We start from the raw sequence: 72,089 nt of genomic DNA, 5'->3' as shown, positions 1-72,089 counted from the left end.
CGATAAGGAAAGGACAAGCTGGGAAGCAGACTCAAGTCTTCGAGTAGGGATCACATCGGATTAAAGAGTCGAAAGGTCAGAAAATGGTTTCCGGTGGGAATAGTGGTTGGAGATCATTAATCTCGGGATCCGTGAATTTGCAGATCTCATAGGATGGATTAGTAAGAAGGTTCTGTGATTGCATTTCTGATAACTCAGAGTGATCAAAAGAAGAAGGGGAACCGGTAGACATATTTGAGAGAAAATATTACTCAAAGAAAACGAAAAGAAAAGAAAAGAGGATACCTGAATGGGTGCTGGATTGTGTGGTTATAAGAGGATTAAGATGGTCACATATATGGGTGGTGGATAACCATGGGTTTGTTGATAATAATTGCGTCTGACACATGTCTAATCGTTCAATCTTTTGCAGGGGATTCAAAATTCAAAATGACAACTGTATTACATAAGCACCCGCCATTTTGGGGGAAATTGTTAGGGCATAGAATTTATGTTGAGGATCCTCTATCCTTAAGTGACTTGTGGATCAATTATCCTTGAGATATGTTCCAGGTTGTGAAGGATCAAGGATCCTCGGTATTATTTGTTTACTAACGATTGTATTTGAGTTGTGTTGTGATCAATAGGTATAACGGCTCTATAACAAAGTCTACCTGATATCTCGCTATTATACTCCTTCCGCACGTGGTCAAAGAGATGGGAACGGCTAGTGTGAAGAGTGGCGGGTTTATAGGACACTTTTTTATTTGTTATTTTTGTTTATATTGAGCTTATGATCAATTAGGTCACTCACTTGCTACTTCACATTCATTAACACTACTCAGAACTCTCTCTAGCAGTTCACACACATTTAGCAATCTTGTATCATTGATCATAATCTCCACCATTTGTAACCCGATTTTTGATTAATAAATTGGAGATAAACGATTTGTCATCACCTGAGGTTTTTATGCCGGCGATCCTCTAAAGATCAAGGGTTTTTCCTTGTATAAATCTATGTGTTCATCAACATATTACATATACAATCACAAACACCAAGTCCCACAATTACGAATTTGGTTACATTATCCTTAGTTGATTTTTGACCAAAACATCATACACCCGGTGGTTTCTAAGATTTTCATGTTAGCTAAGGTTTTGGCATTTTCACGTCACTTACGTAAGGGCTAAATCCGGGTTCAGGCGAGTCCCCAGTTAACAACCGTATCTTTGGCCTTGTCCCCAGTTTTTGGGCTAGTCCCCAGTTTTTGGGTTTGATCCTAGTTTACACGGGCTTATCCCCAGCTTATATTTTAGGCTTGGCCCCTGCTTGTTTGAGCTCGCCCTCAGTTTAATATTGCAGGAAGTTCTCGACGGACAATAGAATAGGTTTCTAAAAGCAATTCTTACCACTTAAGGAAACTAAACAAAGGATAACCAAAGCTGAGTTCTACTGTCAGGTAATCCTAAGCGTAGTCTAAATTAGACATCATGGTATGTTCTATATTTACCTATTTCATTTCTGCATAAAGGATGGTAGATGGCTAAATATAGCTAGCTAAGAAAATTTACCAACAAGATATATACTTAACATACATTTTTTTCAAAAGATTTTTCACAACTATAAAAGATAAAAGTGCTAATTTACTTAGCTAACTTTAAACTTTTCATATTCGGGCTTCATCAGCAAAACATGGACCATACTCCGGAACATGAAAAGGAAGTACTAATGTCTTAAGTCAAGTTTGCAGGAAAATAAAAGTGTCAGGATCATGGATCCTTCAACCAGGTGGAACTTGTTTAAGATTACAAACCATGCACGAAAAGAAATCAAACTACGAATTATAAAAAATGGGTTCAGGCCTTGTCTTCAAATCCTTCATTGCCCACCTTGATAGCTTCTTCAGTCGCCCCATCCTTCTCCGTTGCATCCTTCGCACTGCTAGTCCCAGCTTCACCTTCATCTGCAGCCTAATTCTCCTTGACGGCCTCCTCTTCCTCCTCTACCACACCCAGCCTTGCCAATGACTTCTTCCATTCTTCCACGTCCCAGTTGGCTCTGTCAAATGAGGGATCATTAGCTTCAACCACGAATTGGATTCTTGCTTGCAGGATCAACTTAGAAGCAGACTTCTTTGCTTCATCAGTAGCAGCTTTTATCTCATCCTTCATCTTTGCTTCAATAGCAAGAAGTTGGGATTCTGCTTGTTTCTTTTCCTTAGTAAGCTTGGCAATCAGCTTATCCTTAGAAGCAGCAAGAGTCCTCATCCCTGGAAAAGTTTCCTCAAGGTCTTTGATGATTGATCCATAGTAAGAACAGAAACCTTCGGCACCCTACTGTAACGATTCCGGCAAATCCAGGTATACCCTAGCCGGAATATACTATTTACGTGTCATTTAATATTGATTATATGAGTTATAGTACGTTTATACGAGTATATATGATTCATAGTACGAATCATACTCGATTATATAGTGAATCGTAATGGAATTACAATTAACCAATGAACGATTATTGAAACCCGAACGAATCGGGAATTACATTATAGACGAAGTATAAAATGTTTAGTGATATTTACGAAGTATTAATGCTTCGGGATAAGTAAATTATAGCACAGAAAAAGGATTTCGATTTATTAGTACGTCGGTACGATAAACGAAACCTTTAACATCAAACCAAGCAAGAGACAATCGATCAAGCCGAAAAAGATGCGTAATTATTAATAATATGATGTTTTAATGTCATGGGTTAAGTTTTTAAAGTTTTTAAATCAGTTTTATGTAAATTTTATTTTGACCCGAAAAACGACCATTTTAGGCTCGTTTTAAGCCGAATTACGAGTTTAAACGAGAAACGAACTGAACCAGACTATCCACAACATTATCCGGATTGTGTAATCCAAATGTGTGGCCATGGTTTGAGATGTGGGCCCCCCCACATCAACAATAGAGCCGGCCCCTTTATACACACACAACACACACTTCTTTTTCTTTTTCTAACACCAAAAAACTCACAAATTCTCTCAAATCTCTTCATATCTTTCAAGTATCCATCCAAATTCTTCATTTTTAACCAAGAACACAAGGTATAACATATGTTTTTAAGCTTGAATTTTGTTTTCTAACTTCATGATCTTGAGAAAAGGAGGTTTCAAATGTAAAAATGGGTGAAAACCCGAGTTGAAACCGATTCTCGCATGATCAAGTGATGTATACAAGTTATACAAAGGATCTTGATCCATGTGATGAGTTAAAAGAGTTTATAACGAATTTTTACGGTTAAAATCTTGTTAAAATGAGTTTCCAAGTGAAAGATGGGTGAAAACCCGAGATGAAACCGACTCTTGTATGATCAAGAGATGTATACAAGTTATACAAGGGATCTTGGTCCAAGAAATGAGTAAAAAGAGTCAGGAATGGATTTCTACGGTTAAAACCTTTGTTTTTACTTAAAAACCGACACTTTGAAAGAAATGGTTTGATTGTTGGTATAGTTTGCTTGGTATAGTGTTATTGTGCTTGTAAGTGTTGTATCTAGCGGCTAGCAAAGGCTAGAAACCGAGATCCTTACGATCTAAAGCTAGAAAACACAAGATAGTTCGGTTTTCGTGTGGTTATGAAATTTGGACAGATTGTAGCACGCTTAGAGTCGGGTCATGAAATTTCACAGAGATGATCTACACATGAAAATATGAGATCTGTGAATTTTTGGTAATTTTTGGATAAAAGATGAATATTTGGTGAATTTAATGCTCGGTTTTGGCCAAAAATGGTGAAAAATAGCTAAACATGATGAAAAATTCTAGAAAATTTAAGATAAGCTTTTTATAACATATAAAAGTCACCCACAAAATTTGAGCTCAGTTGGAAAAGTCTAAGTAGGCTTTTCGGTGAAACGAGTTCTAGGGCTTTCTAGCTCGGTTTTGGTTGAAAATGGCTTGAAAAATGAGTTTTAAGTTCTGGAAAAACTCCAGGGAGTTATGAGGATGGCAAGGATCATCCCAGAAAAATTTGGGATTTTTCTAAAGTCTTTTGGTATTTTTGACATATTTAGTGTTTTAAAAAGGTTTAAAAATAGATAAATAAACGTAAATATAAGAAAATAAATCTGGAAAATTTTTATAAAATGTCTTACTGTCAAAATAAGTTTTGTGCAAAATTTCAAGACCCGAGACTAAACGGGTAATTATTTGTGCTAAAATGAACATAAAAACAAATATTTAAAGCTTAAAACGTGTAAACCGGCAAAACTCGCATAAGCGAGCTGACTGGTATATAAAAACCTAAAAATGGACCATTTTCATAAAACTAAGTAAAATAAGTAAAAATAAATCATCCGAAAATAATTCGGTGATTTGGGTAATTTTACCCGATTTTACTGTTTCCGGCACCTAAATGACGGAAACGGGCCCCGCGGCCAAACGGGGTGTCAAACCGAGCTCTAATTTCATCACTTTAACTAAAATAACAGTCAAACACCATTTTTGGGTTAAGTGTGAATAAACTCATTTTTGAAACTAAAAACGGATGACCGTGCTAGGCACGCAAATCAAGGAAAACATAAAAATGATAATTTTGACCGTCCGACTCTAAGTAATGGCACAATCTGAGTCCTTAGGAGTGTCACGGGGTTAACATTGTCCCTGGATCGAGTACAGTACTGGGTTAACAATGTCCCCAGATGTACCGATTAATACGGATTTAGTTTATGGGAATTATATAGTAACGACTAGATATTATATTACAGATCCAGGCACGTAGCTGTTCATTGTATTACCCACAGACTCACAAAAAGGTGAGTTTTCACGAGCCCCTTTTAATGAACTGTTTTAAATATTTTCCCGGGGCGGAAAGCATGATTGTGTTAAATTATCTAAGTACATACCGATCGTATGGAAACACTTGTATATTTATATATATATATGGTATGATGCATAGAATAGATAATTTGTTTATCGGGTGGAATTGTTCTGGGGTAACTTAGTTCCCAGAGGGTTATTGGATATATTTCTGGGTTAACAGTGTTCCCAGAGGGTATTGGATATGTTTCTGGGTTAACAGTGTCCCCAGAGGTTATTGGATATGGTTCTGGGTCAACAGTGTCCCCAGAGGGTATTTGATATGTGCTGGGTTAACAGTGTCCCCAGGGGTTATTTGATATGTACTGGGTTAACAGTGTCCCCAGGGGTTATTTGATATGTACTGGGTTAACAGTGTCCCCAGGGGTTATTGGATATGTTCTGGGTTAACAGTGTCCCCAGGGGTCATTTAATGTGTTTTTGGGTTAATAGAGTTTTCATTAACGGGCTTAGCATAATTTCATCATTAACATATGATTTTTATACTGATCTATGGTTTATTTAAATTAGTGAAACTCACCAACTATTCGTAGTTGACCCGTTTTCTTTACATGCTTTCTAGGTATGCCATGGTTGGAATGATTGATATGTGCTTAACTATCTGTGCTACCTGTTGGAAGCTTGCTGCTCTGTATTTTGTAATGAATATATATTAATGTCTTATTGGTAATATCTGTGTGTAACACCTAGACAGTAACGCAACTCGCAACAATGTAATATGTTATAAATTAATGTAGTGGTATTTTCTTTATAAGCAATGCTGTTGATATCAGATGTGTCTGTTGCATCCCGTGTACGTTTCCGCTGCGGTTACGGGGTGTTACAGAACTTGGTATCAGAGCCATTGGTTATAAAGATTTAGGATGTCTTTAAAAGATACCTAAAATATAACCAGTAGCTCAAGTATTATAGGATCTGAATATCAACTAATAATATATTGTGACGAGATCGGGATGAACTTGGATGGACAAGTGGGTTATTATGGTCCGGAACATAATAACAGACTTGTCTGCACGAGGGAATTCAGGGGAAGTCACGGGGGACTTAAATAGGTAAAATTGGCAACATATGTGTAAATATATGATAATATTATTATGTGGTAAAGTTGTATAAATAAGTATGTGTTAATTTAATTATGAATTACACTATGAAAAGAACTATATGCTTGTTAACTTGTGTGCAGGTAAAAATGTCAAGTCCGCATAGCTTATCTGTAGAGGAGGATCCGGAGGAGGTTAGCCCCGGAAACTCTGGGAGCTTACACGTGTCATCCGACTCCGAGCCTAGCGAGGCGAGTCACAGGAGCTCGAGTCAGTCCTCCCCGGCCCGGATCGTCAGATCCCCTACTCCCCTCGCACCGCAGGCCACCTCTGTCCCTCCGGGATTTGGTCCCCGCCTTACGGCGCGGATCAGCATTCCGCGTGTCCCACCGACCTCTCCCCCACCCCGACCTGCTACTCGTCGGGGAGAGTCCTCATCCCAGCCCGAGCCGATGGCTCTACCTGTCTGGGGCCTTCCCAGACAGGAACGGGAGGCGGTGGCCTGGCTACGAGTGCTCACAGAGCAAGTAAATGAGCACTCAGCCGCCCTGACCGTGGGGGTACAGAGACGAGTGTACCTTGGTGACCGCATACTGGATTGCCAGTATGCAATCGACCGGTTGACCAGGGAGAGCTCGTACTCCCTAATGATGGTTCAGCGGTTAGAGGCGTGGCTCCGGGGGGTGGTGGCAGTAGTGGTGGCGTTGGTGGCAGTGATGATGTGGTGGGCATACCACCGTGTTTAGTAGTTATGTTTGGATGGGGTTAGTCAGGGACCATTTTCTTTTTGATACTCTGTGTAAGTAGTTAGTGGTGATACTAACACGGAGTGAATCTTGGTTAGTTATGATACAACCACTGGCCCCTAGGGTGGGTCTCTTTTGGGCATATCTTTATAGATACTTTTGGGTATCATTCAAGTACTGACCCTTTTACGGGTTATGTCGAGATGATACCGACATAGGGCCCTTGTAATAAAACTTAGTTATGTAATGTTGACTGGAAAGTATGTAAACTGATGTTTGTGTAATATGTATCCATGTTTACTAATGAATGAAATATGTATTGTGTTTTATGATTTGAGATGGTATTGATTATATGTATTTCTTTGATGATTGTGTAGAATGGCACCGAAACGATCAACGAAAATATCGGAAGTAGATGTGAGCCGTTTGATTGCTCAACAGTTGGAGGCGGCGATACCGGATATAGTATCGCGCATCGCCGCCAGTATTAATAACTCGACCAATCCAACCCCTCCGAGCAATCAAACGCCCATAAATAACGACGGGGAACAAAATGCTAATCCTCCAAGGAATGATAACACTATTCCGAGTAATGACGCACCGCCTAGGGTGGTCGTTACTGACAGCAATGGCCCTATACCTACGGTAGAGACAAACCGTACGGAACCAATTCGTGCATCCAGGGGATGTTCGATCAAGGATTTTATGTTGTGCAAGCCTTTAGAGTTTAACGGGTCGGAAGGACCGAATGGGTTAGTGAAATGGATAGAAAAAATAGAATCAGTGGTGAATATCAGCAACTGTCCCGAGGATTGTGTCGTTAAGTACGCCACCTGTACGTTCACAGACCATGCCTTGACATGGTGGAACACCATAGTACAGACTCGAGGTCAGGCGGCGACAAACCGCATGACCTGGGCAGAGCTTAAGGATCTTGTTTTGAAACATTTCTGCCCAAAGAATGAATTGCAGAAACTGGAACATGAGTTGTGGAACCTGGAAATGCAGGGGGCGGACCACTTGGGATATACCAACCGGTTTAATGAACTGTCACAATTAGTGCCGTGGTTGGTCACCCAGAGTCAAAGAGGGTGGAACGTTATATTTGGGGACTTACTCCAGTAGTGAGGAGTATAGTTAACGCGGGAGGACACCAGACGTATGAGGGTGCAGTGACACAGGCTGGTATTGTCACGTATGATTTCTTAAGGAGTGGATCGCTAAAGGCGACAGGTGAGTCGGCTGGAGGAAAGCGAGGTACGTATGACAATAGGATCCGGGAGAAGCAGCAAGGTAAACATGCTAGACCCACTGCCCAGAACTACGCCATGACTAGTTCGGGCGGAAGGCAAGAACCGCAAAGGGGAACGTTTCCTAAATGTGGGAAATGTGGTTACCACCATGGTGGCGTGTGCAAAGAGGTGGTGTGCCACCGGTGTGGCAGGATTGGGCACTACGCACCCAGTTGTAGGACAAACTTGAACAACCTGAACCGTCAACCGCAACCTATCCGTGCGCAATCATTTAGGAACCAACCAACCCAACAGCAAAACCCACAAGGAAACCAATTGGTGACCACCAGCCGTGCTTGCTACGAATGCGGTAGCACAGATCACTTCAAGAAAAACTGTCCGAAGCTGAATCAAGGAAGAAATGGGCGGCAACCCGCGGGCCAGGCATCGTCGTCCAACCCGGCGAGAAGCCGAGCTTTCGTGATAGGGGCGAGCGAAGCACGTCAGGACCCCAGCGTAGTGACAGGTACATTCCTTGTTTCTGACCATTACGCTTCTGTATTATTTGATACGGGTGCTGATAGAAGTTTCGTCTCCGTTAAATTCCTGTCATTAGCAAACATGCCGGTTAGTGAATCCATAGAACCCTATACCGTAGAAGTTGCTAACGGTAAGACCATGATAGTCAATCAAATTGTTCGGAATTGTCCTTTTATTCTAAACGAACAATCCTTCCTGATTGACTTGTTACCAGTAGAACTGGGTAGTTTTGATGTGATAGTGGGAATGGATTGGTTAGCACGCAACAAGGTAGAAATAAATTGTGAAAAGAAACTCGTCAAAATCCGGGTGTCGGATGACGAAGAAGTATTAGTGCAGGGTGATAAGTCGGGCAATATGATGCCATTTATATCTCACCTCAAGGCGCTAAAATATATGCGTCAGGGATGTGTGGCGTATCTAGCGAGCCTGACGGCCACTGATTCTGAGGAAAAACGAGTGGACGATATTCCCGTGGTACGCGAATTTCCACAAGTTTTCCCTGAAGAACTTCCTGGATTACAGCCAACCCGACAAGTCGAATTCAGAATCGACTTATTACCTCAAGCCGGCCCTGTTGCTAAGGCCCCTTACAGACTTGCACCGTCCTAGATGCAAGAACTATCCAACCAGTTGCAGGAATTGTTGGATAAGGGGTTTATACGTCCCAGTTATTCCCCGTGGGGTGCACCTATACTATTTGTGAAAAAGAAGGACGGAAGCCTTCGAATGTGCATTGACTACAGGGAATTGAACAAATTAACCATCAAAAATAGGTATCCTCTTCCCCGAATCGATGATTTGTTCGACCAACTACAAGGTGCGAGCTATTTCTCAAAAATTGATCTTAGATCGGGATACCACCAAGTTAGAATTCAAGAGGAGGATATCCCGAAAACCGCGTTTCGGACTCGCTACGGCCACTACGAATTTTTAGTTATGCCTTTTGGGCTAACAAATGCGCCAGCGGTGTTCATGGATCTCATGAACCGAGTCTGTAAACCCTACCTCGACAAATTCGTCATTGTATTTATTGACGATATTTTGATATATTCAAAAAGTAAAGAAGAACATGAGCGACATTTGAGGTTAATTTTGGAGCTTTTGGATCAGGAGAAGTTGTATGCAAAATTCTCCAAGTGTAACTTCTGGTTACAAGAGGTGCAATTCCTCGGTCACATTATAAACCACCAATGAATACACGTTGATCCGAGTAAAGTTGAAGCAATTAAGGATTGGCAAGCGCCTAAATCTCCGAAGGAAATCCGCCAATTCTTAGGCTTAGCTGGATACTATCGTCGATTTATAGAGAACTTTTCCAGCATCGCCCAACCTTTAACCCTCCTGACTCAAAAGGATCGGAAATATGAATGGGGTGAAGAGCAGGAAACGGCGTTTCAAACGCTAAAGCAAAGGTTGTGTCAAGCACCAATCTTAAGTCTCCCCGACGGAGACGATGGATTTGTTGTATATTGTGATGCATCCCGTAAAGGGTTAGGATGCGTGTTAATACAAAATAAAAAGGTCATAGCCTATGCGTCTCGACAATTAAAAGTTCATGAGAAAAACTACACTACTCATGACTTGGAACTGGGAGCAGTCATCTTTGCACTTAAAATCTGGAGACACTATCTCTACGGTACAAAGTGCACCATATTCACTGATCATAAAAGTTTGCAACATATATTCGATCAGAAAGAACTGAATATGAGGCAACGAAGATGGGTCGAGTTGCTGAGTGACTACGACTGTGACATTCGATATCACCCCGGCAAGGCTAACGTCGTAGCTGATGCCTTGAGTAGGAAGGATCGGGTTAAACCATTGCGAGTGCGGGCGTTGGGGATGATAGTCCAGTCAAACCTTTCGGATTTGATTCGAGTCGCTCAACGCGAGGCGTTGAAAGAGGACCAATTGGATAAAGAAGGACTTTACGGGAATGAGAAGAATTTCGAACGGCGTGTAGACGAAATTCTCTATTTCAAAAGTCGGATTTGGATTCCGACCCTCCATGACCTTCGTAATTTGATCATGGATGAAGCGCATAAGTCGAAATATTCCATACATCCGGGATCAGATAAAATGTACAAGGATGTGAAAGAATTTTACTGGTGGCCTGGTATGAAAAAGGATATAGCCACCTACGTCGGTAAGTGTACGACGTGTGCGAGGGTTAAGGCGGAACACCAGAAACCCTCGGGAATGTTGCAACAACCGGAAATTCCGGAATGGAAGTGGGAGCAGATCACAATGGATTTTGTGACACACCTCCCCAAGACGCCCCGAGGTCATGATGCAATTTGGGTAATCGTGGATCGATTAACCAAATCAGCACATTTCATTCCAATTAGGAATAATTTTAACACTGAGAGACTTGCGCAAATTTATATAAATGAAATAGTGTCTCGTCATGGCATCCCCATCTCGATCATCTCCGATAGGGATAGCCATTTCACCTCCAAACTTTGGCAAGCTGTCCAAGAAGCGTTGGGAACACGTATTGACCTAAGCACAGCTTACCACCCTCAGACCGATGGTCAGTCTGAGAGGACCATTCAAACTTTGGAGGATTTGCTTCGTGCCTGCGTACTGGACTTTAAGGGAAATTGGGATCAACATCTCCCACTCGTTGAATTTTCCTATAATAACAGCTACCATAGCAGTATAAAGGCAGCACCTTATGAAGCATTGTATGGACGGAAGTACCGATCACCACTTTGCTGGTCTGAAGTGGGTGACTCGCAGGTCATTAGATCGGATCTGGTCCAGGAGACGACCAGCAAGATTCTTGAAATTAAGAACAACTTGAAAGCCGCGCGGGATCGGCAGAAGAGTTATGCCGATACCCGTCGAAAACCGTTGTCATTTGAGAAGGGTGAAAAGGTATATTTGAAAGTATCACCCTGGAAAGGAGTGGTCAAATTTGGAAAGGCGGGGAAGTTGGCCCCTAGATACATTGGACCATTCAACATCACTGCAAAGATCGGTCCGGTAGCTTACCGACTAGAACTGCCTGAGGAACTAAGTGCAGTTCATAACGTGTTTCATGTGTCGAATTTGAAAAGATGTCTGGCGGATGAGACATCAGTGTTACCCTTAGAGGGTGTTCAAATAAGTGATAGGCTCAACTTCGTAGAGGAGCCCATCGAAATAGTGGACGGTAAGATCAAGCAACTTAGACACAATAAGATCTCGTTGGTCAAAGTTAGATGGAATTCGCAACGAGGCCCAGAATTTACTTGGGAACGAAAGGATGAATTTCGGAAGAAATACCCCCACCTATTTCCTCAAAAGGAAGTAGTTGTCGCGTAAAATTTCGAGGACGAAATTTTTATAACGGGGGGAGAATGTAACGATTCTGGCAAATCCAGGTACACCCTAGCCGGAATATACTATTTACGTGTCATTTAATATTGATTATATGAGTTATAGTACGTTTATACGAGTATATATGATTCATAGTACGAATCATACTCGATTATATAGTGAATCGTACTTGAATTACAATTAACCAATGAACGATTATTGAAACCCGAACGAATCGGGAATTACATTATAGACGAAGTATAAAATGTTTAGTGATATTTACGAAGTATTAATGCTTCGGGATAAGTAAATTATAGCACAGAAAAAGGATTTCGATTTATTGGTACGTCGGTACGATAAACGAAACCTTTAACATCAAACCAAGCAAGAGACGATCGATCAAGCCGAAAAAGATGCGTAATTATTAATAATATGATGTTTTAATGTCATGGGTTAAGTTTTTAAAGTTTTTAAATCAGTTTTATGTAAATTTTATTTTGACCCGAAAAACGACCATTTTAGGCTCGTTTTAAGCCGAATTACGAGTTTAAACGAGAAACGAACTGAACCAGACTATCCACAACATTATCCGGATTGTGTAATCCAAATGTGTGGCCATGGTTTGAGATGTGGGCCCCCCCACATCAACAATAGAGCCGGCCCCTTTATACACACACAACACACACTTCTTTTTCTTTTTCTAACACCAAAAAACTCACAAATTCTCTCAAATCTCTTCATATCTTTCAAGTATCCATCCAAATTCTTCATTTTTAACCAAGAACACAAGGTATAACATATGTTTTTAAGCTTGAATTTTGTTTTCTAACTTCATGATCTTGAGAAAAGGAGGTTTCAAATGTAAAAATGGGTGAAAACCCGAGTTGAAACCGATTCTCGCATGATCAAGTGATGTATACAAGTTATACAAAGGATCTTGATCCAAGTGATGAGTTAAAAGAGTTTATAACGAATTTTTACGGTTAAAATCTTGTTAAAATGAGTTTCCAAGTGAAAGATGGGTGAAAACCCGAGATGAAACCGACTCTTGTATGATCAAGAGATGTATACAAGTTATACAAGGGATCTTGGTCCAAGAAATGAGTAAAAAGAGTCGGGAATGGATTTCTACGGTTAAAACCTTTGTTTTTACTAAAAAACCGACACTTTGAAAGAAATGGTTTGATTGTTGGTATAGTTTGCTTGGTATAGTGTTATTGTGCTTGTAAGTGTTGTATCTAGCGGCTAGCAAAGGCTAGAAACCGAGATCCTTACGGTCTAAAGCTAGAAAACACAAGATAGTTCGGTTTTCGTGTGGTTATGAAATTTGGACAGATTGTAGCACGCTTAGAGTCGGGTCACGAAATTTCACAGAGATGATCTACACATGAAAATATGAGATCTTTGAATTTTTGGTAATATTTGGATAAAAGATGAATATTTGGTGAATTTAATGCTCGGTTTTGGCCAAAAATGGTGAAAAATAGCTAAACATGATGAAAAATTCTAGAAAATTTAAGATAAGCTTTTTATAACATATAAAAGTCACCCACAAAATTTGAGCTCAGCTGGAAAAGTCTAAGTAGGCTTTTCGGTGAAACGAGTTCTAGGGCTTTCTAGCTCGGTTTTGGGTGAAAATGGCTTGAAAAATGAGTTTTAAGTTCTGGAAAAATTCCAGGGAGTTATGAGGATGGCAAGGATCATCCCAGAAAAATTTGGGATTTTTCTAAAGTCTTTTGGTATTTTTGACATATTTAGTGTTTTAAAAAGGTTTAAAAATAGATAAATAAACGTAAATATAAGAAAATAAATCTGGAAAATTTTTATAAAATGTCTTACTGTCAAAATAAGTTTTGTGCAAAATTTCAAGACCCGAGACTAAACGGGTAATTATTTGTGCTAAAATGAACATAAAAACAAATATTTAAAGCTTAAAACGTGTAAACCGGCAAAACTCGCATAAGCGAGCTGACTGGTATATAAAAACCTAAAAATGGACCATTTTCATAAAACTAAGTAAAATAAGTAAAAATAAATCATCCGAAAATAATTCGGTGATTTGGGTAATTTTACCCGATTTTACTGTTTCCGGCACCTAAATGACGGAAACGGGCCCCGCGGCCAAACGGGGTGTCAAACCGAGCTCTAATTTCATCACTTTAACTAAAATAACAGTCAAACACCATTTTTGGGTTAAGTGTGAATAAACTCATTTTTGAAACTAAAAACGGATGACCGTGCTAGGCACGCAAATCAAGGAAAACATAAAAATGATAATTTTGACCGTCCGACTCTAAGTAATGGCACAATCTGAGTCCTTAGGAGTGTCACGGGGTTAACATTGTCCCCGGATCGAGTACAGTACTGGGTTAACAATGTCCCCAGATGTACCGATTAATACGGATTTAGTTTATGGGAATTATATAGTAACGACTAGATATTATATTACAGATCCAGGCACGTAGCTGTTCATTGTATTACCCACAGACTCACAAAAAGGTGAGTTTTCACGAGCCCCTTTTAATGAACTGTTTTAAATATTTTCCCGGGGCGGAAAGCATGATTGTGTTAAATTATCTAAGTACATACCGATCGTATGGAAACACTTGTATATTTATATATATATATATATGGTATGATGCATAGAATAGATAATTTGTTTATCGGGTGGAGTTGTTCTGGGGTAACTTAGTTCCCAGAGGGTTATTGGATATATTTCTGGGTTAACAGTGTTCCCAGAGGGTATTGGATATGTTTCTGGGTTAACAGTGTCCCCAGAGGTTATTGGATATGGTTCTGGGTCAACAGTGTCCCCAGAGGGTATTTGATATGTGCTGGGTTAACAGTGTCCCCAGGGGTTATTTGATATGTACTGGGTTAACAGTGTCCCCAGGGGTTATTTGATATGTACTGGGTTAACAGTGTCCCCAGGGGTTATTGGATATGTTCTGGGTTAACAGTGTCCCCAGGAGTCATTTAATGTGTTTTTGGGTTAATAGAGTTTTCATTAACGGGCTTAGCATAATTTCATCATTAACATATGATTTTTATACTGATCTATGGTTTACTTAAATTAGTGAAACTCACCAACTATTCGTAGTTGACCCGTTTTCTTTACATGCTTTCTAGGTATGCCCAGGTTGGAATGATTGATATGTGCTTAACTATCTGTGCTACCTGTTGGAAGCTTGCTGCTCTGTATTTTGTAATGAATATATATATATATTAATGTCTTATTGGTAATATCTGTGTGTAACACCTAGACAGTAACGCAACTCGCAACAATGTAATATGTTATAAATTAATGTAGTGGTATTTTCTTTATAAGTAATGCTGTTGATATCAGATGTGTCTGTTGCATCCCGTGTACGTTTCCGCTGCGGTTACGGGGTGTTACACCTACAAACCACAAAGGCCTGGGATCAACAGAAATTATCTAACAAGATTAACAAGCATAATAAAGGGTCCTTACCTAGGTAACCGCCTGAGTAACCGCCTCATGGAGTTGCTTCTCGACTTCATGGACCTCTGCTTTAGGCTCGAGCAACTTCCTCTTTTTCACAGACTGGGCCTTAGCTATGGTAGTTACGGTATGAGGGCTAGGAGCCGGAGTGGACTTAGAAGGTTCTTTATTGACTGGCCTTGGAGAGATCAAATGGTCAATGTCATCAAGCGAAAACTGGACAGTAGGCTTACTAGCAGACTTGGGCATGTCTTCGATAACAACAAAACAGATAAGTTTTCATTTTTCATTACATAATTAATATCTTTATAATATTACTTACTTGACATGTTACTGGGAAGTGAGAGATCTGACTGATCAGTTTCTGAATTAGAATCAAGGATCCTGATTTTAAAAGTACGACTAATGGAGTTCAGTGTAAGGAAAGCAGCCACCCACTTTTTAGTTCCTGGAAGTTCAGCCAACTGTGCGAAATCATCGACTACAAAAAAGTGAAGCAAATTAGTGTTAAAGATTCAACCTTTATCAAGAAGCTAACGGAAATATAATAATCCTACCCCGCCTAATCCACCTAGTTGGAAGTATATTTCCGTTTGGAATTGAATCTCATCTAACAAAGAAAAATTGGCTTTTCCAAAGAGAGCCCTTTTGGGTAACTTTGTAGAGAGGAATCGGTTGGTGAGGTTTGGATTTAAATAAGAATCGGATGGAACCATGGGAGACTAGATAATATAAGTAAGAAAGCTCAGAAAGTCCGAAGTCTAGGTTATGATCAGCGGCATTGCCTGAATGTAGCTGATGTCGGTAAGGGTAAAAATTCGTTGGGTGATATCCATAAAGGGATATGAATAGCCAAGCAAGAAGGGGCAGGCTGGAAAACAGACCCAGACTTTAGACGATGAATCGCTTAGTGTGGAAGAATCGTATGGCCTGAATATGGTGCCAGGGGAAACGAAGATGCAAGCTGGTGTATTTTGGGGTCAGTGAATTTACAGATTTCCGATGAGGGGTTTTGCAACGGGATATTACTCTTCATGTCCTCGTCCATGTGACTGGACGAGTTTGAAAGTCGGCTATCGCTCGACATCGGGTAAATAGGAATGCAGAATAAAGAATGAAAGGAAGAGAGGATTACCTGATCTATGATGAAGAATAGATGAATGAATTCTGGAATGAAGAAGATAAGAAGGATTTAGGGTTTATCTTTAATCCCTAGTTTATTCTTTATTTTAAATTTGAACACTATTTCAGTCCTTTAATCTGTTTTTGCAGGGTTTGAATTTTGAATGCAATATGATAGCTGTGATCTTGTCACAAATTACCAAATTGGGGGCAATTGTTGTACCCTGAATTTTAAGTATGATGTATCCTATATCCTTGACATAAGTGTAGGATCATGTATCCTGGAGGAGAGGTTATTCGATACTGGATCCTTAATGAAGCTATGACAAAATCAATTATAGTCCATCGAAGTTGATTGGTTCTACCACGTTCATTCGCTTAGCTGACCTGGTGGCCTGGAGAATCGTGAATATAGTTGGTCTTCAGCTGTAGCGGTTGGATGAGTGGAGATAGTGGTTCCGAATTATAAGGCTATTAGTTAGTTTTTATTTGACTTAGTTGATTTTTCCTAATTTATATATAGGGAGCTGGGCAGATAGAAAAACACATGGTAAAATTCACTCACGAGCACTATAGCAAAATACTTGTAATCTGCTCAAGCTTCCCACCATTTGTAATCGATTTTCTTCATTAATACAATCGGTGATATATGATTGTCATCACACGGGGTTTTTATGCCACCAATCCTCTAGATATCAAGGGCTTTTCCTCATATAAATCCCTGTGTTAATCGATATATTACGTATACAATTACAAACACCAAGTCCCACAATTACTACTTTGGTCACTTGATCATTTAGACGATTTTTGACCAAAACAACAATGCCTTGAACGTAATATACAATGAACATAATACTAGTTTGCTCAACTTAAGTGAATATTGAGCATAATTACTAAAACACAATGATAAATAGAATGACAAATGTTAAGCATAAAGACACCATGACAAACAAAAAAACACAATGTAATCTTTGTTTTAATTTTTATCTTTGATATGAGTACCAGTTGAAAAACATAATGACTAAAATATAACATAATACATAGAAAAACTCAATTAAAAAACACAATGGACAACCAAATAACACAAAATAAAAAACCTAATAACTTTTTTATTTTTATATAACAATATGATGTTTATATTAAAGATAAAAATGTTTGTTATTATGGTAAACCAATTTCTAAAGAAAATGTCGTATAAAAAAGTTATAAACGTTTTAAAATGATGGAGGAATTGACATGTGTCTTGCATATGGAGAGAGAAAGCCATCATAAGTGGGTTATTATTATCATGCCCTTCCCATCAATTTGTATTCTTAAATTAATCTCCAACATCCAAATTTAAGATTAATAAATTTGATTTATTCTCAGCATTCTCATTTTTATTGTACTTTGTATTTTAACTTAACCGTGAAAAGTAACGCTAAAAATATAGAGAGTTAAGATACATTCTATAAAACTCATATATAAAATAGAATATAGGATGTAGACGTGAATTTGAATATTTTTCTAAGTTATACTTTAAAATGTAAGGATATAGTATTTATATTGTATGGAGTGTGAATGCTTTAATATTATTTTAGGGGTTTGGTAGCATCTCAATGATTTTATTAAGAGGCTACTATGAATTAGTACAAAGTATGTTTAGTTACACCTCTTAATAATATGCATAACTTTTTAATGGTTAAGTTTTAGAAACATGTTAAATGATTCAAATGTTACCTCTTAATCTGTTAGTTCTCTTATTGATTCAACACTCATATGCCAAATAACCACTTAATAATAATAGTCGAATATTTATCCATATTAAACCTATCAATTTAAATATACATATCTACAACTACAACTTAAAAAAAATCTGAAAAATCTATTAATTTAGAGCTTTTAGAATAAATGAGTAATATGAATATATTTTATCAAAAAATATAAAAGTATAGAAAATGGATTGGAAGTTTCAAGTGCATCTTTAAAAAATAAAAAATGGAAAAAAACAACCTATACTATTATATAATAGATATATGAGAGAGAAAACTATGATTTTAAAAATTAAGAGTTGTATAAGCGTTCTTGCACATGTTACAACCCATATTGCATAGAAGATGTTCAAACCAAATATAAATATCATAGATTGAACCAACACCCTATTTCTATGTCACGCTCTATTTACCTTTGACAGATTCATATCATTTAGGTTTAAAATCTCATACGGCTTGCGATCACCACTCTTACATGGATAAAACAACTGGATTTTAGGTGTTCGTTCATCCGGGCTCATGATTCTTTCATCCTAAATTGAAAAATAAGTCTAAGCTTGGAGGATTTTTGATCTGAAATCGTTTTTAGGTGGTACAATCAAACGAACAAGAGGTCCCATTCCCATTTTTGGTGGTTTTCCGACTAATTAGGGTTTCAGTGACTGCCTTATTGTTAAGGAAAATGTCTTTAGAAGCAGCCTAATCACCTCTTAATATTCTATTTTTCAATTGTAGCAAACGAGTTCCCTTGACTTCTAACTATGTATGGTTTTTAGGACGATTCACATATAATTTCACGGTGAATCACTTGATTAACTATCCAATTAGATCAGTTTATAATTAAACTAATGTGGTTTTTTGCTGATTTCTACAGGCGGCTATCCCGATTTTTACTTTTGATCGGGATTCCGAGTTGGGAGGTAGATCTGCCTTGATGTAAGAGTCAAATTGTTATATCAAGCTGTAGGTTGGGTGTATTCTTCCGGTAGTCTTGCTAATAATTATATGGTAATTACTCCACTGAATCAATCATATATATCATTTATACTGAAATGCAAGTATTTGTTTTGAATTTATTAGTGTGATGCACCAGTTTAGAGTCACTCATTCTGTAATAGCCAATTTTCTAATTAGATTTCTTTGCGAAATTAACCATATATACGATAACAACGGATTTAATTTGTTTATGTAATTTATAGGGTAACAATACAACATCACCATTTACTCTGCATCAGGGGCATTTTGGTAGCGGGTAAAAAGCCTGCAAAAAGGATCATTTGGCAATAGAGGTGTTTTGGTCAATTTTTAAGGTATTTTCTGATACAAGGGTACCATTTAATATATATGCATTATTATTTTCTATATTAGGAGCAATATAAACCTGCATATAAAACCTACAAAAATGGTTTTATTGTGTTTTATATAAAATATATAATGTTGTAGTAGCAGCCAACAACATGTGAAAAATCACTTTTTTTATCTATCCAAAATGCAAGTGAACCAATACAAACAAGTAAAAGGAACTACATGTGTAGAAAAACAGCTTTTGTTTTCAGGTATTATTTTGGTAAATGTTTGTTTTTAAAAATAAAACTGTTGAACTACATGTGTTTGGTTTATTTTGTTGACTTTATTTGTTGTTTGGGCTTTGTTGTGTCAATATAAGAAAATAAGTTTAAATCGCTCTATAGCTCTCAAATGGCCCAGAAGCGAGACTGGTTATTGTTTGTGAGTTGGGTAACTATTTGAAATAGATAACTAATGAGGGTATGCAAAATTGCACACTTTTACTTTTACAACTTGAAGTAATTTTAACATATGCATTGAAATACATTTATTTGTTATTTTTGGTTACTTGTAGAAGTGGAGAAGAATCCATTGAGTGTTGCTGGAACAATGATCGGGTATTACCCCACTTAGGGCACGTCTGACTTTGATATGCTGCTTCGTTAAGCGCAATAAATATGTGGCATTCGTCATTCTCGGTTTGATTCATATTTGTATTTGTACGGTAAACCCGGCCCGTTTTGTTTTCCAAATCCTTTGTATTGATAAATTAGTGTATTTTAAGTTATAATCGCATTTCATACTTTTCATCTTCTTATAAGGATCTTAATAGTGTTTAAAAACACTCATCAGATGCTCAAAACGACTTAAAACGAACTTCAGAGATAGAACTCACCAATGAACTTAAGCTAGAAACCAACTGTCACACCCCAATTTAGGGCCTAAGCGTGTGACCAATAGATAGTACCTGTTTTGTAAATATATCAGAGTTTGCGGGTTATTTAAACGAAAGTCTTTATTTTAAAATAAAATAAAATATTAATTTATTTGAAAGGCTTCTTGGATAATAAATATCCGAATGTTTGATTTATAAACCTTGTTTGATTTTACAAATCATTGTTTAAATATTGTTTATAATATTTTAATGATTTAAAACTAAGTCATCTCTACCTTGCGAGCGCCTACCTTTTTGAATGGCTCTAATTCCTTGCTACTTGTACTAATATGTTTCCCTGAAATATGGGGGGGAATATGTCAGCGATATGATGGTGAATCGTTGACTCTAAAAACATTTTATAATTCTTTCTTTGAGTGACAAGATAGTTTTCTTGAACAATCTCAGCAGAAACGTCTCTTATTTCTGGGATTTGTGCCATTACGGTTCTCCAGGAACTGACGCTCATCGGAGAACTTTTATTATGATTTCTAGTATGCGGCCACGTAGCCTTGATTGAAAGACTAGAAAAATTATGTTTGGATCCACACACATGTGTACTCGGTCTAAGATCACGTAATCTCATAAATATTTGAATGACTTTGTTTAAGATAAACAACCCATTTATCTTGACTGATTGAAAAATGTTTAACGTATTCATCTATGATTGTCTGTTCTGAATGATGTGGTGATCTCGTTTGAAAACCTTTGTGAATGAATGAATGATTAACCGATAATAAAGGAGGTTTGTAAAAATATCCGGATTGTCTCTTGATCCGATTACAGAACTTTAGTCTGGTTTTAATAGCTTTAAACCTTGATTGATCATTTCCTTGAATAAAATATTTTGATATGAAATCTTTCTCTTTATTTGCCAATCATATGTTATGTTTCTTCTTAAAGAAGAAAATGTCTATGATATGTTAATTCTTCAAGAATAAACGTCATTTGTCTATATCCTTGGTATATATATATATATATATATATATATAATCTTATGTTTCTTATTTATAAAGAAACACTATTTTTTTACTATACCCTTTGTAGGTAAAAGCTTATCTTTCTTAATCATGTAGAAATAATATTTTAACTATATCCTTGTAACACCCCAACCTGGAACAGGCCGACGTGTCACTATTACAGATATCAAATCAAAGCACAATCTAAAAATAATAAAAATTGAAACAACCTAAGTCATATTATTAAACCAAAATGAATTAACTTTTATAAGCTTGAACTTCATTAGTCTCTCTCATCACTAACTTTCCCGAGTCCCAGATTACCTGTAAACAAATAAGAAAAACACAACAAAGAAAATACGACTGAGCCAAAAATTGCCCTAACGGAAAGAAAAATAGTATAGGTAAGGACAGACGTAAGAAAATAAATATACGAACTTCAATTCAAACACGAAACAAACCTTTTTACCGAAACATATACTTAATAAAATTCAGAGGTATGATCCCACACTTGCCAGAACATAATCAAACACATGCGGAAACATATCATAACACATACACACATCAAACCACGTGACTACACAAATCAATAATTCAAAGTCACGTGAAACAGAAGCACCCACGAGCCTAACAGAACATACTGGTACACAGCTAGCTAGTCCATGTACCTATGAGACGGTGAGTGTGGCGTACACCCATTATTCCATCTCCACAAAACAAACGCAAACTCAGAGCTAAGATCGATCTATCCGCCTCTAGGGGCCAAAGTTCTACGAAAGCACAAGCTAGAGACACCGTGAACTTTTATTACGCACTGTCACGATAAGTGCATGCCGTTGACGCCCATACGGCATCTCAGACATGCTCGGGTGACAGAGTACAAAAGCTAATTTCATATAACTAAACAAATTCAAAAGGGAACATGCAATAAAGAGTACAAAATATATGATGTATTGCATGCTACAAAAATATAATATAATATAACTGAACTCGAAATATAACCAACGCGTAACGAAAATCCGTACTACAAAGTAACGGAATAGAGTCAATACTATAAGTAACCGAAAACGGAAACCTTAACGAAGTAACAGAATATAATTTATACTACGAGTGACAGAAACCAGAAACCGTACAACAAAGTAACAGACTATAATTAATACTAAGAGTAATAAAAACAGAAACCGTACCTTAGTTAGCCGGACACAAGTAAGCAAAGTCAATTAAACTCTAAGTTTTCCAAAAGACGTATGATAACCTATAATTTGGTTACATTCTAAATTAGATATACAAACAGAATTTGCATTGGTTGATTCGTTGATTTTCCCGTGACAGAAACCTTTAGTTCATGATTAACTTATAAAAGAAATAATCATTGTCATCTGGCCATGCAGTATTTATCCGAGGATGTGTAGTTTACAACTTAGTTATATAAAATTTCTAATATAACTATTTGCTCATTTATTACAAAGAGTAGACATAAAATAAATAACTTTCAACTGATTATTAAAAAGACCCACCAACTCTTTATTTAGTTTATCATGCTTACTTAATATCATAACTTTTTTTGACGGTTACAATTAACATATTAGAATAATTAATATTCGTTATAGTATGGTTATTATATTAAAAAAACACATGGCCTGGAGACTTGGACACAGGAGTTGGCTGCATGAATTAGTTAGATAAAAGGAATCCTACATGATTCCAAACGTCAACAAACAGCACCCAAACGAACGAACAAACAGAAACTTATTTTGTTTATATTTCATTCTTGTGTTTAACATCAAAATTTCCAACTACATATTTCTAGTTAAAATAAGGTTTTTGTCCGCGTAAGGAATCAACGAACCCACCCCCATATTAGAACACGTTAAGAGCGTATACAAACCAGCAGCGGCAGATTAAAATTGTTACCTTACAAGCCGAACAACGTTACGTCTAACAGAACAATCAATCAATCAATCAATCATGCCCAGTAAAATCCCACCGACAACAAAGCTATAAGTAGGGTCTGGGGAGGGTGGGATGTAGGCACACCGTACCTCTATCCAAAGGAATAAAGAGGTGGCTTCCAGAGAGACCCTCGGCTCTAAGTACATGTGTATGAAGCAAAATAAAGGAAATCAAAGTTTAACAGTTATATAAAAACTACTACTAATTATAATAATATTAATAATAAGATCACAGTTTAACAGCTATATAAAATAGACCCGTTTACAGAACATGTTACAGAAATAGACCCGCGATTTCCGGTGGCGGCTAATATCGTTTCCAACAACAAACGATAGCGGTGGCGGCAGCTTCCGACACGTTGCGGGACGATGGTGGGGGTTAAACTCAGTCACAAACGGAGGCTGGCGGTACAACGGAGTCGAAGAAGAATAGCGGTTCACGAAGACAGAATTGGTTGCAGCAGCGGATCGTGTGATGCGTTGATTGTAACGAAAACAGAGGTCGCGTGTAAATAGGAGTTAGTATGGTTTCCTGAGAAGTGATGTAACATCCCGAAATTTCAAAGGTAATATTAATTATATTACTTATTAATAGATGGGAAGTTTACTCGGGTTATCAGGAAATAAATAAAAGAATAGGAGTTGGTATGGGTCGGGCTAGTGTCGGGTAATGGAAGTGGGTTATGGACTTGGGTTAATTGAGATAGGTTAAATGAGAATGGGATTTCAGGGATATAAATACCCCCAAAATCCCAAAATATCTCATTTTCTCACCAAACTCCCTAACACACACTCCTTACACCCTCAAAACACACACATTCTAACCGATCTAGATTCGAAGCCGAGACCCGAGATTTGTTGATAGATCTGAGTTGGTAAGGTAAGAACTAATCTAACAAAGCTATTATTACTGAAAATGGTTAGGATTGGATGGGTTAACCGGACCCGAAACCCAACTGCCCAAATCGGACCCCTAAAACGTCGATTTTAGGCCGATTTGATGGTTGGGGTTTGTAGGCGCCGATCATACGGTTCCGTGGGTACCAAAATCGAGTTATTTGGCTAAGAAACGAAGGAGTTATGGGCAAACAGATCTGCAGCGCGACAACTTCGCCTGCAAGATCAAGTTCGCCTGATGAACTTCGCCTTCAAGCGTAACTTCGCCTTCAAGCGTAACTTCGCCTAAGGTATAACTTCGCCTACGGCCAAGTTCGCCTAAGGTATAACTTCGCCTGAAGCCAAGTTCGCCTAAGGTATAACTTCGCCTGAAGCCAAGTTCGCCTAAGGTTTAACTTCGCCTGAAGCCAAGTTCGCCTAAGGTATAACTTCGCCTGAAGCCAAGTTCGCCTAAGGTTTAACTTCGCCTGAAGCCAAGTTCGCCTAAGGTTTAACTTCGCCTGAAGCCAAGTTCGCCTAAGGTTTAACTTCGCCTGAAGTGAAGTTCGTTTATAAAATAAATTAAAAACCTAATGGAAAATGTGTTAAGGCAGTTATCGAAAATAAAATTTTTCCAAGCTGACCTGGCAGCTTAACCCCAGCCAGGGGCTCTGCCCCTTGGACCCCGCTAGGGGCTGCCGCCCCTAGAACCCCGCTACCAGGGGCGCTGCCCCCGGACCCCCGTTCGTTGTGGGTCATATAAAGATAGAAACGCAACATAAGTAGTAGTAGCTAATTGATACGTGTAAATATTATACAGTTAGCCGTGCACAGCTCAAGAGGGGAATAACTATTAACGGAGAGCGTAACAGTATTCAGGTGAGTTTCTAGCCCCATTTATGTGTTATGTTTTCGGGGCTGTGTGCATACTCGATGTGTTGTTAATACATTTATCCTAAGTGATAAGTGTATGCCATATGTGATATATGTGATGGATATGAATGGTTGCTTGTCGGTACGCGAACGATCTTCGGATATTGCGCGTACTGTCAGGTCAAAAATAAAGGTACGAATATTATACATCGAAGATGTATGAACATTTCAAATGAATACTTGTCGGGGCGTGAACGATCTTCGGATATTGCACGTATCGACAAGAGGTATGGTTGTTAAATGAATGATGTAAAGAACGCCTAGGGTGTTCTTATGCTATGATGTAATTATTGTATATGTGAAGTAGGTGTATACAGGTACACGAATGGTATGTGAGTTCTACGTTCGACATAGTAAGTTAGGATGGCAAATCCCTCTAGCTTTTGTCGGACATAGACTCGGCTGGTGATGGCGTAGTTAAGGACTGCGGGCCTTATACGTAAAGTAGATGATAGATGTAAACGTAGTTAAGGACTGCGGGCCTTATACGTAAAGTAGATGATATATGTAAACGTAGATAGGGACGGTGGGCCTTATACGTGTTACAGATAATAGACGACAACGTAGTTAAGGAATGCGGACCTTATACGTATTATAGATAGGCATCAGCATAGGAAAGGACTGTGGACCTTATACGTGCTGTAGTTGTATTGTGGTAGCATAGGGGAGGACTGCGGACCTCGTACGTGCTATGGTTTAGGTTGCAACATAGGGGAGGACTGTGGACCTTGTACGTGTTGTGGATGTAGGATGGTATAGGGAAGGACAGCGGACCTTGCACGTACCATAAAGGGTGAACATAGGTAAGGACTGCGGACCTTTGTACGTGTTCACGACCTTGAGTACAGGTATAGACGGTGAACTATGAACGTACTCTCGGTAGACTGAGGATAGTGATTGTAGATATGTATGTATGTATGGTAGCAAGTATGTAAGTAGAACAGAAGGGTAACTAGTAAAGTATGGATATGTATCTACGGATATGTATGTATGTGTATGTATTGTATGGCGTTTGATTAACTAGAACTCACTCAGCGTAGCTGACTTTTAGTATGCACGCAGGTGAGCTGATTACAGAGTTAGCATGAGGATGACACACGGCATGGATTGAACGGCTGGCATCTGAAGAAAGAAGTAAAGATGTTTTAAATATAAAGTTTTGTGTTATGGTATCAAAGAAAAGGTTTAACGTTTTGTAACAAATGATTGATGTTTTATATTCCGCGAAAAGTTTTAATAAACTCTGATTTGAAGAACTGTGTTTATGAGTAAATCCAACGCTAAAGTAGGGCTACCGGGTTCGGGGCCTTACAAGTTGGTATCAGAGCATAAGTTCGAGAGATTTAAGCATCCTACATGCTTAGACTCGAACAGAAAATGGGATTTAAGTAAGAAAGGAAAGAAGATGCCAGTTCAAGAATGCCATGTGTCGCTCAAGCAAGATCAGTAAAGGTAAAGTGTATGATTAAATGACATATGTTAATGAGAATGAAAAGGTATGTGAACAAAAGGGATAGGAATAATTGATTGTTTGAATTGACTAACTGCTTAAGTAGAACTAGCACAAATAGACTCATAAAGGGAAGTGTATAGGACACGGAAAGCAACGTGATCAGCTAGTCACAACTGGCCACTGTTATTACCTGTTAGCCTTGCTATCCTTGTACTAAATAGTTCCTTGCGTGATGATGTTTGTGTTGTCCCTTTAAGAATACGGATGGCTGGAGCTGGAGAATTTGTGGGAACTGGGGGTCGCACAGGACGTCGTGGCAGGCCTCGTCTTGTCCGGCAACCCTCGGTAGAAGAAGCTTCCCACACCGAAGATGAAGGAAGCGCAGCTGGAGGAGACCAGAACAACAATGAAGAAGTTCAACTTAGCCCTGCAGTTCAAGCAGCCATTGTTCAAGCTGTAGTTGCTGCTGTGAAGAACCTGAATCCCGAAGGATCTGATGGAAGCCGAGAGCGAACTGCTGAAGGGGCAGGGGGTGATGGTAAGGAGGTTGGAGAAGGAGAAAGAGGGGCCTCGAGCGAGGATAAGTCTGTGAAAGTCGATGATAGGAGAAGAGGACAAGGTGGGTGCAGCTATAAGTCCTTCAAAGGATGCGACCCGCCGAAGCTGACTGGGTTGGGAGACGCAATCGCTACTCTCCAATGGATAACCACTATGGACAAGGTTATCCGCATTAGCGAATGCCGTCCCGACCAAGCTGTGGGTTATGCTACTCAGTCATTTGTGGAAAAAGCTATGTATTGGTGGAAAGTGTGGAGCAGAGAAAGACTAGGGATGAGATCAAGGCGTTGAGATGGGACGATCTGAAAGAGTTGGTGATGAAGAAGTTCTGTGCAGATGCAGAGGTTGAAAGGACGGAGATGAAGTTCCTGAATTTGAAGGCCGGTATGATGACGCATCGTGAGTATACTACTGAATTCAGCCGACTATCTAGATTGGTGCCTGATATGGTTGACACTGAGGTCAAAAGAATCAAATGTTATGTGAGAGGATTGCCACAAAAAGTCCGCATGTTGGTCAGGGCAAATAAACCTGCTACTTTTGACTCTGCTGTTGAACTTGCAGAAGTGGTTTATGCTGACCTGGCTGAGGACGATGTGGTGGTGGGGGAAAAGAAGGAGAAGAAATGGGCTACCTCTGCTAAGCGGTCTGGCGAGATGGTGACAACAACTGATGAGAGGAAGGCCAAGGTTGGGAACAAGGATGCATGTAAGACGTGTGGGCAAGTGCACCTGGGAGAATGCAAGACTGGGACAGACAGGTGCTATCGGTGTGGAAAGAGTGGGCATTATTCTCGAGAATGCCCTGATCGTCCAAAGTGCTTCAAATGCGGAAAAGCTGACCACATGGCTAGGGATTGCAAGGAATCAGGGGCGGTAGGTGCGAAAGGATGAAGACTTTGGGAAACTGCAGAGAGGAACACCTGATGAAGGAATAATTGCTCATGCAATGGTTTTATTAAATTACATTTGCTTAAGAACTTGTTTTGTGTTAAGGTTTAAAACTTATGTTTATCTGTGGCGTGTAATTATTTTGAGTTTGGTTAAGAATGATTATTATGTTATGGTGAAATGTTGTTTTAGACAATAGTGTTAAAAGTACTAATCGAAACCCTTAGAAGGATGAGATGAGTCTTGGTGCATCGAGGGTCTCATGGACAAGCTACCTTAAATAGCTAAAACACATGACCACCATTCGATGGCTGTAAAGTCGGAAGTAGGAAGGGTAACTCAGAAAGCGAAGGCAATTCTATAAAACGTGTAAATGTAAGAAGTTTTCCTTTTATAGGGAATAAGTTAGGTTTCGGGGACGAAACCTCTTTAAGGAGGGAAGACTTGTAACATCCCGAAATTTCAAAGGTAATATTAATTATATTACTTATTAATAGATGGGAAGTTTACTCGGGTTATCAGGAAATAAATAAAAGAATAGGAGTTGGTATGGGTCGGGCTAGTGTCGGGTAATGGAAGTGGGTTATGGACTTGGGTTAATTGAGATAGGTTAAATGAGAATGGGATTTCAGGGATATAAATACCCCCAAAATCCCAAAATATCTCATTTTCTCACCAAACTCCCTAACACACACTCCTTACACCCTCAAAACACACACATTCTAACCGATCTAGATTCGAAGCCGAGACCCGAGATTTGTTGATAGATCTGAGTTGGTAAGGTAAGAACTAATCTAACAAAGCTATTATTACTGAAAATGGTTAGGATTGGATGGGTTAACCGGACCCGAAACCCAACTGCCCAAATCGGACCCCTAAAACGTCGATTTTAGGCCGATTTGATGGTTGGGGTTTGTAGGCGCCGATCATACGGTTCCGTGGGTACCAAAATCGAGTTATTTGGCTAAGAAACGAAGGAGTTATGGGCAAACAGATCTGCAGCGCGACAACTTCGCCTGCAAGATCAAGTTCGCCTGATGAACTTCGCCTTCAAGCGTAACTTCGCCTTCAAGCGTAACTTCGCCTAAGGTATAACTTCGCCTACGGCCAAGTTCGCCTAAGGTATAACTTCGCCTGAAGCCAAGTTCGCCTAAGGTATAACTTCGCCTGAAGCCAAGTTCGCCTAAGGTTTAACTTCGCCTGAAGCCAAGTTCGCCTAAGGTATAACTTCGCCTGAAGCCAAGTTCGCCTAAGGTTTAACTTCGCCTGAAGCCAAGTTCGCCTAAGGTTTAACTTCGCCTGAAGCCAAGTTCGCCTAAGGTTTAACTTCGCCTGAAGTGAAGTTCGTTTATAAAATAAATTAAAAACCTAATGGAAAATGTGTTAAGGCAGTTATCGAAAATAAAATTTTTCCAAGCTGACCTGGCAGCTTAACCCCAGCCAGGGGCTCTGCCCCTTGGACCCCGCTAGGGGCTGCCGCCCCTAGAACCCCGCTACCAGGGGCGCTGCCCCCGGACCCCCGTTCGTTGTGGGTCATATAAAGATAGAAACGCAACATAAGTAGTAGTAGCTAATTGATACGTGTAAATATTATACAGTTAGCCGTGCACAGCTCAAGAGGGGAATAACTATTAACGGAGAGCGTAACAGTATTCAGGTGAGTTTCTAGCCCCATTTATGTGTTATGTTTTCGGGGCTGTGTGCATACTCGATGTGTTGTTAATACATTTATCCTAAGTGATAAGTGTATGCCATATGTGATATATGTGATGGATATGAATGGTTGCTTGTCGGTACGCGAACGATCTTCGGATATTGCGCGTACTGTCAGGTCAAAAATAAAGGTACGAATATTATACATCGAAGATGTATGAACATTTCAAATGAATACTTGTCGGGGCGTGAACGATCTTCGGATATTGCACGTATCGACAAGAGGTATGGTTGTTAAATGAATGATGTAAAGAACGCCTAGGGTGTTCTTATGCTATGATGTAATTATTGTATATGTGAAGTAGGTGTATACAGGTACACGAATGGTATGTGAGTTCTACGTTCGACATAGTAAGTTAGGATGGCAAATCCCTCTAGCTTTTGTCGGACATAGACTCGGCTGGTGATGGCGTAGTTAAGGACTGCGGGCCTTATACGTAAAGTAGATGATAGATGTAAACGTAGTTAAGGACTGCGGGCCTTATACGTAAAGTAGATGATATATGTAAACGTAGATAGGGACGGTGGGCCTTATACGTGTTACAGATAATAGACGACAACGTAGTTAAGGAATGCGGACCTTATACGTATTATAGATAGGCATCAGCATAGGAAAGGACTGTGGACCTTATACGTGCTGTAGTTGTATTGTGGTAGCATAGGGGAGGACTGCGGACCTCGTACGTGCTATGGTTTAGGTTGCAACATAGGGGAGGACTGTGGACCTTGTACGTGTTGTGGATGTAGGATGGTATAGGGAAGGACAGCGGACCTTGCACGTACCATAAAGGGTGAACATAGGTAAGGACTGCGGACCTTTGTACGTGTTCACGACCTTGAGTACAGGTATAGACGGTGAACTATGAACGTACTCTCGGTAGACTGAGGATAGTGATTGTAGATATGTATGTATGTATGGTAGCAAGTATGTAAGTAGAACAGAAGGGTAACTAGTAAAGTATGGATATGTATCTACGGATATGTATGTATGTGTATGTATTGTATGGCGTTTGATTAACTAGAACTCACTCAGCGTAGCTGACTTTTAGTATGCACGCAGGTGAGCTGATTACAGAGTTAGCATGAGGATGACACACGGCATGGATTGAACGGCTGGCATCTGAAGAAAGAAGTAAAGATGTTTTAAATATAAAGTTTTGTGTTATGGTATCAAAGAAAAGGTTTAACGTTTTGTAACAAATGATTGATGTTTTATATTCCGCGAAAAGTTTTAATAAACTCTGATTTGAAGAACTGTGTTTATGAGTAAATCCAACGCTAAAGTAGGGCTACCGGGTTCGGGGCCTTACAAGTGATTTGAGAGAGTTTGAGGATGTTTAAAAAGAAACGAATGCCGATCTATCCGGAAGTTTGAATTTGAAGAAGCCAACAAACTAGATGATTGGAATTTAAAATAATAAACATGTGCTCAATCATGACTTTGAACTCATCCAGGTTTCAATTTTAAACTTTTATTATTATTATTATTATTATTATTATTATTATTATTATTATTATTATTATTATTATTATTATTATTATTATTATACCATATTATTATACCTGTGCACGTGCGTGCCGGGTGCTCCGCACCCTCCGCTAAGACCACTAGGTGCATGCTTGGCATAAAAGAATATTACTATGGAAACTTTCTTCCTTATAAAGAGCTTCCATTACTTTCTTACTTTTCATGTGGGATGAGTTTTATATTCCTTATTTATATCCATGTGGAATGCTTCCATTTTCTTCCAGCTTTCCATGTGGGATGAATTTTTCCTTTTCCATATCCTTAACATGAGATGAACTTCTTTATGAAATATTTTAATTCCTTATTTTCTTAACATAAAATGATTTTATTTATTATTTTTTTTATCTAAATTTTCTCATTACTTATTTTGAAGAATAATTTTGATCAAACAACTTTACTAAGTTGTTTAATATGAACCAAAATTTTGGGGATATTACACCAACCCACCCCCTAGGCATGCCGCGCCGTACGACCAGGGAGAGTGAGTTGGTCGCAGCGTGACCACACACCTGCAGCAGACCCAAACTCGTTTTTAGATATTTTCTTATTTAAAACTCACAAATCAACCAAAATGCATGTAATTATTGGTGAAGACTTGTGGCTATACCCTAACCCTTCCTCTATAAATACTAACTTATTTGCACCCATTTCTAGCTGCTATCACTTCAAATACTCTCTCAAATTAGAGTTATAAGCTTCATTCCCATGTTCTTGACAGTTTGACTTTTTGAAGTCAAACAGAAGGTAAACTTTGATTTGAAACCGTTTTTGGTAATTAAAACTTGTATTTTGAGTTTTTTTTTACGTTATAATATTGTACCTCTTTGTTTCCCCTTCTTCAACAATGGTTGAATTATGTGGTTATGTCATCCTAAGACAAATTTACATGAAACGGCTATTTTAGTGAATTTCAACACTTTAATTCATTTAAGCTTACTGATTTTGTTTAACATCTGAGTTTTTAAGATTCTATATTAGTTCTATGGTTTTGGGTATGTGGTAAAAAACCTCGGTCTCATACCGAGTCATGGACCGAACCAAAACCGAACTCTCGTTTAACTCTTTATTTAATTATTTCAAAACAAGTTATATGAAAGATTCAAGTGTTTAAGTTCTTTTATTAACTTTTTGTATTTGTTGTTATGATATGGATTTGTTGGATCTAAACTTGGTCATATACCAAGACATGAACCAACCAAACCAAACAAACCGAACTAAACCGAGTTCACTCGCTTAAAACACACTAGTTGTGTTTCGGGCCACCGAATCTCATATTTTCTTTTAAGATCTTTTATAAACTGATTATAACCAACTTGATCTTATAACAAGCTTGGACCGACAAAACCGAACACCCGCTTAACATTGACGTTTGGAATTTCTACCACATAGAGCTCCTAACTTAATTAAGTTTATGTTTTTAATGAGTTATCTCATAATATTCATCAATTTGGAATGCCGGGTTTGGACTTGACAACTTATCAAGACCCGAACCGACTAAACCGAACACTCATTAAAATCCCGTTTTGCTATTTATCTATCAAGGGGTCGTGCACTATTGCATTAAACCAATCCCCTCATATTTACTTAACAAATGTTAAGTAAAACAAATGAATAGAATACCGAGACTCGATTTCGGGTTAACTTACTTTTCAAACCGTCACTTTAATTACTTAAGTTTTTACACTTTGAACCCCAAAACTTTGTTTACTTATTTTGTTTGTCACTTTATTTTACTTTAAGTTTTCTTAAGACATCCTACTAACTTAAGAATCTTATTAACCTAGGGCTCGCACATTAACTCATTGAGCTCGTTTTCGCGAAGCTTTCTCTTGAACAAATTCTGCACCAAAGTCACTTATTCCAAGTGAGTAATTACACTCCCCCTTTTTACGCTTTTATACTTTTAGGGGTGGCATGCGTACCATATTCAAACTTACATGTTTCAAGACCTCATTACTAAACCCACAATTCTACATTATGTGTTCATATAAATATTTTTTCTATCATTTTTTATGCCTCAAATTGATTATGTGCACGAGTATTTATTTTGATGTTGTTAAGCCTCATTAAGTATGATCATACGCTCCCCTAACTATTCTAGCTTTGTGCTAATAGAATAGGGGCTCATTATTTCTCCGAGTATTTTGGGTGTTACCAAATAGAAATGAGCCACAGTTATTTACTTTACATTTACAATGGTTGTTGTGATGCTCTATTTACACATATGAATTGTGATTTTGCCTCATTATATTTTTATAAGTTTTTTATAAGAAATAAACCGGTTAACAGGTCAACTTGTTTTTATACAAATCAACCTGACCTCGATCTATTTTATAAACGGGTCAACTCAAACACGACATGATTATTAAACAGAGCGTGTTAGTCAACTCAAAAATATTTTCTTTCTTTCTTTTTTTTTTCTTTTTCTTTTGGGATTTGGGCCGTATTATCTATACATACTACTAAAGCAAAATGAGGTTTCCGCCTGTCAACATTCTAGCCCCTCCACCTCAATGCCACCTCAATGTCATGTCACCATTGCCTTTCATACTAATGCCAACTCATCCACTAACCTATATTTAAACCATAACATTTCTTAATTTTTTACCCTAATCATGTTTTTCTCTCTTTCTCTAATAGCCGGATCTTCTATTATCCTCTCCCATATTCTGGCCAATCCAAATCTATATTTTTATTAATCATTTTCCTGTAAGTTTCTATTATATATTAAACTTCCGATTCCGATTGTTTATATATGCATTTCCTGCAATATTATATTTTCTTTCGGTTAGTGTTTCCTCTAATGTTTTTATGTTTCTTTTCATTGTTAACTGATTTTATTAAAATTAGTTTAGGTTGTAAATAAAGAACGGCGAGGTCTATAATATTTGGACGTGTTTGCGTTTTTCCGGTAAGTATTGCCGATAATTTTTTCCGGTTATGTGTTATACTTATAACAATGATTGTTTTATATTTGTTTGTATTTTTTTTATTTTTCGTTTTCTTTTGTTTGACATGTTGTTAATCTATGTTCTAGGTTAATCAAAATCGGAGATTTCATGGTTAAAAACGATATTTGTTATTTTTCGGTAAGACATTCAATTTTTCCGGTTACAAATTAAAATTCAAATGTTCCATAATATCAACATTAATATTCTACTTTATAATTTCAGGTCAATGCCAAGTCTAATAGATCCTCATTTCTCTTGAAATTCTACAAAAAAATCCGACATTCCATGGTCATTCTCACAATATTGTTTTCCCGGTAACACCTTTTAAATTTTCCAGTTATTAATTATAATTCAAAAATCCATAAAATCAATATTAATATTCGATTTTATTATTTCAGGTTATTGTCCCACTAATATTATCTAATTTCAAGGATTGATGATGACTTTATAAGATGTATATTTTTATATCGATGCATATTTATTTTTTGAATAGTCATGTATATTCATTTTCATTAGTTTGTTCATGTATATCGGAGATGTATTTTTTTCCGGCCTGTGTTAATAAAACACATATTTAATTATTCCATTAATACAGATTATTTAGTTTGACTTTCCTTAATTGTTTAAATAACCGAATTAACATCATAATTATCCCATAGTTGTTTAAACAACTTTCCTTATTGTAATTTATGTACTTTAATACTTTAATTATCCCATAATTTATACTTTAATTATACATAATTTACATAATAATAATTTCCTATAAATTTGAATTTCTAATTAATTTCCATAATAATGGTTGACCAAAATTTACATGGAATATATATCAACATGGAATATATATGTTTGATTGACATATTAATGTCATATTTATACTCATTCATATTATGTTTAAGGTAACATATTAAAATTATACTTTACAAGTATGTTATTATATTTATACATTGACTTTCTTCAATTAAGTATTTCCTAATTTGGTTGGTTAATACAATTTATTTCATTCACATTTTATATACAATGACTTTTCTTAATTTATAAAGAAATCCGATTTTACAAATGAACTTCATTTCTTTCTTCATTTACTATTTGACTATATCAATTCTAATTATAAAATAAAATTTACACATATATATAACTTTGTTACTACCATTTATAATATAATTACTGTATTCCCTTTTATATAAAAATTTAAATCTTAAAGAAATAAAAATTAATTTAAAATCATTTCACCCAACTCAAGGTTAATATGAGTTTACCGTAATTGTATATAATTTTGGTATATCATAAAAACTTAATTTGAAATTAATTATCCATAAATTAAATAATAATAATTTCTCTAAAATTAATTGTCCAAAATCTATAACTAATAATACATAATAACAAATTTACTAATTTACATAAATAAGTAAATCAAGGTCTTGAATTTATCTATGGTATCTCTCGACATTTTTGGTATATGATTTAAATTTGAATTTGAATTTCTAATTATTGTCCATACTAATTGTTTGACTAACATTTACACTTAATATTAACAGGTTTCCTGTAATTGTTCGTCTAACATTTGAATTTTTATTAATATTTATTCTTTCCTTCATTTTTGTATATTTGACTGTTTTCCAATATTATATTTACTATAATAATAATTAAGATTATCTTAAATTTAGACATTATTAAAATTATACTTTACAATTATGTTATCAGTTATTTTTTTGTTATAAAATATCAACTTAGCGTTCATAGTATTACAAATTCAAATTTTTCTAAATATTTAAAAAGTTCTACTTCCTAAAACAATTCCACGAAACATCATAAGTCAGTCAAACTTCAAATTTTGCATCAAACGTAACAAATTCAAATATCGTTCTAAATGTTTCAACTTCTATCATGCTAGGCAATTTAAATTTTGCATATTATCTTTACACTCCCATAACTAATGGTACAAATATTTCATTTGATTAAAACAATATATATGACAAATATATACTCCTTACTATAAATAATTTATTTCGTCACATACAAGTCCAGAATTATAATTCTCAGTTATTCCAAATCTTTTCTATTTATATTATAGTTTACATAAATAAGTAACTAATTTTTACTATATATTAGTTTATTTCTTAATCATTCTCTTCACCTTAAGCCATTACAACCTTCATTGTTTTTCTTCATCCAAGTTACTGTCAAATTTACTTTTACTATTTTTTTTGTATTTTTTACTATTTCTTTTGGTATTTACAATAATTTACAATAGTTGCCAAATGTTAGAGATGAATTTTTAATTTACAATATTTATAATAAGTAATTTCAATTTATTTCCCCCAATTAAAATTCAAATTAACTTTCCGATAATTGTTTACATCTTTAGTATATTATTTAGACTTTATTTTATAATAATGATAATGAATAATGATTTGACTATAATTTTTAACTTTTATATGAACTTTACAAAAACAAGTTATAGACTTTAACATTAACAAATCGAAATTTAAAATTATCTTCCAATCTATTTCAATTTTAAATCCAATATTATAATCTCTACAACTACTACAAATTATTTTGTACTTTCATTTTAAATATTACTCGGGTTTGAAATATATTGTTAGTTCAAATACTATCATTTGGAACAATATTGAACTATGATCCGTGTTTGAAAAAATTAAGTATATATTTTACAAGTTCTTATGTTATTGTTTTTATATTTTCAACCGTGTGTAACACGGATTCTAATCTGAATATCAATAATAACGATTATTTATTACCATAAGGAAAAATTAAGTATATATTTTACAAGTTCTTATGTTATTGTTTTTATACATTTTTTCGTAAAATAACTATTAGTGAACATTGAATGTTTTCATAATTTATTCATATTATTCCCATAAGGAAAAGAGTTTTCTAAATAATTCGGTAAGAAATTCACAACTTCTCAAAATGTGGCATTTAATGGACAAAATATCACCAAATTTAATGAGGATTCACATTAACTTTTGTAATTATCTATATATTATTTAGTAAAAGAAAATATCTCTATTTTAATTTTTTTCAAATTAACCAATTTGATTTATTTTTTGTAACAATTTCTAAATTGGTTAGTCAAATTAGTAGTATTAATTAGTAAAATTAGAACTGACTTAATTTTAATTTTTGTGATATGTCATTAACCTTTGTAATTATCTTTATATTATTTAGTAAAAATAATATAACACAAATTTATTGTTTTGATATTTTTTATTATTCATAAAATTGAGCCATAACCTTCAATTTAATATATGTAACTTCAAAGTTTAACTAGAAAAAAATTAATAAGAAAATGTAAATTTATATATTTCCGTTTTTAAATAATATCCTTCATTTATGCTTAATATATATAATATATTTAAACCCATTTTAAATTCAGAATTTGACCAATCTTTCAACAAAGTTTTAAAGGTTTTAATACTTTTCATAATTTTAAACCAATTTCAAAATCTTTCCATAATTTTTTGAAGTTTTCAATTAACCGATTTAATTTTCATTTCTGTAATTTTTTTTAAATTAACATATTAGTAGAATTAATTAGTATATTTATTAAAATTCGGTTTTTGAACAAATGCTAAAAATCAAACTGTAGGTGAGAATCAGAATTTGATATTCAGTTATATATATATATATATATATATATATATATATATATATATATATATATATATATACACACACACACGTGTGTGTGCGCGCGCGCGCGTGTGTGTGTTATTTTTGACATTTAGAAATAAATATATTAATAGATTTAGTGGAATGTGACATTAAAATCATAATAACTTTAAATATTTAGTAATGCTTATTAAAAATATAATATTTTTATTTAAGGAATGAATATTGAAAAATTATGATGTCTTATAATTCATGTAAAATTATCATTTATTTATAAGTACAGCATTTGCATTTTATTAAATTTATATGATGTTACATATATATTATGCTTTTAAATATGTTTCACCGTGTGTAACACGGGTACTATCCTAACTTATTTTTAATATGTGTGTTTGTTTAATATGATTGTGAAAAAATGTTATGATTTTGACGATCAGTTTGTTACATTTTTTAATTTAAAAAAAAACATTTGAATTTTAAAGATTGTGGTTATAAAGTTATGTTTAATTTTATGACTTTCTAAAATGTTTTCTTATGAAATTCTATGATTGTCTATATTTATATGGTAATTGTTACATTCACACATTTTGTTTTTAGTTTTACATATTCCTCTAGATATTAATGTTAACATAAACTCATTATGACATACATTAACATTTTCGTTTCATACTTAATCAGGTTGCCTGGTTTGCTTTGTTTTTCAGGTTCTAAAGCAAAATGCTTTTGTTTTTAGACGGAAATTTTTGAAAGTTCTGTAACATCCCGTTTTTCTAGTTCGGTTAATAAAATGAAAATACGAGGTTAATGATATGTCTGAGAATGTCTGACATTCTCTGACCTAACCCTAATTCATTAACGGGGAGTTAACGAACTAGGGGTGATTCGTCAAGTGATTCGTTAATGGAAGCTTAACGAATTAGCCTTAGTTCGTGTCCCAGTTCGGTATGGAAAAGATAACGAATTACCCCCGATTTGCTATAACAATTCGTTATCAGAGATAACGATTTAGAAGGTCCAATTCGTTACATGGACTGCTTCGTTATATGGACTGATTCGTCAAGGGACCAGTTCGTTATAAGGTCCAATTCGTTTACAGGACCAGTTCGTTAGAGGGTTCAATTCGTTACAAGGACCAGTTCGTTATGACAAACCAATTCGTTAAAGAACCAAGTAACGAACTAGAAGTTTTGTGAAATGACAGAATAGTCCCTGGACTTAGAGAAAGAATGATTTAATTACAAAATAGCCCTTGGACTTCATTAATTTATGGAAGATACCTTAAAGGATTAAGAGGTTAACAATAATATATTATCATGAAATCCTAATGAAAAATGTGTTAAGACAGTTAATGAAAATAAAATTTTTCCAAGCTGACCTGGCAGCTTAACCCCAGCCAGGGGCTCTGCCGCCCCTAGAACCCCGCGGCAAGGGGCGCTGCCCCCGGACCCCCGTTCGTTGAGGGTTATAATTAGACTATAAACGCAATACGGGTAGTGATAGTTAATTGATACGGGTAATTGTTATACAGTTAGGCGCGCACAGCTAAAGAAGGGAATAACTATTAACGGTGAACGTAACCGCGTTCAGGTGAGTTTCTAGCCCCACTTCCTTGTTATGTTTTCGGGGCTGTGTGCATACTCGATGTGATAGTTAATACACTTACCTTAAGTGGTAAGTGTATGCTTGGTATGATTTATGTATGATGATTGCTTGACGGTGCGTGAACGATCTTCGGATATTGCATGTATCGTCAGGGGGTAGTTAAAGATATGATTGATATATATATATATATGATGTATGAATGATGTATGTATGTTATGTATGTTATGTATGTTATGTTGATAGTACGTAGATCTTCGAATATTGCACGTATTATTAAGGAAGGTATGTAAAGACAGGTATGATTCAGTTGCACGAAACAAAGGGACCAGTCCCTAATAATATCTGTGAGGATAGTGACCAAACCCTAATAATATCTGTGAGGATAGGGACCAGACCCTAACAATATCTGTGATGTTGGGGACAAGATCCTCATAATATCTGTGAGGTTATAGGGCGGAAGGCTCTTTAAGTTGTATGGATATTTGTGCATGTAAAGTAAAGTATGAATGATGTACACACCTTCGTGCATGTGTGCAAGTATGCGAACTGATTGTATGTTGTATGATTAATTAGAACTCACTCAGTGTAGCTGACTTATAGAATGCACGCAGGTGAGTAGAATGAGGCAGCTCGCTTGAGGGGAAACACATGGCATGGAATTGAAGACACTGGTATCTCAAGAAAATGTTATGTTATTCAAAATACAATGTTTTATGTTTAAATGATTTGAATGCTCGTTAAGACAAGAATTGATAGTTATGTAATATAATGGTTTGAAGTTATTATTATTCCGCGAAGTTTTAATTAACTATGATATTTAGAACTGTGTTTATGAGTAAATCCAACATCCTAAGTAGGGCACCAGTAACGGGGCCTTACAAGTTGGTATCAGATCAAAGTTCGTGAGATTTAAGCATCCTACATGCTTAGACTCGAACAAAGAATGGGATTAAAGTAAGAAAAGAAAGAAGATGTCTGTACGAGAATGCCATGTGCCACTCAAGCAAGCTAAGTGAAGGTAAAGTATGTGATTAATTTCACATGTAAAGTAGAATTGTATGAATGCTAGCTTAATTGCTAGGGATAGAAGTATATGATGATATGAACTGTTAGATTGTTTAACTGTTTAAGAATAGAATTAGCACAAATAGACTCATAAGAGAAAGTGTATAGTAAACGGAAAGTAACGTGAGCAGCTAATCACAGCTGGCCACTGTTATTACCTGTTAGCCTTACTATCCTTGTACTAAATAGTTCCTTGAGTAATGACCTTTGTGTTTTCCCTTCCAGAATACGATGGTTGTATCTAGGGCAGTTGTTGGAGCAGGAGGCCGCACTGGATGACGTGGCAGGCCTCGTCGTGTTCAACAACCTTCGGTAGAAGCAGCTTCCAACACAGGAGATGAAGGAAGCGCTGCTGGACGAAACCCAAGCAAAAACGAAGGGGTCCAACTGGATCCCGCAATTCAATCTGCCATTGCTTAAGCGGTAGAAACTGCTGTGAAGAACATGAATACCGAAAAGTCTGCTGGAAGTCGGGAAAAGACAGCTGAGAAGTCGGGGGAAAAGAGTAAGAAGGATGATGAGAAGGATAAGGAGGAATCGAGTGTGGTTAAATCAGTAAAGGTTGATTATAGGAGAAGAGACCGAGGTGGGTGCAACTACAAGTCGTTCAAAGGCTGTGATCCACCGAAGCTAACTAGCTTGGGAGATGCAATCGCTACTCACCAATGGATAACCATGATGGACAAGGTTATCCGAATTAGCGATTGCCGTCCCGACCAAGCTATGGGCAACGCTACCCAATCTTTTGGTGAGGAAGCCATGTACTGGTGGGAGTCGATTGAGCAGAGAAGGAGTCGGGAATAGATCAAGGCTTTGAGATGGGACGATTGGAGGAGTTAGTGATGAAGCGATTATGTGCTGATGCTGAAGTGGATAGAGTTGAAATGAAATTTCTGAGTCTGAAAGCGGGCAAGATGACACACCGCGAATACACCACTGGGTTCAATCGCATGTCAAGGTTGGTGCCAAACTTGGTGAACACTAAGGCCAAGCGGATCAAAATGTTCGCGTCTTGGTCAAGGCTGGTAGACCGGGTTCACGGAAATGGTTGACGACGACTTGTCGGCAGATGAAGTGGCGGTGGAAGAGAAGAAGGATAAGAAGTTGGTCGCTCCTGCTAAATGACCTGGTACTCAGTTGTGGAACCTCAAGAACAAACAGCCGAGAATTTGGGATAAGAGGTCGTGTAAGACCTGCGGAAAGATGCACGGTGGCGAGTGTATGTGAAATAGAAGTTCTGATGTTTGTAACAAATGCGGGAAGGCTCATGGTTGGGAACACATGCTTGGGTCTAATGCGTGTTATAAGTGTGGGAAGGTAGGGCATTATGCCAATGAGTGCAGTGCGAAGCCAGCATGTTACAAATGTGGCAAGACAGACCATATGGCAAGGGAGTGCACCGAGTGAGTCTAGGGGAAGTGGAAAGAAAGATGCTGATCAAGAAAGGACAAGGACTAGAGCCTACATGCTGACCCAGGAACAAGCCAAACAGATCCCTGATGTTGTGACTGGTACGTTTTTAGTAAACGGTATCTCTGCTTCAGTATTATTTGATTCGGGTGCGAATAAAATTTTTGTAGCTACGGCATTTAGTAAACTAGCGAAAATGAAATATTGTCGAGTGTCTGAAACCTTCATAGTAGAAACCGCTAGTGACACCTCGGTGAAAATAATGAAAATGGGTAAGGACTGTAAGATAGAATTAGAGGGACATGAGTTCCCTGTTACTATGTATGTTATGACCTTAGGAGGGTTCAATGTTGTTTTGGGAATGGATTGGTTGTCCGAGTATGAAGCTCAGATAGTGTGTAAGAGTAGGATAATAAAGCTAAAGTCTTTGGATGGTAGTGCGGTGACGGTTTATGGTGATAAGGAAAGTTCTGGGCTTAATGTCATTTCGATGATAAAAGCCGAGGGTTTGTTGAGGCGAGGGTGTGGTGCCTACCTGGCGTATGTTATCAACACTACGGCCGAGACGAAAGAAATGGAAGACGTTCCTATCGTGCGCGACTACCCAGAAGTATTCCCTGAGGATATTCCGAGGTTGCCACCGGAGCGTGAGATAGAATTCCAAATTGATTTGATACTAGGAGCCCAGCCCGTCGCAAAAGCACGTTACCGTCTAGCGCTGTCTGAGATGAAAGAACTGATGTCCCAACTGCAAGAACTCCTCGACAAAGGTTTCATAAGACCAAGTGTTCCCCCTTGGGGCGCGCCAGTGTTGTTCGTGAAGAAGAAGGATGGAAGTATGAGAATGTGCATAGACTATCGCGAGTTGAACAAGCTTACGGTAAATAATAGATATCCTTTGCCAAGGACTGATGATCTGTTCGACCAATTGCAAGGTTCAAGTTGGTTCTCATGAATAGCTATCAGATCAGGCTATCATCAAATTAAAGTGAAAGAGGCAGACATTCCTAAAACAACGTTTTGGACGCGGTATGGACACTACGAGTTCCTCGTGATGTCATTCGGTCTAACAAATGCTCCTGTAACATTTATGGATATGATGAATAAGGTGTGTCGGCCGATGTTGGATAAGTCAGTTATCATCTTCATCGATGATATATTGATTTACTCAAAAAGCGAGTCTGATCATGCTGAGCATCTGAGAGAAGTATTGGAGACTCTGAAGAAAGAGAAGTTGTACGCTAAGTTTTCAAAATGCGCGTTCTGGTTACGAGAAGTGCAATATCTAGGTCACATGATTAATCATGAAGGGATTACCGTGGACCCAGCTAAGATTGAGGCGATAACAAATTGGAAGACTCTGCGGAATCCGACTGATATACGAAGCTTCTTAGGGTTAGCTGGCTACTATAGGAGATTCATCGAAGGTTTCTCCAAGATAGACGCACCGTTGACCGCTATGACCCGAAAGTCGGTAGTATTCAGTTGGGGTAAGTTTCAAGAGGAAACTTCTGAGGAATTAAAGAAAAGACTCACGCAAGCTCCAATCCTTGCTTAGCCCGATGGCGACGGACATTTGGTTGTTTGTACTGATACTTCGCATCGTGGGTTAGGTTGCGTGTTGATGCAACGAGGGAAGGTGATAGCTTATGCGTCTAGACAGTTGAAAGTCCATGAGAGTACTTATCCGACACATGATTTAGAGCTAGCAGCATTAGTATATGCTCTTAAGATATGGAGACATTATCTGTATGGTACTAAGCGTACCATTTACACAGATCATAAGAGTTTAAAGTACTTCTTCGAACAAGATTGAACATCAGTACGGCGTATCATCCTCAAACAGATGGACAGTCTGAAAGGACGATCCAAACCCTTTAGGACATGCTACGTGCTTGTGTTATAGACTTTAGAGGAAGCTGGGATGATCACTTGCATCTGGCAGAGTTCTCTTATAACAACATCTACCATTCAAGTATTGGTATGCCACCGTTTGAGATGCTTTACGGTAGACGATGTAGAACCCCGGTATGTTGGGGAGAGATTGGTCAGAAAGATATGGGAAGTTTAGAAGTTGTGCAAGAAACTTCTTCAAAGTTCAATCAGGTCAAGGCAAGAATGAAAGTTGCTCAAGACAGACAGAAGTCGTATGTTGATAAGCGGCGACGACCGATTGAGTTTCACGTTGGTGACAATGTGATGCTCAAGGTCTCGCCTTGGAAAGGAATTATTCTTTCAGGAAGAGGGGAAAGCTGAGTCCGAGGTACATTGGACCGTTCGAGATTTAGATCGAGTAGGTGAAGTGGCTTACAAGATAGCTTTACCAGAAGAGTTGGAAGGAATTCATTCTACATTTCATGTCTCTCATCTGAGGAACTGTCTAGCTGATGACACGTCTCATGTGCCGTTAATGGACATTGAGGTTGATGAATAGTTGAACTACATTGAGCAACCAATCGAGATAGTTGACCGCAAGGAAAAGCAACTCCGACGCAAGGTTATACTCTTAGTGAAAGTGCTATGGAAGCATCGCAAAGGATCGGACGCTACATGGGAAGCCGAGTAAGAGATGCGCAAGTTTTATCCAAATTTGTTTTAGTAATAGTTAGGTTTCGGGGACGAAACCTCTTTAAGGAGGGAAGACTTGTAGTTCGGTTAATAAAATGAATATACGAGTTATTATGAGTCGGGCTAGTGTTGGGTTAAATGGATATGGGTTATGGACTTGGGTTAGGAAGGAAAGAGGAAAAGACCATGGGCTTAAGCCCGTAATCCATAATTATATAAACCTTAATTTCCCATTTATCATTCATTTACACATATTCCATACACTACCAAGACACACACATAAGATCTCTCTCTAATTTCTCTTCTTTCTCTAGCTGAACCAAGATAGAAAACTGATCCTGATCCAAAGTAATGATAGTATGATGTAGTATGAACTCAAATCCGTTAGATTTAGTCACGAAACGATGAGCCGACACCGTTAAACCATTAAAGTCACGGGATCCGGGTGGAATCGGGTATAAACCGAACCTAAGATGAGCTTAGGGGTCACCCTAGCTCAGATCTGATCGAACGGGACGAGAAACGGTGAAAACGGTGGAAAACGAGTGAGATCTCGTTTTTCCGGCGAAGTTGCGGTTTCCGGCGACGGCGGCGCCGGAAAACGGCGTACGAGTATAATGATATGTCGGAGAATGTTTCTGACATTCTCTGACCTAACCCTAATTCGTTAACGGGGAGTTAACGAACTAGGGGTGATTCGTCAAGCGATTCGTTAATGGAAGCTTAACGAACTAGCCTTAGTTCGTGTCCCAATTCGCTATGGAAAAGATAACAAATTACCCCCGATTCGCTATAACCATTCGTTATCAGAGATAACGAATCAGAAGGTCCAATTCGTTACATGGACTGCTTCATTATATGGACTGATTCGTCAAGGGACCAGTTCGTTATAAGGTCCAATTCGTATACAGGACCGGTTTTTAGAGGGTTAAATTCGTTACAAGGACCAGTTCGTTATGACAAACCAATTCGTTAAAGAACCAAGTAACGAACTAAAAGTTTAATGAAATGACAGAACAGTCCTTGGACTTAGAGAAAGAATGATTTAATTACAATATAGCCCTTGGACTTTATTAATTTATGAAAGATACCTTAAAGGATTAAGAGGTTAACAATAAAATATAATCATGAAATCCTAAGGGAAAATGTGTTAAGACAGTTAATGAAAATAAAATTTTTCCAAGCTAACCTGGCAGCTTAACCCCAGCCAGGGGCTTTGTCGCCCCTAGAACCCCGCTTCCAGGGGCGCTGCCCCCGGACCCCCCGTTGAGGGTTATAATTAGACTAGAAACGTGATATGGGTAGTGATAGTTAATTGATACGTGTAATTGTTATACAGTTAGTCTCGCACAACTAAAGAAGAGAATAACTATTAACGGTGAACGTAACCGCGTTCAAGTGAGTTTCTAGCCCCACTTCCTTCTTATGTTTTCGGGGCTGTGTGCATACTTGATGTGATAGTTAATACACTTACCTTAAGTGGTAAATGTATGCTTGGTGTGATTTGTGTATGATGATTGCTTGACAGTGCGTGAACGATCTTCGGATATTGCATGTACCGTCAGGGGGTAGTTAAAGATATGATATATATATATATATATGATGTATGAATGATGTATGTATGTTATGTATGTTATGTATGTTATGTATGTTATGTTGATAGTACGTGAACGATCTTTGGATATTGCACGTATTATTAAGGAAGGTATGTAAAGACAGGTATGATTCAGTTGCACGAAACAAAGGGACCAGAACCTAATAATATCTGTGAGGATAGGCACCAGATCCTAATAATATCTGTGAGGATAGGGACCAGACCCTAATAATATCTGTGATGTTGGGGACAAGATCCTCATAATATCTGTGAGGTTATAGGGCGGAAGGCTCTTTAAGTTGTATGGATAGTTGTGCATGTAAAGTAAAGTATGAATGATGTACACACCTTCGGGCATGTGTGCAAGTATGCGAACTGATTGTATGCTACTAGAACTCACTCAGCGTAGCTGACTTTTAGTATGCACGCATGTGAGTAGAATGATGCAGCTCGCTTGAGGGGAAACACATGGCATGAATTGAAGACATTGGCATCTCAAGGAAATGTTATGTTATTCAAAAGACAATGTTTTATGTTTAAATGATTTGAATGCTCGTTAAGACAAGAATTGATGGTTATGTAATATAATGGTTTGAAGTTATTATTATTCCGCGAAGTTTTAATTAACTCTGATATTTAGAACTGTGTTTATGAGTAAATCCAACGTCCAAAGTAGGGCACCGGTAACGGGCCCTTACAAGTTCATGCTGGGATAATACGATTTAAACATTTTCATGACTTTGCTAATATAGACAAGTTGGTGTAACTATTAATTTTTTATGTAGACAATCTTACTCTATAATATTTTGGTTAGGCCAACCTAATTTTTAATATTTGTTTTCTCAATATGTTATTTATTATTATATGTATTCCATAATTATTTAACACAATTTATCCACAAAAGAGTTAGAAAAAATGGATGAGAAAGCTTTGGCTAATTCCTGAATGATATATATTAGAATCAACTATATGTCAAACACACTTGAAAGAAAATTAACATGTTATTGAATATTGATTAAAACTTTATTGTAAGTATCAATTAATTATAGTATTATGAAAGACTAAATTTATGTTTTTGATTGTCATAATAGTTTGTTTTGTAACATAATTTTATAATATACTTATAAAAAGAAATGTCTTATATAATGTTTATCTTTTAACATCTTTTAACATTGATGTGTAATAAATGTTAAAATTGATGTGTAAATAAACATGAGTATTATCTTAGAGTAATAAACATTACAGTTATTGATGTGTAATAAATGTCTTAGATAGAGTTTATCTTTTGAATCAACATTGAGATAGAAGTTTTGTTGAATCAACATTGTAAAATTGTTTTATTGATTTGGAGACTAATTTCTCTTGTTTGCTTATTGTTGTACTGATGGTATAAGTTATAAAATATTTTAACTTTTTATTTATCTTTGTTAGTCTTTGTATATTTTTGTATTTGATTCAAATAAGTTATGATGTCTTATAAATCATGTAAAAGTATCATTTATTTATAAGTACAACATTTGCATTTCATTAAATTTTTATGATGTTACATATATATTATGTTTTAAATATGTTCCACCGTGTGTAACACGGGTACTATCCTAAATCATTATTAGAAACTAATGATATGTTTCTTTTAAGAGATTTGAATCACTTGAAGCTTGCTAATGTTAGAAAAGAAATGACACATTTGGATTTGGAAAATAAAGTTAGTGAGAAGGTAAAATGGTTGTTAGAGTGTGAGAACTATGAGTCAAATTTTGATGATCTTCTAAACTCTTTAGAATCTGAAGATTAAAGTTAAGGTAAACACTTATTCAATAACTTAGTTATGTAGTTGATTACTTTAAATTTTTTACTTTCATTGTTTACTTTGTATTTTCTGTTTAAGTTATTAGTTTAGTTCATAACTAGAAACTTCCAAAAACGTACAATAAACTTCCATAATCGTTTATTTTGTTTGTCATGTTGTGAAGGTAATTTGCTTTTTAGGTGAAATTTTGAAGAAGTTGATGGTTTGGTAAATTTGACGCCGACATGTTTAGATCTTCTTTTAGTCTCTCATTTTTATGTGTATATTTAGTTTGTTTTAGTTAAGCTTGTATTAAGACAATCTGAATAATCAATAGTTTGGTTACTAAGTTATGTTTATTATGTGTGTTTGTTTAATATGACAGTGAAAAAATATTATGATTTTGATGACCAGTTTGTTGCATTTTTTTTAAAAAGCATTTGAATTTCTAAGATTGCGGTTATAAAGTTATGTTAAATTTTATAACTTTCTAAATGTTTTCTTGTGAAATTTTATGATTGTCTATATTTTTATGGTAATAATTACATTCACATATTTTGTTTTTAGTTTTACATAATCTTCTAGATATTAATGTTAACGTTAATTCATTATGACATACATTAACATTTTAGTTTAATACTTAATCATGTTGGTATGTTAAACACTGTGTGAAATTAGATAATATAGTTTAAAAACTAATCGGGGACTCGATTGGACAGAAAATTTTGAAGTTCATACTAGGATAACACGGTTAAATATTTTCATGGCTTTGCTAAGGGGGGGAGGGGTGGTGGATGTGGTGTGATCACTCATCACACACCCCGCCCAATCAAATGGTGCCACATCACCAACCCCAAATCCATCACATGTGATGGCTTTTTACTAGGGGTGGTGGTGTGGTGTGATGGTGTGTGATGGTTTTTTTTTAATAAATACTAAATTAAATAAAAAGAAAACAATATTTTACATTAACTAAAAAATAAAACAAGATTACATTAAACAAATACAACTAAATTAAAAAAACCGACAAAAAAAAAACCTACGGCCCTTCCCAACCCCACTTGTCGCATATCTCGCGTTTTCGTTGAAGTAGGAGCGATTTAACGGGTTCATCAAGATGGTCGTGCGGTTGTAGGAGGATTTGTAGATCGGCGTTTTTATGTTTTTCATTCAAATGGTTGATATACGCCTCCTCACGCTTCATTTTTAAAATATGAGCCTCTTTCCTAAACTCCTTCTTCTCGGCCATTTCCCCCATCCTAGCCGACTTGTATTCGGCGAAGTTTTCGGCCACCACTTCCTTTCCAAGTCTTGACGGTTCCCCACTTTTCTTGCGATTCGGCCGTGTGGGTGTGGGTATGTTTTCGTCGGGATTGTCTTCGGGTTCTTCGTTCAAGTTCATGTTCGGCATGTTGCATGACAAGCCGCCGGTAGACGTCGTGTAGTCCCCGGACTCGGAAGTTTTTGATCTTTTTGAACAAGATCCTTTCTTCCTTGGAGCCGTTGGTCCCTTCAAATCGACCAACGGAATCGGTACCCACTTCGTGTGACGTCTCGCAATCTGCCACGCATCCAAGTGGGGAAAATCCTTAACTTTGTAAACCGAGACATATTCGCGCAAAGCGTTCGTTATCTTAGTCGCCTCGCTCGCTCCGCTTTGTGGAGTTCGGGTCTACAAAACATTTAGAAAAATATATTTATAACAAATTGTAAAAATAAAGTACTAGATTATAAAATAAATAAACTAAAATAGTTACCTCTTGGACGTAACAAGCGTTAAATTTTGACATTTTTCGATTCAAATCTCTCCACTTGCCAATCATTTGATCCTTGTTTCGTGCGGTTGCGACGGGAAGTTGCGAGAAATGTTCTTTAATACGTTTCCATAACGCGTCTTTTTTTGTTGGTTTGAGCGTTTTTTTGATTCGGAGCAATGTAAATAAGCCTTGGTCAAGGCGACCTCCTCATCGGCCAACCAACGCCGAGCACCTCTTTGATGCGGCTCCTCATCCTCGGATTCATCTTCATCCAAAGTTTGCACATCGTGAAGAAAAGCACTTGCAAATTGATGTATAACATCGTTATTGTCTAGGGGACCGGCGGACATTTGGGACGGTTGAGAGCCAAACATTTGAGACGGTTGAGACGGTTGAGATCCAAAATTTTGAAAAGCATTATTTGGGTAATTTTGGGTAGAAAAAGGGGGTATAAAAGGTTGGTTTTGATACGATTGGTTTTGGGACGGTTGATAATAACGTTGTTGTTGGGAAGGTTGTTGTTGGTTTTGGTACGGTTGAAAAGGTTGGGGATAATAAGGTTGTTGTTCGGAAGGTTGGTTTGTGTCGGGTTCGTCTTGTAAGCGAAATCTCGTCGGTTCGCCTAGATTTTGTCGAACCTTTGGTCGGGGTTTGGGTTTTCTTTGAATCCGAACCACGTTTCTTAGAACCCTCCATTTGATATGTTAAAAATGGTGTGTGTAATAGAAGATTTTGAGTTGGATTTGTGTATGTTTTGAAGATATATTTATAATGTTTTTATTGTGTTTGGTATTAATGTTTTTTTTTTATTTTTTCAATTCCAACGGCTACATTGAACCCCCCAACGGCTCTTTCTTCTTGGAAAACACCCCGCGTGATGGCCATCACGCAAATTTGATATTTTCGAGTGACCATAGGTTCGGCGGCGGTGTTGCCTACCTCATCACGCGTGACGGGGAGGCCATCACGCACCGCCCCGTCCTACCTAATATAGACAAGTTTGTATAACTATTAACTTTTTATGTAAACAATGTTACATTCTAATATTTTGTTTAGGCTATGTTAATATACGGTTGTATTTTGTTATTTATCTATTTTCAAACTATGCTAGTAAATTAATAATTTCCTGACTATGTATGGCAACCTACATGGGTTTAACTAGTAGTTTGAACTCATAAACCCACCCCTTTGCTGCTGCTGCTGCTGCTGCCGCCGCCTCCATTCCATTCAGAAACAAACATAAACATGTGGTACCTGTGCGTGTTCTACCACAGATTATTAGACTACTGAAAACCTGAATTCGAATCACTGGCAGACCTATTTGGCGCATTGGATAACCTTGAATGGAAGGGCATCACCACCCATATTCTCCATTCCACTACGTTAATCTTCCTTCTGAGGACATCGCACGCAATAGAAGTATCTTTGTAGTTGAATTTGCAGGTATTCTTGTGAAATATGGGGAGAATATGAGGAACTGAAAGAGGCAATAAACAGTTATCCGGATGATAGAAAGCTGCCCTACTTGACTCCGGATACCACTTTTAGGATACTTTTGGAAAAACAATTGCCTTCAACGACCAAACAGCTCGCATTCAACCCATGGATTCAGGTATTCTCTTTCTTTCTTCGATATTTGCAGGTATTCTTGTGACGAGCTGGACCTGAGTTCAACATTTCCCTTTACAGTTGTTAACTTGAAATTTATGTACCTAAAGGTGTCATGTTACTAATACACAACTATCAATTCAACGGGCTTAAATTCAGGGTCGGGTTGACTTGAAGGGTCAGGGCGCTCTGGTGATTGAGTATCAATTGAAAAGGGTCTTTCTTTCTAGTCGGAATATTCTGGGTTAGGCGGGGTTGGGTCGACCCGCAAGCACTTTGCTTGTCGATTTTTAAGTAAAAAATAATTTAAATCATTGAATAAAAAGGTTGGGGGATTGTATGCACAAAACATAGAGAACCTATTTGGTTGGCCCGTTTTAACATATTCATTTTAAGTCATTTTTAGTCGTTAGTCTGAGATAAAAGTATAACCCAAATCGACCCATTTATACACAAATAAGTCAAAATTGCTATTTATAGCACAGACCAAGTGTCCTTTATAGTTTCTTCTAATTTAAAGCTTTCAGGGAGCAGATATTGATATCAGGGTGGTGCGTGATGGTCGTGGGCCCGATTGCAACGTTTGGAGTAACTTTAAACAGGTAAGTTTTAAACCGTTTTTTATTTTTTAAAACTTCGTTTCACAAGATCGTTAAATAACTAAAATATCAACAGTATCTAACTTTCTGATCGTTTATATTGACAGTCATCATCATCATCATCATCGTACTCAGTATATCCCACCAATAGCAATGCTATGGTAGGGTCTGAGGAGGGTAAGATGTAGACAGCCTTACCTCTATCCCATAGGGATAGAGAGGCTGCTTCCGGTGAGACCCCCGGCTCGATAGTAGTTTTGCATCAAGCCTTGGACATAAGGCACATAGCACTCAATCATCGGGACACCGGCTAATCGGTGCATGTGCCCTTGTCTTTCGGCTATCAACGCCACCACATGATGCCTGATTAACCTTCCGCCACTTTTAACGTTATTTTCACGAGATTAGTAAAATAACGTCAAAATTAGTGCAATTTTACTTTTGCCCACCCGAGGGTTCACACATATATACATTATATGCGCGCACCGCAAGCAGGGCGTGTTTATATTGACAGTATGGATTACAAATGCCAGTTTCACTTTTAAGAGCAGATAATAACCTTCCTCCTTGGCGTCCAGGACTAAAAGAGGTAACACCTCTTATAGAGTTATAGGCATGTGAACAAACTCAACTAACACAAACGGAGCATGTTCGTGTTCGTTCGTTAACTTTAACTGAATAAACGTTTGAACACGAACAATTAAACGAATTGTGTATTTTTGTTCGTGTTCGTTCGTTAAGAAAATGAACGCGTTTGTTCGTTAACAGGCATGACTGAGCTAAAACCAATTAAAAGTACATGTGAACAAGCATGTGTTGGGTCTAAAATGTTATTGACACTATACTAAATTGTAACGGGGTAAAACCAATTATGTACATGTGAACAACAACGTGCTGGGTCTAAAATGTTATTTAAACTGTACTATATTGTGATGGGCGTAAATTTTTGAAATGCGTATATTAATGAATGTAAACTGATGAACTTAATCAAACATAAACGAACAAATGTAAATGAATTAAATTAACGAATGTAAAGAACGTTCATGGACATAATGCAGGAACAAGACAGTTGTTCATGCTTGATTTTTTTAAATAAACTTTCTGCCGAGCGGTTCATGAAACGTTTGGTTTGCTTGTGGGCCTAATTTTATATAACAAAACATAATATTGATTTTTTTAAATTATTCATGGTATCTTAGGTACTTGATGCAATAATATGCGACCCACCATACGGTGTACGTGCCGGAGGTCGTAAATCCGGGGGTCGGAAACTACTAAAAGGAGTCGTGGGCCCGTACACAGTTCCTGAGGAGAAACGAACCGGTCACATACTGTCGACAGCTGCATACAGCTTAGCTGAGTGTGTACATGATCTGCTTGACTTAGCAGCCAAAATGCTCGTGATGGGTGGTCGGCTTGTTTACTTTTATCCTATTGTAGAGACAGTGAAACTCTAGATGTTGAATTCCCAAAACACCCTTGTTTCAAGTTAGTTGCTAGTTGTGAACAGATTCTAAGTTATCGGTACAGCAGGGTATTATTGACAATGGTAAAGATTGCACCGTATACAGATGATATTAAAGAAGCCGCAAGGTTACAACATTTGGATTTTAAGGAAAATCATGTTAAGTGGTTGGAGGAAGGTAACCTTCATGCTGCGGTTTTTAGTCCTGAGTTCCCGCTATCTGATGATCAAGAGACAAAAGGTGTTAAGGATACTAGAAAAAATATAGGGGAAAGTATGTCTGAGATGATTAGACATGAATGGAGATTTTGTAGCATTTGCTAGGTTTTAGATGTTAGCTACTATGATGGTATTGTTTGAGATGATTATTTAGGGGGCTTTTGGATGTGGTTATTAAACATACTTATTGAATATTTTGATTTTAAGTTAGTCAATTTATTAATGTTAGAGAACTTTAGATATAATAATTATGGTTATCTGATTATTCAGGATTTTATTAACCACAGTAAAAATTGGTTGGTTAAAAAAATAAAAACCTAAAGTTTGTTGTGTTGACATCCACTATATCTCCACATTTAAATGCTAAAAGATAGAGAAATGGATGGTATTGGCATCTAATTAGCATGCCCAAACAAGAAGAATTCAAGGAAAATTAGATAGAAAGAAGTCAAAATCTTGACCTATGACTTTCATTGGGTTGACCACAAATAAAGTCAAATCTTAACCCTTTTTACAAAATCACAAACTACCCAATGCATGAATTCCTAATGTTCTCTCATTCAATTTCTTGATTCAATGATGGGTAGGTTCAGTAGGGCCATTGCAGCAGTGAAGGATCACACAAGCATTCGCCTAGCCCAGCGAGGCTCGTTAGCCGACCTTGATGTTGCAATCGTGAAGGCCACGTCACACAACGAATACCCGGCCGAGGAATGTTACATCCAACAAATCTTGACTCTAACATCCGACTCGCCTCTATATGTATCTTCATGTGTTAACACCATCTCTCGACGTCTAAACAAAACCCGAAGTGGGCTGTGGCCTTGAAGACGCTCATGTTGGTCTATCGACTGCTTCGCGATGGAAACAAGAGATACGCGCGTGAGATATTTTGTGCCACACGGCGTGGGACCCGTATGCTAAACATGTCTGATTTTAGGGACACACTTAGATCCAGCACGTGGGATTATGCAGTGTTTGTTAGGATGTATTCGCTGTTTCTTGATGAGGAGCTTGAATATAAAATGCAGGGAAAGAAAGGGACGGGTAGCTCGTTTGCACTCGAGGAAAACGAAGAAGAAGAAGAAGAACAAGTTACGGAACGTGAAGATGTAGTCGTACCTGTTCGGGAAATGGAAAACGAGCAATTATTTGCTCGGATTACTCATTTAACACAGCTTCTTGAGCGGTTTCTTGCTTGTCGGCCAGCAGGTTATATCTCCCCTCCCGTCTTACCCTTTCGTGATCATTGAACTGGTCGTCTTACCGGTCTACCAGGTTCTAAAAACCTATGAACATTTTCAATACTTTAAGTTAAATATATATATGACTAGTTTCACAAAATATGATGATGTAATGTTAAAAAAATAATATTTAAAAATACAAAGTTTTAATGAAATAAAACATGAAGCCTGAAAGCCTGCCTGACCAGTAATCAGATAGTTTAAATGTAGGTGGTTCAAATAGACTCGACCAGTCTGGTCTTTAAAACATTGCTACCAAGTCTATTTTGGGTTTTTTATACAAAAAATTGTTTTAAGAAAACTACAAGTGGGACTTAAAATGACTTAATCATAGTTTGTAATCATCATTGTATTAACTATTTCTTTCTTCCCCATGTTCATAGCAGTGACAAAAAGAACCTTGGACATTTGGTTTGTTGGAGTTCATTATAATTTGGTATATGAATTGCACCCCTTAAGTTAAAAGGAAGTAAAAATTCCTTCCATCTGTTTTTTTAGTTTTTTAACAAATTTACAAAACAAACATGATTATTTTATCAACCAAATGCTTCAGATAGACACAATACACTTTAACAAATTCTAATTCCATCAAACTTTATTAATTTGACAAATCATCTAATCCTTTAATTCATTAGAATAATTATGTGAACCAAACGCGTCGCATATTTTTATTTAAGTTGGCCCTTAATACAAGATCATTCAAGTCAGGTTTTTTGTTGTTATAATTTGTAATCATAATCAACACATTCCTAGTACTTTCTTCTCCATGTTGATTATAACAAAAAAAAAGCATACATTTATTTACTTTGTGGATTTTATCCACAGGTGAAGCAAGGCATGACAGGATGGTGATGGTGGCTCTATACACAATTCTAATTCAAAGTTTCCAAATTTATAGCGACATAAAAGAAGTAATGGGTGAACTGATGGACCGATTCGAATACCTCGCCCTCCCACATGCCACTAAGGTATACAATATAACCAACCGAGTGGCCAAACAGTACACTGAACTCGATATGTTCTACGACTGGTGCAAATCGGTTGGCATTGCAAGAACATCCGAGTACCCGGAAGTTGAAAAGATTACACAAAAGAAACTACAAGCCATGGATGGTATTGTCAAACTGAAATCAGATGAGGCAAAACATGATAGTTGAAGAACCAGGGGCGTTTTTGGTATTTCTACAAGTTAAAGTCAAGAAACAAAACCATGTTACTAGGACATCAGTTAGTTAGTTACTGTCTTTACTTATATTACGGGCCGGCAGTTGTAACTAAACGATAGTTATGTTTTTTATGTCTGGTAGTGGAAGTTCTGTTCTTTTTCTAACTGACACGCCCAACTGCATTCCAACTGAAACTAGGGTTTCGATTGATCTTGCGCTGTAAGCCAAAAGGTCCTTGTCTAAAGCGATTGAATCCTACGAAACCATTTTTATTATTAAATTTATGAAAATAATTTATAAAAAAGAATTATTATGAGGAGTAACTGACCTTCTCAAAAACGCATATGACTGTACTTCCACCAAACGAGAAATACCCAAACTGTAAAATAGAAAGTATCGTCAGAAATTGGGATTTTCGGTACAAAACCAATTTTAAGTAGAAAACTGCAAGAATCACATACACACTTGTACTTATATAAGGCGGTTGTATAACCGCCCCATTTTCTCTTTTAAGAGCTGTGTGCAGGCGTCTATGCGATTCTCTACTTAAAAATGGTTTTGTATTAGCATGCCCCGTATACATAGGTCCTTCAGTATAGATTATAGAACCAGTTTTAAGTAGGGGACATAGAGAAGCACATAAACACTTGAACCCATTAACCTTTAGCGCGTGTGCAAGTGCTTACGTGTATTTATGTAAAATTAGCTAAAAAGGACGTATTTATTTTAACCTCATCTCCTTTCTGGACATAATCTCCCTTCTTCTTGTTGAATGTGATACTGCCAACCATGGTTGCTCCAATTGCCACAAATGCCACCTAAGTAGTAATTATGATATAGATTCATTTTAAAAGTAATATAAAATTGGTAGTTTACACCAAATGTAGATCACAAACCTTCCCGAAATCTGAGGTTGATATAATCGATACGGAGCGTTTGTTCTCCGTGAACACGTTGCAATATTTACTATTTACCGCTATGGGGTTGACCTAATATTCACAAATGATAATATATATGAACACGAGAGAAACCAAAAACACCAAATGTAAGTAGTTGTGTGACATAATCGCATTGTGAACGTACCATGTATAAGCATCCTGGTATGTCAACAATCTGCTCTATCTTCCCTGAAACCGGGAAATGGAACCGATGATAATCCTGTCAAGAAAAATATAACCACTTGCATAATCGGTCAATATATTAAAAAAGATAAAAAAAAAAGAAAAAAAGAAAGAAAAAAAACATACCTGTGGTGCCAAACGAAATATCACAAGCGTGCCACCGACGAAAGCATCTGAGCAAGGCACATTTCCGAGAAGCCCTCGCAGCGAAAACTTCTTACCCTAAAATTTTATTAAATAAAGTTAAAATCATATTTGTCTGTTGTCTGATCACTGATCAGCAGGGTATTCGTGAGGCCCGTTTGTGAATAAAAACATATACTATTTGTGAGTGTAATATGGAGTTTAGTGAAAGAAACCTTGATCCAAAATCTAACACTTTCTTCAACTGTATTAAACGCCATTAACCGACAATCAGCAGCACAAACCGCCACATCATCACGCCCTGCAAAGGCAACTGGTCGGGCTCCCGGTTTCAACTCTCTTATAAAGAATTCATTGAATGTTTTAAAATGATACAAAGGGTATTTAACTTCAGCCATATTGATTTGATCCTATAGAATATCAACAACACAATATTATCAGAAAATAAGTTGTTAAACATGATTTATTTCGAGTAGAATTTTTTATCTTGCCTTGAAGAATTTGAGAAATGCGGGTATATCTTTTGCAGATTCGGTTGTATTCATTTTCTTGCCCTGCTTTTCTGATATGCTTTGCAATAACTCTTTTGCCCCTGCGGTTATATTAAAACAGTATTTAATAAAATGAATAAATATGAAATTTTATTATTCATTTTATTTATTAAATTAACCCAATTAGTAAATTACCTTTGTCCATAATCCCAAGGCCTACTTTAGATTGATAAATAGCTCTCATTGACAAAACAATCTTTCCATCAATTATTTCCTCCACAAGCCTCTTTTTCTTCCTATCAAAAACCTAACATCCAATGCAGTTGCTCAGGTATTGGCACGCACACACAGCAATTACTGTGCCAAGTGTACTTTATTAAGGCAAAATCCACGCGGTGACATTTTCGTAATCACCATAACGTTTCAACAAAATTGAACTAGAGTAATAACAATTATGCAACAGTTTACAAGTAGTGTAAATATTATTACTATAGTGTTCAGCTTTGTTGTGGTGTAATTACTCTATTTAGAGAAATTACCAAAAATGCCACCACGTGGATTTTCCTCACTTCGTACACTTCGCACCATAAAATTTATTTGTATTTGATCCTAACGCTATATCTATGTGTGTGTGTGTGCGCGCGTGCGTGCACTCATGTAAATAGCGCCCGTGCACTCATGTAAATATGTTGGTGCATAAATGTCAGTAGTTCATAGTCTAGTGTCTGTAATCGAGTCTGTAATGTTATTTATGTTTTTGTTTAAGCGAAGTTGTTAACAAGTTCGCCTAGGCGAACTTGTTGAACAAGCGAAGTTATGGACAACTTCGCCTGAACATATCAGGCGAAGTTGTCGTGTATTTATATACCAGCTTACGGCTTGGTTTGAGTGAGTCGTTTAAGTTCGTGTCAGTGGTTCGAGTTCATTGTAACGTGAGGACGAGAGTCTGTATCAGTGATTCATATCACGTGAGTTCAGTTATTAATATATAACGTGTTTCGGTTTATTCGTGTGTGTTTGTTTGATTTGCTTTCTACGCTCGTAACGATCTACGCAGGGATTCCGCACCTGAGTAGACCGAGATATCTCGTGTGATCCGTCCAGGGAACCTACAATTGGTAAAAGTAGATGTGATACAAACTAAAACTACTTGATTTTACGTGGAAACTCCTTACGAGTTTTGCATGTCTTCATATATATCTTTCCGAATGATAGGCAGAAAAGCGATTACCCAGTCATACACGAGCCCGTAAGTGTTCTGATTCCCGTGAAGATAGCGTTTCAAGAAACTGCAGTGATCCAGATTCGGGACTTGCAGTTGTTTACTACTCTGAACTCTAGAATGTTTCAATAACTCATAAGTTTTTTTTTTTTTTTTTTATTCAAACATTCATATAGACTGGCTTCCAATGGAGGAGGATTCCGATCATCAATCAGGAAAACGTCAAAAACCTAAGCATCCTAGAAAACCCAAATCCCAGGCTTCCAGTCATCTGGTTAATGGCTATCCTCAAAATCTACAAGTAGAAAATGAGGACCAAAACAAATCCGAAGACAAGTCCTTCAAACTGAGGTAACCGACATATTTTAAGCGATAGTGACGTTTTTTTTTTTTTTTTTTTTTTAAATATAACAAGAAAAGCATGGTTACTCGGGATTGATCATCCCATTCAGCTCGATAAGGTTTTGAAATCTTGTTTTGTCAAACGCTTTAGTATAAAGATCAGCGAAATTAACAAGCGTATCCACCTTTTCAAGCACAATCAGTTTCTTCTCAGCACAATCCCGTATAAAATGATGACGTATGTCAATATGTTTAGTTTTACTATGCTTCACGGGATTGTTAGTTACTGAGATAGCAGCTGTGTTATCAATGCAAATAGGTGTAAGTAAGAAATTCAGACCATAGTCGCGCAACTGTTGTTGAATCCAAAGAACCTGGGAGCAGCAGTTGGATGCTGCCATGTATTCTGCTTCACAGGTTGAAATTACGACTGAAGTCTGCTTCTTGCATTGCCACGACACCAATCTGCCACCAAGAAACTGACATCCTCTAGTTGTTGACTTCCGACTCTGATTGCACCCTCCATAATCAGAATCTGTGTAAGCGACTAGCTCCAAGTCTCCTCCTCTCGGGTACCACAACCCCAGCTTCGGTTTGCCCTTGAGATACCGCAAGATCCTCTTCACACCCTTCATGTGAGATTCCTTTGGGTTTGCCTGAAAACGAGCACAAAGACAAACAGCAAACATTATATCAGGCCTAGAAGCAGTTAAGTACATTAAAGAACCTATAATAGCCCGATACTGAGTTGGGTCCACATCTGCATCACCGTCTGACTCAGCACCCAATTTGTGATTGACGCAGTTTGGAGTGTCGAATGGAGTGCTGTCCTCCATCTTGAAGCGTTTGAGCACATCATGGACATACTTGGTCTGATGAATGAACATCCCATCCTTCTTCTGATCAACCTGCAATCCTAAAAAGAAAGTTAGTTCACCCATAGCACTCATTTCAAACCTTTTCTTCATGACGTCCTCAAACTCCTGACACATGGAGACTTTAGATGCAGCAAAGATAATGTCATCCACGTAGACTTGCACCAGCAGGAAGTCGCTTCCTTCTCTCTTAACGAACAACGTGCTATCAATCTTCCCTCTTTCAAACCCATTTTCAAGCAAGTAATCTGATAAAGTTGAATACCAGGCACGAGGTGCCTGATGTAGTCCATACAATGCCTTGCTTAACTTGTACACGTGATCAGGAAAGTCTGGGTCAGGAAAACCCGGAGGTTGCTCAACATACACTACCTCATCAACTTTCCCATTCAGAAACGCACTCTTCACATCCAACTGAAATACCTTCATCTTCTTATAAGCAGCGAACGCCAAAAACAATCTAATGGCTTCCAACCTTGCGACAGGAGCGAACACTTCATTATAATCAATCCCCTCTTGTTGATTAAAACCTTTAACGACTAGCCTCGCCTTGTTTCTTATGATAATCCCTTTCTCATCTTAAACACCCATTTTGTGCCTATCGCATGCACATGCTTCGGTTTTTCAACCAAAGTCCAAACTTCCATTTTCTTGAATTGAGCCAACTCTTCTTGCATAGCTTCGACCCACGAGTTGTCCTTGAGAGCCATTTGATAATTCTTCGGTTCAATCTGGCTGATAAAGCAGGTGTACAAGCATTCGTTGATTATCCCTGTCTCCTTGATGCTTGTGTAAACACAGGTGTGCTCATTCAAGCTACGTCTTGTTTGTACACCGGAGGACACATCACCAATCACATTCTCCAAAGGGTGATCTTTATGAATTCTCGTGGTCGGAACAGAACCGACATGCAAATTGTCTTCCAAGTTAGAAGAGAGCTCGTCAATGGTTGTTTCATGCTGAGAGTGAAATGGATTGAAAAATTATTCTTCAGTCGAGGTAGCAGGGGTATCGACAGCATTTGAAGAGGAAGGTTGACATTTATCGATCAGCTGTCTTTGCAATAGGTTTTCTTCCTCATCAAGGAACATCTTCGTAGCAACTCTCTCTTCTTCTTCAGCAATATCCAAATACGGTATGTTAAAAGACTTAAAAAGTTTAACATAGTCGAAAAACTCAGCAGGTCCGTTGCTTGGTTTTGGCGGTTGGTAACTTGTGATATCGGTGTTACACACCACCTCAACCTTGCTGGTCAATGTATTGAAGACACGTCTGTTGGGAGTCCCAACAACATAACCGACTAAGATTCCTTCATCGGCTACTTCACCAAATTTAGAATTTGTCTTCAAAATCGAACAAGGGGACCCGAATGGTTCAAGACCACTCAAGTTGGGCTTTCTCCCATGCATAAGCTCATAACACGTTTTACCAAGTCTTTTAACAGTTAAGACTCTATTCAGAACATAACAGGCTGTAGCAACAGCTTCAGCCCAAAACACCACAGGAAGCTTTGAATCAGCCAGCATTGTTCTGGCTCCTTCAATTAATGTTCTGTTCTTCCTTTCAGCCACTCCATTCTGTTGCGGTGTATACGGAGAGCTGTATTGGTGTTCAATCCCTCTCTGAAGGCAGAAGATCTCCATCTCAAAATTCTTGAACTCCGTTCCATTGTCACTCCTGATGAACTTAACCCTTTTATCCATAACGTTCTCAACTTTGGTAATCAAATTCTTCACCATCTGAGCCGTTTCGTCTTTTGATTTCAGGAAATACACCCACGAATATCGTGAGTAGTCATCAGTGATCACCAAGCAATAAGAAGTTCCTCCTAGACTTTTTGCATTCACGGGACCGAAGAGATCCATGTGAAGCAACTCCAGAGTACTGGCAATTGAATTGACTTTCTTGGTGAGATGGGATTTCTTGTGCTGCTTTCCCTTCTTGCACGTATACATTTATCTTCAAAATTGAAATTCTTCAAGGGAACGCCCAGCACAAGTCCATTCCTGACAATGTGGTTCATCTTCCGAAGATGAATGTGCCCCATTCTCCTATGCCACAATTCGGACTCTGATTCACTCGCTTTTGTCATAAGGCATGATTCTGCCGTGGCCATTTCAGTTGATCTCATATCCATAATATATGTATTTCTTTCACGTGGAGCCTTCATCACAATCCACTCCTCTGGTATCTGAAAACCAGGTTTCAACACAATCGCCTCATTCTTTGTAAAATGAACGGTGTACTCCTTATCACAGATCTGCGACACACTCAGCAGATTGTGCTTCAATTCTTTTACAAAGTTAACCTTCTCCAAAGTCATCTTTCCGTTTGACACCGTTCCCATTCCAGTAATCTTGCCACCACTTTCACCGGCAAAGCTCACTCTCCCTCCTTGAACAGGTTTCAAATCGTGTAACAAGTATTTGTTACCCGTCATGTGCCGGGAACAGCCGCTATCTACAACCCAAAGATTGTTGGCAGCCCTGTTCAACTGTTCCTGCACAATAAAGCAAAAGATTAGAATTTAGGGACCCAAGACCAATTGGTCTTGGATCTATACATCCCAAACTTTGGCTTTCCAAAGTTAGTATCTCGAAAATTCCTGTAAGTCCTATTAGGAAACCTCCTTGAAGATTGATTGAGAGGCCTACCAAACCTTTGTGAATTGAAAGAATTATAGCTTGTGGTTTGGTTATTAGTAGTGTAAAACTGAGATTTGTTTCTATGAAAACCTGAATTAGTCACATTTTTGAATTTTAAATGGTTTTCATGTTTAGCAGCATGATAATAACTATTAGGCTTATTCTCAGTTTTAGTAGGCCTCTCACCTCTGAATCGCTGCTTCAGAGGGCAATTTGCAACAAGATGTCCTAATTGATTACATCTAAAACAACACCTATGCTCAACTTTTTTATCAACCGGTGTTTTAGATGTCGAGGCCTGATTACCGCCCATTCGTCTCACATATGGTGGGACGTACGGGTTTAGTGGAGTACTCTTTTTATTCGTCTTATCTTTCTCTCCACCATTGGGCAATATCACCTCCTCTTTTGCCTTACCAGACTCGGATGACTTATCCGAATCTGATGAGACTGGACTTGGATCAGAAATTTTAACACTTGAAATAGGCGAACTTGTTTCGCCTCTACTAACATTTGGTTCTTTAACAGTTACTTTAGTTGGCACTGTCTGAGCAACCTCAAAGTCAACAGATTTCTGAACACTAGGGTTAAAAGTGTAATTGTGATTGTACGGTGGTGGAACCTCATGATGTAAGGCCCAGTCACAGGTAACCCTACTTTCGTGTTGGATTTACTCATAAACACAGTTCTAAATATTAGAGTTAATAAAAAACTTTACGCGGAATATAAAACTTTCATAAAACATTACATATCAATTCATAATCATGTCTTAAAACGTTCCACTTGTCTTTCAAAATAAAAACATAACTTATAAAACATATCAAATCTTCAGATGCCAGGCTTTAGTCTTCTGCCATGTGTCCTCCACTCAAGCCAGCTGTCTCGACCTACTCACCTGCGTGCATACTAAAAGTCAGCTACGCTGAGTGAGTTCTAGTTAATCATACAATACCATACAATACCTTATTACATACATACGTACTTAACCTCATAACTTTCTTTCATACACACATAAGTACTCATGCCTTCATTCTTACTTACATACTTTCTTTCTTACTTACATACTTTCTTTACATTCATAATCATACGTTTTAAAGAGCCTTTCGCCCTATAACCTCACAGATATTATAAGGGTCTGGTCCCTAACATCACAGATATTATAAGGGTCTGGTCCCTAACATCACAGATATTATGAAGGGTCTGGTCCCTATCCTCACAGATATTGTAAGGGTCTGGTCCCTAACATCACAGATATTATAAGGGTCTGGTCCCTAACATCTTAGATATTCTAAGGGTCTGGTCCCTTACATCACAGATATTATAAGGGTCTGGTCCCTTGCTTTCGAATATTAGTAGGGTTCAGTTCCCTCTTCGTTACCATACAACATGCAACATACCTCGAGTATTATTAGGGCTTGGTACCCTTTTCGTAACCATACAACCATACAATCGTCATTTCCTTCTTTTATTAACTTTATTACGTTCATACACCTAAACATACATATCATACTTGCCATATTTATAACGTTACAACCTGACAGTACGTGCAATATCCGAAGATCGTTCACGAACCATCAAGCAATCATTCATACATATCACATATATCACATATGGCTTTATAACGTTACAACCTGACAGTACGTGCAATATCCGAAGATCGTTCACGAACCATCAAGCAATCATTCATACATATCACATATATCACATATGGCATACATTTATCACTTAGGATAAATGTATTAACAACACATCAAGTATGCACACAGCCCCGAAAACATAACAAGGAATGGGGCTAGAAACTCACCTGGATCCTGTTACGCTCGCCGTTGATCGTAATTCCTTTCTTTAACTGGGCCCGGCTAACTGTATAATATTTACACATATCAATTAACTACTACTACTCGTTTTGTATTTCTATCTATATATGACCCACAACGAACGGGGGTCCGGGGGCAGCGCCCCTGGCAGCGGGGTTCTAGGGGCGGCAGCCCCTAGCGGGGTCCAAGGGGCAGAGCCCCTGGCTGGGGTTAAGCTGCCAGGTCAGCTTGGAAAAATTTTATTTTCGATAACTGCCTTAACACATTTTCCATTAGGTTTTTAATTTATTTTCTAAGCGAACTTCACTTTAGGCGAACTTGGCTTCAGGCGAAGTTAAACCTTAGGCGAACTTGGCTTCAGGCGAAGTTAAACCTTAGGCGAACTTGGCTTCAGGCGAAGTTAAACCTTAGGCGAACTTGGCTTTTAGGCGAAGTTAAACCTCAGGCGAACTTGGCTTTTAGGCGAAGTTACCATTTAGGCGAAGTTGCCATCAGGCGAACTTGGCTTCAGGCGAACTTATCATCAGGCGAACTTGGCTTGCAGGCGAAGTTCATCAGGCGAACTTAGCTTGCAGGCGAAGTTCATCGCTTGAAGGCGAAGTTGCCCAGATGAAGGCGAAGTTGTCGCGCTGCAGATCTGTTTGCCCATAACTCCTTCGTTTCTTAGCCAAATAACTCGATTTTGGTACCCACGGAATCGTATGATCGGCGCCTACAAATCCCAACCATCAAATCGGCCTAAAATCGACGTTTTAGGGGTCCGATTTGGGCAGTTGTGTTTCGGGTCCGATTAACCCGTCAAATCCTAACCATTTTCAGTAATATTAGCTTTGCGGGATTAGTTCTTACCTTTCCAACTCAGATCTACCAGCAAAATCTCGGGTCTCGACTTCGGATCTCGGTCGGTTATGTGTGTGCTTTTGAGTGTGTAAAAGAGAAAGATGGATATAAAATGATATCTTGGGCTTGGGATGGGTATTTATAAGCCCACGGACCCAAGGCCCATTCTCATTTAACCCATCTTACGTAATCTAAGCCCATGACCCGTTCCTTACTCGACATTAAATAACTAAAACGTGAAATCACTAAACATAACTTTCTTTTATTTAACATTATAAATTTTAGGATGTTACACATGATAACCGATTCCTCCCTTCTTGACAGAGGAACCTTGATCACTAACAAGGTGATCAAGAATAGCAGAGGAATTTCTGAACTGCTCCAGTTTTCGATTCAGTTCCACCACTTTCACCTGGTGGTCAGCAATCTGTTTTTCTCTCTCAGCAATTAGTTTGGTCTTTTCTTTCAAAACTTCATAGCTTAAATCAATCACTTCAATTTTTTCAGCAAGTTTTGTTTTTAGACTTTTAACATCTTTTTCACAAGCTTTTATTTTAATTTTATAATTATTTTCTCTTGATTTAATAAGTGATGATCTTTTTTTAAAGTTTTAAACTCAGCATCCAAACTAACATACTGATCAGTTATGGTTGCTAGTTGCTCAGACAAGTTCTCACATTTTGAACAAGTTGGTTTAGAACATACCTCGGAGAGCTGATCTTTAACATCTGCCATGAAAGCTTTTTCTTCTCCGGTAACCTTCTCACTTTCTTCAGTTTCAACCTTCGCCAAATTTGCCTGCTCAAAAGTTTCTTTAGACAGCAGGTTCCAGTTGTATTCACCATCTTCTCTGGACATCATCGCACTATAATCTTTAGAACCTCCACTTTGCTGTGTAGACCTGCCCTGACTTCGTTCTACACGCTCATTCCTGCATTCCTTTGCAAAGTGACATTATTGTTGACAATTGTAGCATCTCACCTTTGCCATGTCAAACCCCGGCTTTCCACCGACAAACTTCCTTCCTGTCTTTCTCATAAACCTTTTTACTCTTCTCACGATCATGGCCATTTGCCATTGTAAATCCATTTCTTCCATATCGTCAGCATCAATCTGATCGTAATCTTCATCCAACATAGCTGGATCAACAATCTTCCCTTGAATGTAGTTCTCATATGAAGCAATGAAAGAAGCATAGAGACCAAACTGCTCTTCAGCAGACTTGACACTCATAGGCATCTTGGAGTAGTTGTTGCTAGGAGAACTTGGAGAGCAACTACTCTTGCTTACCTGGGGTTGAGAACCACTCGATCCAGCTGCTACATAGCAAACATCCCCATTTGTGTTAACTGACACATGCCCCTCATGTGATGAGTTGGGGCCCGACTCTCCCTTTGTGTAGTAGGCAGCAGATTCAGTCTTCGATCCTGAGCTAGTGTTGACTTTAGCTCCATACATACCTGGATCTTGAACCTGATCCATAGGTGTCTCTTTTCTGACCATGTTAAGCTCAAAGGTTCTGAGCTTGTTGACTGCCGTTTCAAGATCATATGTGGGAAAGTCCTTGTCTTCCCTCATCAGCACAGTGTACATCTCCCATTTTGGTGGGAGAGCATCTAGAAGCTTCTCAACTATTTCTTCTTCTCGGTAGGAAATTGAATAGTTGCTCAATTCAGTCATCAGATGGTAATATCGAGTGATAATATCATCTAAGGATTCATTCTTCAAATACTTGAAGACTGAGAACTGGGTTTTGAGCAATTTTATCTTTGAAGCACGGATTCCTACATTCCCTTCAAATCTATTCTCAAGAGCTTCCCAAAGCTCTCTTGCTGACGTATACTTTCTGAACGTATGAAGGATCTCTTGAGGAAGAGCCATAGTAATAGCAGCATGAGCCTTGCTCTCGGCCTCATACATCTTTTTCTCTTCTTCTTCCATTTTACTATACTTTTTAATTTGATCACAACCTTCATACTCCATAACTGGTGGAATATAACCATCCTGGATGCATACCCACATCTTCGCATCCTGGTATTTGACGTATTGTATGAACCGATTCTTCCATGCAACGAAATCGGTTCCCTTCAGCAATCTTGGGGCCTTGGTAGCTGACCCTGCTTCAACTTCCATCTTCACTAACTCAGAGATGTTGAACGAAGACATCTTTCCCGAAAAGTAAGAAACGTGAAAAATTAAGAAATTTTTTTTTTATTAAAGTACTGTAGGCGAAGTTACGGATAACTTCGCTTGAAGTAGGCGAAGTTGTAGAGAACTTCGCTGAAGAACTTCGCCGATAACACTGCTGATTAACTTCGCTGATTCTTAACTTCGCTTGAGGTAAGCGAACTTAAGAGGTAGGCGAAGTTGTAGAGAACTTCGCTTGAGTTAGGCGAACTTGAGAAGGTAGGCGAAGTTGTGGATAACTTCGCTTAACCTTATATCTTCGCCGAAACCCTACGCACAGTGACGGCAACTTCGCCTGATGAACACGGAAGATTTGCAGATCTGTAAATCGGATTTTAACGAGGTTTTTGACGGTGTAAAGGCTTGAACACGATGGTAGGAGGTAAGAATGATCAAAAACACAGAAAACACGTCCCGCGAATAGTCGAAACGGGACGATTTCTACACCCGCGTGAATATCCCGAACCACACAATCGAGCAAACGCTCTGATACCAATTGTAGGTTCCCTGGACGGATCACACGAGATATCTCGGTCTACTCAGGTGCGGAATCCCTGCGTAGATCGTTACGAGCGTAGAAAGCAAATCAAACAAACACACACGAATAAACCGAAACACGTTATATATTAATAACTGAACTCACGTGATATGAATCACTGATACAGACTCTCGTCCTCACGTTACAATGAACTCGAACCACTGACACGAACTTAAACGACTCACTCAAACCAAGCCGTAAGCTGGTATATAAATACACGACAACTTCGCCTGATATGTTCAGGCGAAGTTGTCCATAACTTCGCTTGTTCAACAAGTTCGCCTAGGCGAACTTGTTAACAACTTCGCTTAAACAAAAACATAAATAACATTACAGACTCGATTACAGACACTAGACTATGAACTACTGACATTTATGCACCAACAAGTCTGTTCTAATTCATAGTTTATTTTTATTTTTGCATAATTTTATTCGTAATTTTTTTTTCTCACATTGAGTACAATGTGAAATTTAAGTATAAGGATGCGAAATTGATGTTTTCGGTAAAATAAAAAAAAATATTTTTGAAAACTGAAAAAAAAAGTCCAATAATTTTAGATTTATTTTCCAAATAAAAATGGAAGATGATAGTAGAATCGGGAATTGGTGTTTCAAACTACAAATAATAAGAGATAATATAAAAGAAAACGTACTAAGCTTGGGATGTGTCGGTAGGCCCAACTAGTCTTGAAAGGTTTCACATTGTATATACTTAATAAACTTAATTAATCTAAGATTTTTTTTGGGTTTCCATCTAAGGGTTGACAGTGAAACTGAAATTCGATAAGGCACAGAGAGTATTAACAAAAGCTGATTACCCTAAGGTGGTGAGAATTGAATGCACTTTAAATTAGCACGCCGCTCCGTTTTATGAAAATAAATAAAAAGTGGTGGCGCCCCGCAATGTCCATTTTTTTACGAGCTTTAGTCTTTAGTTATATATTTATAAGTTAAAGATGCCTAAGTGCACAATAAAAAAAGAAAAAAGAAGTAATGTTTTAAAAGCAAAGTATTCCAAGAAGTTGGTCCGAAAAGCAAAAAAAGTGAGAAAAGTTATGTATCGAAAAATGCCAAAGAAGCATTCTCAAAAATAGAAAAAGAGGCCAAAGTGCACATACTAGACGGGACTAAGAGTTTACGTGTTACCAAGGGGATGGTGACTCTGAAGATACACTATTGGGGCTCAAAGCTTTTAGTCAATAAATATTTTTTTAGGAATTACATAGGACAAAGTCCAATAATATTTAGGGCATGCTCGTACAAACTCACTTGACCTATCATCCATAAATTCCATCTAAGTGTATTTTCTTCTTACCATTAAGGGTTTCTCATCTTACGGTGATAGGTTGAACCAGACTACTTCAACCCGTATTTTTAATGTCCTTATTATGCTTGAGATGGGGTAGGTGGATCTTAACTCTAAAGGTGTGAGACCCATATGTTTTTTTATATCAATTGAACTTAAATGCTTAATAAGCTTAAGGGCTTGATAGACTAGTGGCTGGGTTTAAGTGAACAACAATATCGGCAGTCACGATTTTTACGTTTTTCTGAGCTTTAAGATAACGTAAATGTTTTTTTAGACCATATTTTTCGATTATGATTCCATTGAAAAATATATTTTCGAGGACGAAAAAGGTTTAAGTGTGAAGATATTTGATATGGTCTAAAATATAAATACTTTTCGATAAATATTTCTTACACTTTTAAGTGCTTTGAGCTAGGTTTTTAATGAATGTTACTCGTTCATGGTTCATATTTAAAGTTAAAGGTTTTAAGAGAAAAAGAAACTAAAATGGAGTATTTTTACTGAACTCGAGACCGACGAGCATTGAAATAAATTTTATATATTAGGAAGATTATTATTGTTATTATTATCCATTTTTTAATTTAAAGTATATTATTTACTAATATGACATAACAACATATTACAATTTTACGTTGGTTTCTACAGTAACATGCAAAAGGAAAAATGGTGACAAATTTTATGGTGCTACTCAACATTTAAAAGTCCGCGAGCTCAAAGGAAAGCCTGTAATATTAATTGTTTTTGATGATTTTTGGGCCCGGTTATTAAAAAAAAAAAAGATATGATCTTTAACTTGGAGAAAAAGCCACTGCAAGGAAGCCGTATATAAAAATAAAAGTCTAATTATTATTTTAAGTGTTTCACAGTTTCATTGGTGATTGTCTGTCATATAATAGGATTCTGTTAGGTTATCTACTGTGTGTTTTTGACTAGTTTGTGGTTAATATGCATTAAAACCATAGAAACAATAATAATTAATCAAGTAGACCTAAGTGTGCTGCTAATGTAAAGAGTTGTAAGGTGATAGATTATGTGATAGATCTTGGTTACTGAATTGCTAGATTTAGTTCTCTGTAAGGAGTCAGTCTAGGTTTGGTTTATTTTCCTTGCCTATCTAGTCGAGTGAACTTTTTAAACTACCTTTGATTTCCGCGCTCTAAGGTAGGATTTCTTATAGAGGTACTTGTCAAAAAATTAATTAGCGACCGTAAGCGAGTCTAATTAAATCGGTATTTTTATTGGATTATTAGGATATCATAGGTGTCTTCTTGAGATGGGTCTAGGGTTCTGTTTGGTTTCCCATTAAGTGAATAGTTTAAGATTCTGGTTCCATAACTTAGCATTTTTCAACCATTTGATAGTTGAAGCATTAGGGATTCTTGCCTAGGTGGTTGTTTGTCATCATTTGAGTTAAGTCCAAGTTTAAGTCATAGTAATTCATTAATATTAGTTTAATATTAGTTTTTAGTAAAACCCCCCAATAATAATAAATAAATAGTCGTGTTTGTAGTTAAGTCTAGTCTAGTTAGTTTACTTAATTTAAAGAGTCTCGTGGGTTCGATATCCGGACTTACTTAGTTGTACTAGAGTCGACCGGTTCGATTGCCGGTTAGTAGTTTTAGTTAAGTTAAGAGTCTAGAATTATTACTTAGTGTCTAGATTAGCTTATTTTTAGTTAATTAATATATTACTACTTTTAGCACATCAGTTGTGTGCATACTCTATGTGATTACTTAATACACATATCTTAAATGGTAAGTGTATGCTATGTGAATGTTCATGAATGAAGTATGTATGATATATGAATGTCTATGAAGGCTGTATGAATATTATATGAAATTTATATAAAAGATTAAGTGTATGTATGTAAGTTTTAAAAATAAATATAAAGAAGATAATGCGTGGTTGTATGGTGGTATGCCTAAAGGGTTGCATGCCCTAACAATATATGTGAAGGTTACAGGGTTGCAGACCCTAATAATATATGCGAAGGTTACAGGGTTGCAGACCCTAATAATATCTGCGAAGGTTATAGGGCGAAAGGCTCTTTAAGACGAATAGATAGTTATGTATGTAAAGTATGGGCTAAGAGAATGAAAGTATGAAGGAAAGAAATAAACTATGTACGTATGAATGAATGAAAGGTAACAGGTTAAGTATGTAATATGTATCTTCGGATACGTATATATGTAAGTATGTAAATGTATTGTATGCTGTCTGGTTAACTAGAACTCACTCAGCGTAGCTGACTTTTAGTATGAACGCAGGTGAATAGGTTGAGGCAGCTCTCTTGATTAAGGACACATGACATTGGACTGAAGATACTGGCATCTTGAGAAAAATGTTATGATGTTATTATGATTTATGTTTTGTTTCTAAAGACAAAAGATGTTTAATTTGGAAAGAGTTGAATGATTTTGTAATATATGTTTGAAGTTTATTATTCCGCGAAAAGTTTTAATTAACTTTGATATATAGAACTGTGTTTATGAGTAAATCCAACGTCAAGATAAAGGACCGGGACCGGGGCCTTACAAATATACACTTCGGGCTTGAAACGTAAAATGTGTAAAAAGCGAAACAATATTTAGTGGATCTAGAGGTGGGTGTTGTTGAATCTGAGCAACACCAAGAGGAATTTGCCAATGGTGAAACCTCATTAAATATGCTGACATCAAATGATGAAGAGGTAAACTAGTATAAAAGTATATATGTCTATTTTATTTGTAAATTTAATTGAATTGTAATTATAAAGATAAATGTGTTT

General features: G+C 37.3%; 1 protein-coding gene and 2 pseudogenes across 2 annotated transcripts; 2 read left to right on the top strand and 1 right to left on the bottom strand.

The window, feature by feature from the left end:
- Positions 1–40,816: 40,816 nt before the first annotated feature.
- Positions 40,817–53,538, top strand: LOC143635456 (uncharacterized; annotated as a pseudogene). The gene is made up of 6 exons (XR_013154059.1): positions 40,817–41,059; positions 49,826–49,881; positions 50,934–51,102; positions 51,626–51,700; positions 52,212–52,286; positions 52,897–53,538. The product of XR_013154059.1 is annotated as an uncharacterized LOC143635456 (transcript).
- A 4-nt stretch (positions 53,539–53,542) lies between these two features.
- Positions 53,543–55,812, top strand: LOC143635636 (putative clathrin assembly protein At1g03050; annotated as a pseudogene).
- Positions 55,813–55,888: 76 nt separating this feature from the next.
- Positions 55,889–57,949, bottom strand: LOC143635449 (phosphatidylserine decarboxylase proenzyme 2-like). The gene is made up of 10 exons (XM_077103284.1): positions 57,920–57,949; positions 57,743–57,854; positions 57,548–57,648; positions 57,272–57,466; positions 57,039–57,134; positions 56,875–56,949; positions 56,688–56,780; positions 56,523–56,609; positions 56,120–56,170; positions 55,889–56,046 (listed from the first exon to the last, which is right to left on the bottom strand). Exons 1-10 carry the CDS (start codon positions 57,947–57,949, stop codon positions 55,900–55,902), a joined length of 987 nt encoding a protein of 328 aa, XP_076959399.1. The 3' UTR covers positions 55,889–55,899.
- Between the last annotated feature and the right edge of the window lie 14,140 nt (positions 57,950–72,089).

This window comes from Bidens hawaiensis, unplaced genomic scaffold (assembly GCF_021521415.1).
Source record: "Bidens hawaiensis isolate Kalapana, Puna unplaced genomic scaffold, B.hawaiensis_p1.1 tig00000536_1, whole genome shotgun sequence".
In the NCBI taxonomy this organism is placed as follows: domain Eukaryota; kingdom Viridiplantae; phylum Streptophyta; class Magnoliopsida; order Asterales; family Asteraceae; genus Bidens; species Bidens hawaiensis.
Note: the sequence above shows the minus strand (reverse complement) of the source record. Positions and strands in the feature narration are given on the sequence as shown.

What these genes read in the sequence shown, in the direction of transcription:
- LOC143635449 (XM_077103284.1), bottom strand. Translation starts at nt 57,949, where the DNA reads ATGTCACCGCGTGGATTTTGCCTTAATAAA. An exon ending in TATTTCGTTTGGCACCACAG is followed by an intron (nt 56,950 to 57,038) that starts GTATGTTTTTTT and finishes TTTTCTTGACAG; the next exon opens with GATTATCATCGGTTCCATTT. An exon ending in ATGTCCAGAAAGGAGATGAG is followed by an intron (nt 56,171 to 56,522) that starts GTTAAAATAAAT and finishes TCTATTTTACAG; the next exon opens with TTTGGGTATTTCTCGTTTGG.